Genomic DNA, 72,089 nt, shown 5'->3' with positions numbered 1-72,089 from the left:
GAGCACTTTTTTGGGGGGGGTGGGGGTTTCTGGAAGATTTGCCAAGTGCAGTTGAATGCATGTATATCAAAGACAGGCTGGTGCCAGAAGAAAATCATTTCACTGTGTCTTTCCTCCTTCGATAAAATGCAGGCAGCCAGGGTTGAAACAAGAAGCCCCCTGCTAAAGTCCTCCACGCTCTGGGACCTGCATTTCTTCCAGGAACATTTGGGAAGAGGGCCAAGGTAGCAGATTTTGTGTAAGAAGCAAGAGAGTGAATGTATCAGCCCCTTTTCCTTGTCTCCTCGACAGTTATTTTTAAGCGGAATAATTGAGGTACTTGCCTCACTTAGAGGCATCTTGGAAAAGCCATCTTTAAAGCTTTTGTTGCTGCTTTATGGGGAAATAATAAAGTCTTATGGCAAACAAATGCCTTACAAATGAGCTTACTAATTCATTTGCTCGCCTGCAGTGGTTGGTGTATCACATCTCTCCATAATATCCCCCAAAATATCAAAGACTAATCACTGGCATAAGTAAGTCTTTATTATTAAGCTCTTGGAGAGGATTCCGTAGTGTGGTATTCAAATTATGGAATATTTCCTCCCAAAAAGATCTGATTACCTTCCCCACCCACTGCCTTTTAAAACTTCATTCAGAAAACTTTTGTTGTTGTTGTTGGACAAGCATTCTGGGATTATTTTTCTGCTGAGGATTAACATGTAGTATTTTATTGTTTTTTTTACTTACCATGTCTACTTGACTTTGTTTCCTTAAAATAAAATATAAAACCTTTGGATGTTATTGCCAGGAGTGCCTAGAGAGGCAGGGACACTGTCTTATGGGGTAGAAAAAAAAAAAATATAGATGAAAAAGTCTATTTCCCACATTTTCTGAGGACATGTGTAGTTTATTAGCTATCTATCAGGACTGAAACTGCCCGTGAGGACAAACTGGGTTGTGATATTATTTTGTTTTTCTTTTCAATAAATCAGCGCCTCCAAGTTTTGTACTAGTGGGTCAGCGTTGAGACGATTTTGAATGGCTTAGATTGCCTGCAGGTTTGAGAAGCATTGATGAAGGTAAACTCGTGCTGTGAAGGTCAAACCCTTTGCCACTCTCTGACTATACAGAGACTGTATCTGACACGAGAAGCCACCAATGATATAACAGCCTTCTGCCAAACATCAAGAAGAAAGAGACTGCTATCTTTTAGTCTTCGCTTCTGAATGTTTCTTCAAGAGAAAAGTGTATGTGTGTATCTTGGGAAAGCAACAGTAGAGAGTGATTTTTTTTTTTGAAAAAAACTATTGGAGGGGTTTTAAAAAAAAGAATACCTTTTTTTCCCTAAGCCTCCCTCCCTCCTTCCCATTGCTAATTTATCTCCGTATCAAAAGCTTTGTAAAACTGCCCGCACGCATGAGTGACAGAAGGCAACATTTGCATGGAAAGGTCAAAGGCCTCTTATAGATAAACGGCTTGATACACAACCCTGCCACTTAAAATTAAAAGAATTATAAAGCACCTTTTTCTTGGTTAAAACAGAAAGAGAGAGAGAGAGAGAGAGAAAGAGAGAGAGAAAGAGAGAGAGAGAAAAGAGAAATCAATAGCATCCAGCTTTTTCAAACATAAAAATGAAAAAGCAAAAAATAAGAGATCAGTTTCTGGGGTGCTTTAGCACTCTGTGTTGCATGCATTTCTTTTTATTAATATCATTTATTAGCGTGGGCAAGCTATTTTTAAAATTTTTATTTGATAGTTTGTTGCATATAAAAGACAGTGTAAAACTCTCCTGGCAAACAGTTGTTTACAGTGCGCTTTTCAGTACAAAGCTGTTTTAAAGCTCAATTGTGCATTTTGCAGATAAAGTAGGAAAACTAACTGAAGGCTGTATTGTAAGCAGTGGTTGCCGTGGAAACCCCAGTTTCAAGAGCTGGTTCTCCATTACCACTTAATTTAGGCTTCCTAATTGCATTCCACTAAATCGGTAGCGACAATATCTGCAGAGCAAAACTGCATGCCCAGTCTAGCGCAAACCTCTTTGAAACAAGCTTTTTGAAAGCCAGGAGCTATAAAAACTCAGCATGACGTGGAGCATATGAGAAACCTGTAGTTCAGATGTATTGCGGCTGGCTTTCTCATCCTTCCTAACTTCAGTGGGCTCCACACCAATCTATTAGTTCAGTCTACCTTAAAGATCATAAAGCTCTGCCAAGTGGAAACTCATCTGTCCACCAACACGTTGGTGCAAAAGGGATTTAATTGTCCTCCCAACCCGGTATCAGCTCCATCTGATTTTCCTACGTGCCAGTAGGTAGCCTACCCAGCACAGAGGCTCCCTTTGCCTTGAACTGTCCTTGCTCTCCAGCACAAGGAGAACAATACTTGTTCAGTCTCAATTATTTGCCACTGTTCAGCTGTGTAGCAAGCCAGACCGCCCATCTGTGGCCTGAAGAGAGCCTTGTCAGTACCACTAGACATAAAAGCATTCCAATTATCGGCCACACAGCTTTAATAGAGGAGGCAACTAATATGATAGTGTAAGTGATTCTGCCAGTGAGAAGCTCTCCGTCACTGTCAGATTAACACTTCAGTTAAACTCCTGTAAATCAGTCACATTATGCAGTTGCTGGAGGAATAAACACACAGCCCCATTATGCTCAAAATTCCAGAGGGCGATCCCCTCGAATAGGAGTTACACTGGATGTTCCATTCATCTGCATTTCCTGTCATGTTTATTATTCTGCAATTACTAATGTGGGCATTGTTGGCAAGATTTAAGTTGCCTCTGATTAGGTTCCAAAAGAGATGCACAAATGGGTCCTGGAATCTTTTAGGGAGTTAAATGCCATGGCTTCCAGGCTCCATGTGGATGTCCCAAGTCATTTCATTGGAACTGCTTCTGAGTAAATAGGAGTAGGATCAGGCTGGATGAGAGAGAAGAGTTACCGGACTGAGCAAGGATCAGATGCAGAAACTGTCTCATATTTTCACATGCACATGTGTACACACTCACACAAACGTGCACGGCTGGTTAGTAAAGTTTCTGACAGGCAATTGAACTAAACACACACTGTGGCATATCCCTGTAAAGCTTTAAAAAACTGAAAGCATCAATCTTTTTGTAAACTCTGTGCACTTCCTACCTAATCCAAGGCCTGAACCACATTCTGCCATTATGCATCAGTTATGCATATGATGTGTGAACATCTAGCAAATCACTACTTTTTCAGCATTTCACTTTAATTCACTCCCATCAAAGTTTACAAAACAGTTTCTGAATTATTCGAGCCTTTGATTAGTGTCCTCTTGTATGCTCAGCTGATTTCTCTTTCTGAACAGGCTCTCCATACATCTCTTATAAATTATGAGATAGTAAAGTGTGGACTTGAAGATAGGCTGCAGCAAACATCCCATGTCCACTTTCACTCAAAGTCTATAGTCTCTGTCCTCACGTTAGGGCATATCACAGCACTGGTTATCATGTGTGCAGGACTAAGATTAAGTCTGGCACTAAACCTAAATACACATCCCCACAAGAAAAACAGAGACAACTCCATCCATGCACTGATGTATTTGTAGACTATCCATTTCAATAAATATTGATTGTATGTTCATCAAAGAAAATGGCTTGCAGTTCCAGTAGAGAATCTGATGAACCCCTATAATTCTTTGTTGCATTTTTTCAACTTCCAGAAGAAGAACTCTCAATTGTGTACTGTTTTCCTGTTTTACGCTATTAGAACTCTCCCTTTATTGAATTTTGGACTGTGGTTTCCCAGAAGATAAAGAAGAGTCTTGCACCAGTTAAAGATGAATAATAAAATGTTAACTTTTAAGGTGCCACAACTTTCTAGGTACAGTATCTGTTACACTAAAGACCCTATGTAGCTCCAGATCTGGCTACAAAAGGGAATGTGTAGTTTTGTAATCACCTGCTTATCTACTCAGATCAAGAAAGTAGGGTGAATGTCTAGATCCCTTTCAAATTGCCCCTTTGAAAGTGGGATACTTCCACTTTCTCTCAGCAGAGATTCAGCTAGATTCATCCTTCCTTTAGCAAAAAGGTAAAAACCCATATGTTCCATTGGCAGAGATGGCATTTATGACTGATGTGGGTTCACGGGGGAATGCCATTCATATTTTATGGATTTTTATCCTTTTATATTTTGTTATTTTTATGTACATATGTTGTACGTATAAATGTTTTGTGTTATTTTATATTGAGAATATGAGCTGCTAGAGCATTCATGAATGGATGGCATATAAGTAAGGTAAATAAATTAATAGTCTATTGTCTGAGTATTTTTAATTCTGACACTATCTATCCAGGGTTGAAGATTTTTCCCTCATACGCTCTTTGAACGTTGAACAAGAAATCCAATGTTTGAATTGAGGAGTTGCTCATGCAGAGCTTCCTATTTTTTCACTCCGTTTTACACCCGCCTCCTTGTAGTTGCTCCCTTATTGGTAAATTCCTCAAAGTTTATTCAGCTCTCAGGTGAATGTGAAGATGTTCAGATTCAAGACCCTTTTCAACCACAGAAATTCACTGGGTGAATTGGGATAGTCTCTTTCTGTCAGTTAACTCTCTTAGAAGTGTTGTCAGGAATGGGATTCAACCTATTTGGACCAGTTCGGGTGAGCTGGTTGCTCTGACAATCAGCTGAGAGCGAACCGGTTTGCTCTGACAATCATGTGGGCCTGCCCGCCCGCCTGCCCCTGCACTATACTGACCTTTATTTTCTTTTTTTGAAGCCCAGCTGATAGGCACGGCAGAGTGGATTGCTATGCCTCAGCTGTTTTACTCACCGGGGCTGCAGTCAACGGTACGTTTTAGACTGGTTTGGAAATGAACCATGTGTGTTCGAAGCACGCGCTCAGCAAACTGGTTGTTACACCAGTTGAATCCCACCACTGAGTGTTGTCCATCACAAAAATGGAAACTATGAATGCCACTATGAATTCCTAAAGCAAAGGTAGAACATAAATTTAATACATAAATAAAATAGTAGATATGTTCCAAGTAAAAGAAAATTCAATTAAAAGTTGAAAGAAACCCAGCTTTGATTTTGAACAAATCAATAATTGGAGAACAATTCTTTTCTTTGGGTGAAATATGCTCTAAGACCATCAGCTGATATTTATTTCATTTTTAATTGCCTGCTTACAACATAATCCCAAGAGAAAAAAAAAAACCCCAGAAAAGGAACAATTCTGTGAAGTATTTTTAAGGACACCTCCCCACACACACACCAAGAGTTAGACATCCTCTCCAGTGGTGGGTTGCCCCTGGTTCGGACCGGTTCACAAGAACCGGTAGTAAAACCAGCGGGAGGCTCCACCCACTGACCCGACGTCATCATAGGTGATCTGCGCATGCGCAGAAGAGCACACGCACATGCGGGCGCAATGCAAACTGGTAGTAAAGGTAAGTAGAACCCACCCCTGATCCTCTCCCTTTTTGCTTTTTTTCCTTTCCAAGTACTATCCTTGAAAAAAAGGTGATTTCTTGTTAACTTTCAGTAGAAATTTTGTAAATTAAAATCAAAGATGATTTTAACTTAACATACAGTTAAGTCATCAGCTTCATTCACATGCATTTTCAAGCATTGTCACATAGGAAAAAAGCAACCCCAATCATCTGAAACCGAGTGTGTAATGTTTTCCATTCCCCCCATCCTTCTAATGTATGGTACTACTTACATTAGTAAATCATCTTTAATTCCTTAATGCACATAGACAATGTTTATGTTTACTATAACCTCTGAGTAGCCTCTGGTTTGCTCTCTGTTAGGGATTCAGTATAGCAATTTATAATGTGTTAAGTGACCACAGATATTGTAAATCCAAATATTAGGAAATTCAAATCAGGAAATCTAAGGTTTTCAATATAGCATTTTTACCCACTGCATTTATTCAATACATAGGGCAAACAAGATTGATGTTACTGATAAAAAAGTTAAAATCGATTAGTCCCTGGAAATAACTTGGGTATAGAGAGAAGATTCCTAAACCAATGCATATAGTAAACTGCCCGGAGCCATTTGGAATTGGCAGCATCTAAATCTGTAAATAAAATGCAATAAATAAAATTCCAAATAAAATAAAGTAGCTTCTTACATTTTGGTTCTTGATACTGGGGAAATTATACAGTGAAAGGCTCAAAAAGTGCAAATCTTCCTTCACTTTTTTGCTCAAGGCTGCCAGAGGCAATACTGCTGTTTAGTTATCGATGCAGAATGCTGACAGCCTTGGGGAAGGCTGATGTACATGTTAATCACATTCACACAATAATGTCAGGTCCAGAGTAGCCTCCAGTCCGGCTGATGGCCCTCTGGGATGTATATGATATCGAACCTCTTTTGAAATTTGGGCAGCAAACTGTTGAACAAGCTCAACACACTTTTTGACCAATTTGGGTGATAAATGAATAAAATGGATTTACAGAGATTGAAGAGAGGGGAATGGGCTGAAAATTCTGTCTATAGACTATCTCTAGTGATGACCACCAATCCCTTCATGAACCAAACAACACCCAAAAAGGTAGCTCATATTGTAAGCCCCTAAAAGTAACTTGTTCCTGCCTGAACTGAAATTTGGGAATGGAACAGCTCATGAAATGTTCTGCTTTTTTTTTAAAAAAAGGGTTAGCTGGAAAAGATGCTACTAAGCACCTGCTGATTCTTCTTTTGTCACTGTGGACTAATATGGCTCTCCTTCTACAACAGAACAACTAGAATAAATGAACTACAGTTGAACATTTTGCTGAAATAATGTGCCGAGAACATTTTAGAAAACTTCTGAGTCTCTTTTTCATGTTTTATGACATCTAACTACATCTCTCTCAAATGGAGAAGGGCTCTAGATCATTTTCTCAGAAACAATATTTAAGAAGGAAGACTCTAACATGGACTGAGGCAAGAGCATTTGGTAGCAGCTTCTGCTTTTATGTTTTGAGGTGGCAGCTGTTGACACAACTGTGCTGCCAGGTGGTTTTGTGGACCCCTGTCCCATATTTCATTCTCCCTGTTATCTTGCTTTGTGTAGCACAAAAGGGGTTTGTAAGAGGGAGGTCAGCATGGATAATTTCAGAGAGTCTGCAGAATGCATAAGGCACCAATATATTTCTGGGTGGGGGGTGGGGAGCAGAGCAAATCAGCTCTTCCCTTTTTTATAAACTTATATATGTGGTCTCCTGCCATCAAAGAAATAACCAGAGTGTGAATAGAGCAGTAGGAGGTGTGCAGAGGTGTTGATAACAACTGTCCCTGTTCTCTCATCGATGGCAGAGCAGGAGGAAGTAGGGGAGGGAGGATTAAAAGAAATGAGTCTTCCCCAAAGAAAGCGGAGCCAAAATGGCACAGTTCCTTTCCCCTGAGATCTTGGATAACCTTCCGTGGGAAAGAATGAGCACTTGGCTTGCATTCCACTTGGAGGGAAAGGTGTCAGGGCAGGAGCAGAGCCAGAGACCAATTGTTCTATAGGGTACATTTCTCCCAGAGGCTGGCACTTTTCCCAGTAGATGCTTCAACAGGAATTAGCAAACATGAGCCCTTCCAAGAATTCAGGACAATTAGTATTATCCAGCATATACAGCTCTTCATTCAAGAAATGGAGAAGAGGGGGGTATGACATGGTTTTAATGTTCAAAGCAGTTATTTCGATTTCATGGGGAATTTTAAATACAAGATTGACCTCCTGAGAATTTGAACTTCTTCAATGGCATTTCATGAAAGAGCTTGCCATTTTGAGGAAGATCTTAAGAAATTCATATTTGGATAGGCTTGGGTTAGATTTTACAGATTTTATTTACAAACACCTCTCAGTATATCATTACATGTAGTTTAGTTGGCAGAAAGAGTGTTCTTTCTGTAGCACTTAGAACCATTCTTCCAGAGCTCCACAACTCAGCCCAGTTGTCAAGAGCAGCCTAGTGTGGACTTCAACAGGGCCATAGCTGAGGATTCTGGGAGCTGAAGTCTAGACATGTGAAAAGGGTCAGACTGGAAAGGTTACCCTGGAGTAGTATACAAAGAGTGACTGTTAAAGATGACAGTTTTAATTTTGATTCTCTCCTCTTTCTTGAGCCTAAAGAACTATTTCAGATGAGTGTTGAGAATCTAATTCTCCTCCTGCTTAAGTAGTCAAACCTGAAGAAAAATGTTGGTAGTCAATTAATTGTCATTGGGAAGAATGGAGATAAATTAAGCTATTTGAGATGATTCGCAGTATTTGCCTATATCAATTCAAACATTATTTTGAAATTTACATAAACACATCTTGTGTAGTTGTGTATTTTCTGTTGTCCTTTTCTCTTGTGATTTAGCTGTACAATGAGGTGATTATCCTTACCATCATGATGCATCATTTAGATGCTTTATTTTCATTACAGATGGTTTCTGGGAGGTAGTTATACTATCAACATTGAGACTGCAAAGGTATGGTTTTGTTGGAATTATTATTTCTAAATGGTGAATCAAATTGCTAAGGGGGAAAAATGTTTCAAAAATGTTTCAAAAACCAGCTTTTGAAAACAATGAGATAAATAACTTAACAGGAAGAAAAAATGCACAATGTAGTAATATGGACAATAAGTCGGAGACCATCCATTCATTGGACACGTCAATGAGTAAATATTCATAGGAAAGTACATATTAAGCCCGAGGAACCGTAGAGTTTTCTAACATGTAATTTTTGGGATGCTTTCCAAATTTAAGTCCTTCCATGCATTTTTTCTTTGAAGCAGAAGCTAGATCAAGGCTTAATGAATATGTGATGTAATTATTCTCCAAGCATTGGAATTGTGCCATATATTTAGTTGTAGATGCCAAGCTCTACTGTGGATTCCCTTCTCTGTGTAGTGCCACTATTACTGTTGCTCTGATTGCTGTATCATTGCCCAAAACAGCTTGAAAGATGGCATTATGTCTGCCTGCTACCCGCAGGCTTAAGATCGACAATGTGGTGAATAGAATAAAATGAGAAATCTCCACAAGTGTTAACAGTAGCTGTAAATGTCTTAATTGTCTGCAACTATCCTGGTCTTAAAGGTTTGAACCTTTATTTAAATAAGTTCATGGTTGCATTGTCTCCAGCTCATTTCCAACCACTCTGTGAAACTTTCCTGCTGTCTGGCCAAACCAATTCAGTAAGGGAAGAGTTCTATAGATATTTTTTTCCATAAGTCATTTTTTCCAGTCTGCAAGATGAATGGAAAATTAAATTGGTCCAAACTTCTGATTCTAATTCATTATCATTTTGTTTGTTGGGGTTTTGGAAGCATCCAGACCTGGGGAGATGAGTAGATGAAGTGGAGAGAGCTTCTAGTTCCAGTTTTCCATCCTTAACCATTTTTTGTTGGATCAAAAATGGTGGGAAAGGCAGAGGGATTACAAATGATGACATAGTCTTGACCATGGTTAAAATTCTCTGAATGAGGCACAGTTATTGTCAAATTTTCAGTTTATCAAGATTCTTTGTCTGGAGGCATACTTCTGAGCTAAGTTTCTAGACCCCGGAATGTTCCTTTGGAGCAGTGGTGGGTTGCTCCTGGTTTTGTCCGGTTCTTGAGAACCAGTAGTAAAAGCAGCGGGAGGCTCCTCTCACCTGCTCGGACGTCATAAGGTATAATCTGCGCAGGCGCAGAAGCTTTTGTGCATCTGTGCACTCCCATTGCAAATCGGTAGTAAAGGTAAGTAGAACCCACCCCTCCTTTGGAGAGTTAATTCATACAACCACATTGTATATGGTTGGGTTTTCCTCCTTTGATACTGAATACAATATATTGTGTATGCATTGAATGTTCTCCTTCAATCAAGTCACAAGGACAAACAGTAATTTTAACTAGAGTGAGATGTCATATTTTTACACTCTAGGCTAAAAATGGTGATGATAAAAGTTGGATTGGAGTAGGAGAAACCAAAGTTCAAGTCACAAATGCTGTGGAACTCAGTAGTTTATTCAGTATCACTTATTAATTCTTAGCAAATATTTGCTTTCATGAATGTAGAGATGATAAAAATTCAGGACAAACTCATATGTGCCATTTTGGGCTCATTAGAAAAAATATAAATAATAAGAGTGTTAAGACATTTAAATAAATATAGCCATCCAAAGATAGATGGTATAAATTGGCCTTGAGTTTACTAACAAGGGCAACCTTGAGCCAGTCTCTCTTGGCCTTGCAAAAGTACCAATGGTACCACTTCTGGAAGTAAAAGTAAAACCTAAAGAAAAAAAAGAAAAAGGTACAAAACAACCAACAACAACAACATAGAGAACAAATTAAAGTTATGAAATATGACTTCTTCTCTTCTCTTCAACACATAACTATAATCTTATAATCCTCCTCCTTAGATGTTGTACAAATTCCTTCAGCTCCTTGTTTGGTCCACTTCTTTTTCAATCCTTAAACTCATAAATCTTTATATTGTTTTTCGCCTTTCAGCAAAAAGGCCATGTAAGAGTCCCAGTTTTTCAGAAAAGTTTTTGTTGTGGTTTTCTCTGCCAAATGGGGCAGTCTTGCCATCTCCATGAGTTATGACATTTTCGCTATCCCTTCCTTCATCGTGGGAATTGTACTATTCTTCTTTCATTGAATATTGCATCATTTTTAAATTCATTTTTAGATGAAAGTAGATGACTTCTATCAAGGCCTATATGGTATTGGGCCAGGTTATTTCTAGGACTGCCTTCTTCAATTGTGTCTGCTGTGGGGTGGGCATGTTCCAACTCCTTTCCCTGAAACAGTGTCCTCTAGTGGGACCCAAAAGGCATGCCCTCTCTGTACAGCACCTGCCCTATGAAAACAATTTCCCTTGATGTTAAGATAGCCCTGATTCTGGAAAGTTCATTTTTGAAGACATTTTTGACAGACTTAGAGCTCTGGAAGATGAAGGAAATTCTTCAAAAGGATACTGGGTTTGCATAGTTCTTTTTCTAATCACTTTTGAAAATTACTTTTTAACTGCTTTTTCAACAATTAGGAATCTTTGGACCTACAAGTCTAAAAATGTCAGGTGAATTTTCTTCAATGCTTGATGAAAGAAATTTTAAATACAAGTATAGGGAAAGATAGTCTTAAATGATTACAATTGAGCACAGAATTTTGATTTTGAGTCATTGTGGTTGTAAGTCAACTCACCACACCACATGACTCGTTTTTATGACTGTCTTTATGATAGTTGTTAAGTAAGTCATCATAGTTGTTAAGAAAATCACATGGTCATTAAGTCCAAATCCAGCTTATCCAATGGGTGCGTTTCATCAGAAAATGGACAAAATGCAATCATGTGATCACAAGATGCTGCAACCAGTTGTAAATGCAAGCCAGTTGCAAGTGCTTGAAATGTGATATGAGAATAAGGGATCATTTGTTTTATATCAAGATTTGATACAGTACTAAAATTTAAAGCTTATGCTTGCAGTGAAAAAGGAAGTCTTTTTTTTACATATTTCTTTTGTTTTTCATTACATTCTTATTTTTCTTTATTTTCTATTTTTCTTGTTTTCTTTTTTTTCCTGCACCTTCTATTTCTTCTTTTAGTTTTTCAGTTTGTATTGATTTTTTAATCATTGTAAGTGTAATTTTTAATGAAATTACTATTAAATCCTTAAATCCTAATACTATTAATTTTTTTTTTTTAACAAGTTGGTATTTCTTCAGGCATTGAGCCAGGATGAGATGAGTTGCTTTATATGCCTGTACGGCAGTGGTGGGTTTCTACTGGTTTGTCTCAGTTCAGGCGAACTGGTAGTGGCGGTGGCAGGAGGCACTGCCCACCCGCCCGGACCTCATCACAGACATTTTGCGCATGTGCAGAAGCGCTGTGCGTGAGCGAAGTGAGCGCACACACACTCCCAATTCCAAACTGGTAGCAAAGGTAAGTGGAACCCACTACTGCTGTACAATGTACATTTCTTCTAAAGAATGCAACTCTTCACAGCATTTTTAAATGCTATTTATAGTGCTCATTTTTATTTGTATTGTTATACTTTTAATTTTTTGTTAGCTGCCCAGAGTCATGTAAGTAAGGAGATGGACATATAAATTATTCAAACGAATAAACAAATAAACATGTGTTACTTTAAGTAAACATCAATGTTTTCAAACATTTCCTAGGATGAGAACTCTTTTATGTGTGGCTATGATAAATCATGATTCCTAGTTGACTTAATTGAATATCTAGGATACCTTGCTTGTTGCCACCACTGTATCAGAAATGCAACTGAATCTATTGATAATAAAACTTATTTTATATAGAAATGGGAATTCAATGAAACAAGGAGGGTGTAAACTTCTCATCCCTGAGAGTTATTTTAGTTCTGTTGTGATCTTTTCACAAGAGCTTGGAGCACAATAAATTTGGCAGAGAAAATCTATCATTGTTTTTAGTTCTTGGCCATGAATCATTGGCTGGTTGGATTGGCTGTAGCTGTTGTAATCAGCTATCACTTTCTTTTCTGAATATATACAGGTAGTCCTTGTTTAGCCATTGCCTTATATGGCAACTGTTCTCAGTTACAATGGTTATGGAAAGTAACTTTATGACCAAATCTCACATTGACAACTTCTCCAGGTCTGTAAAGCAAAGAGAAGCAGAACATAAGCAGAATCGCGATTTTACTAGTGACTGGTTCATTTAATGATCGAATTGCGTGTCCCAATTGTGATCACATGAGGATTATCTATACTATATTGTTTCCCTGGTATTTCTGAGTATGGATGGAGGAGGTCATTTTCATGCACTACGAAAGGCAGTGGACATTCTAAGCAGAAACAAAAAGAAAGCAGAAGCGCAAGTTTATTTCTAATATAATCCCACATTTCCATGCTGTCTGCTGTGCTAAATATTGAATCTCAGCAATGTTTTAGAACAATTGTCCTCAACCCTTTTGGTACCAGGGACCGGTTTCATGGAAGACAATTTTTCCACAGATCAGGGCGGGGGATGGGTTCAGTTTCTAGCAGGCCATGGACTGGTACTGGGGATTGGGGACTCCCCATTTAGAGGGTAAAGACTTCATCAATGCCATCCATGGACTTTGAGGGATATGGCAGACTCATATTTCCCCAAACAGTGAGTAAGGCAGAGCAAGACACTTAATTTTCTTTAATGTGCAATTAAAAAACCTTGGATATGGTTAATATGATTACTCTCAGGTCAACTATTTAGTTATTCTTCCTTTGAGATATTAATATCACAGTTTAATCAAGGAATGTGTATGGAGGGGTAGAAAAAAATATGGAACGAGTCCATGATAAAAGCTCCACCTCTTTTTACCATGTCACCTGTAATATATAAATATTATATATTATGTTCAGGTACACTGGACACAATGAAATTTACCTCTGAGTAATCATACATAGAACTGTATTGCCCATTTATTTTATACTGTTTAAAATTCAACAGTTAGTGAAAGTGAAAAGAAAAAAAATCAATCTCTTGTTTGTACGGGGATTTGCAATTACATTTTCTATATGTGTGTTGCCTTGTTATTTTCAGTCTTTATGAATATGGGTGGGAAACCCTTTTAATTGCATTACTTAATAGTTCAATTAAGGGCCATTACTATAAGCATTTAATTCCCTGTAAAATATATGTCAAGGCAACATTAGCATACTACCCATAACATTAGACTGTTGAAATGTAATTGTCTTGGATTCCTAGCAAACGTATATTTGAACACAGACTAATTGTACTGTTACAAACTTGGAAATGTGCTCTTGTGATATTGCACTTATCAAAGTCCTGTGGACTCTGAAGCTACTGAGGTTGATCATATAATGTCAGCCTTAGTTGGTAGGGAAACATGGACAAGAATATTTAACATGCCACAAAGAGCAACATATTTTGTTTAAAAATTGTCTAGCTTCTGCATGCTTTTAAATGGGATATAGACATATTTGTAATATAGACATATTTCCATATAAATTTTAATCATTGCAATCACATTCTGAGTAAGTATGGAAGAATATTAGCTTAAAATATATATGTTTTGATTTTAAATTTGGAATTAAGATACGGTTGCCATTTGTTCTGCTTGAGAGACCTCCATTCAGATATGGTGTAAATATAATGAATATACATGAAAAATCTATTTTAGTAGGTTAATTCATTCACATGTTCCTCTTTCTTGGCTATGCCCACATAGTTCTAAATTCAGTCCCATTTTTACTAATTCAACAGAGATTTTCAAGCAACAGTCATGGCTGCATCTCACCTATCCAAGCTTCATGAGCTGACAGTCTGCCATTAGCACCATTAACAGTATCAACTCTATGCAGTACATCTAAGCAGAGATTCACTGATTCCCTCCTCATTGTGAGACATCATGCATTCCATTTAAAATTTAAATGGTTTTTAAATTTGTATTCACAAATTTAAGTTGTTAACTGTGTATGTGAATATTTGTCTTTTTTGACAACGTGAATATGGTATGTTCAATTAGAATCAAGGAATTAGACAAATCCTGTCTGGCTTCAGAATTATTCTGAATATTCCTGCAGGGAAGCAGTATTAAGAAATTATTGAAGATTTATTTCTGAAAAGACAACAAAGTTTGGTTTCATAATGGTTATCCCCCCCCCCCCAGAAAACTGGTGTGTTATATTGTGGTTTTTCTGACACTTAAAAATATCATCCATTTTTTTACAGTCATCCTAACCTATTCTTTAATGGTCCTTTGAATCATGGACCCCCAGAATAGTTCTTCAACTCCCACAATGCATTTTCCTCTTAGTTTCTTCTTAGAGAAACAGTCATCACTAAACAATAGCTAGCATATTGGTAGATTAATATGGGAGCCATGTGTATGCAGCCATTTTAAAGATATTATATATGAAGACTAACCCAGTCATACTAACCTATTTTCTCCACCCAGGGAACTTCAGTTTTAGCTTCATAATATTTCTACTCTTAACTCATTACATCTTCTCCAGTACACGGTTATGGATGCTTTAACTCTGATAAATTTGGTAAATATTGTGAAATTCCTTAGCTCTCCTTTGGCTTGGTAAGGAAAACAATTCGTGATTGTTTTGATAGACAAATATGAAAGGTTAAACAACAAAAAAACATGACTGAAAGGACTCTTAAGTAGAATATAGGTCCTTTGATGTGTGGACGGTGAGATGTACACTGTTCTCCTCCAGTGCTGGAGAACTTACACAATAGATTCAGGTGTGGTAAAGTCCACCCCCACCCCATTTTATAGAAATGTTAGAAGAGTAGGAATGATGTAGCTTCCAACTTTTTGCAGTGTATTTCTTTTTTGTGATCTCATGTTTTGTGATGCCTCATATGTAATAGCTGTAAGTCTTTCTAAACTAGATGTGAAAGGCTTGTCAGATTGCCCTGCCCTTATGCAAATGAAGGAGTTGCAAAGATTGCCATGGTCTCTGAATTTTCTTCTGATATATAATTAGGACTCCACTAAGTAAATATTATAATATTAACAAGGTATACGTAATAGTATGTGCAAATGACCTGGGGAAGGGGGCAGGAGGAAGAGATGCTGCCTAGGGAGCAATAAGATAATAAGGGGCATAACCTGTAGTTGTATAATAGGCAGAGAAAGACACTGATAAAAGAATCTCCATATCAGGCTGTAAAAAGAGATGGCAGGAGATGTGTACTATCAGACTTGTAAGGTTCTGTTAATATAGCCTTAGGCTTAGCCTATCTGCTTGTGTCTCCTGTCTGGTCTACCTGGGGAGTCTGAATATGCATGTAGCAGTGGTGAAATCAATTTTTTTTTTTACTACTGGTTCTGTGGGCATGGCTTGGTGGATGTGGTGTGGCTTGGTGGGCATGGCTTAGTGGGCATGGCAGGGGAAGGATATTGCAAAATCTCCATTCCCACCCTACTTTGGGGCCAGCCAGAGGTGGTATTTGCTGGTTCTCTGAACTACTCAAATTTCCACTGCCAGTTCTCTGAACTGCTCAAAATTTCTGCTACTGATTCTCCAGAACCTGTCAGAACTTGCTGGATTTCACCCCTGGTATGTATGTGTGTGTGTGTGTGTGCGCGTGTGCGTGTGTGTGGTTATATTTATATTTATTTTTAGATTACCTTAGTGTTGATCCATTTGGTTGCGACAGGAATTGACTGACCAGCTTGTCACTCAAGCCTGATATTGTGGGCTGAAAAAAGAGTAACTGGTCCAAAGTTAGCCAGTCTTCCTTTTTGACTAAGATGGACCTAGACACCTGGTTTCCTGTTTTCTAGCCTAATGCCTTAGCCGCTAAACCAAACTGGTCTCACTGAATAAGAACAAGTATAGGAAATGAATGAAGACTCTATTCTAAGGGGATGCACAGAATTTAAGATGCCAACTGCATATTATAGTGAGGTTTCATTGCAATTCCTTTCTTCCCACTGGTTGCTATATGATGAGACTTAGAGTATTGTATAAGTGCATTTTGCATAACAAGTAATATGTCAATGAGTCATCCCTGGATCACTGTACTGAAGCTGCTAATGTAATTTTTTTTGGTATATCATTTCTTCCCTTTGAAGAAGAATGAGAAACTATAGCCTGTGAACTCTTTTTGTGAGTGGCGTCCTCCCCTAGATTGTGCCAGTGAAATATGGCAGCAAGTCAGCAAAATTGGCTGAATTATTTCTCATGACTTTCAGTGAAATATAGAGTAATTATGATGCACTAAGCTCTTTGGCATCTCTAAAGTAGCCTCAGTCCTTACACAGAGCATCAGTATCTTTTTTAAAAAAATCTTTAGAAAATTGGTGTCTCAGTGTTTTAAAAAAACTAACAATGATTGGTGAAGTGTATTTATTAGATTTATGTGCTGATTTTTCTTCAGGAATTTAAGGAAGAATATGTAGCACTTGCTCTCCCCCACTCTGAAAATTTATCTTATATAATTTAGCTTGAGGGATAATGTAGTGGACAGAAGGAATAACTTTGAGAAAGATGAGGAAGAATGCAGCCAAGGCAATATCAAATAAAACAATCTGAGCCTGGGGTAGAAATGTAATTTGAGAAACAAACATGGCCCTCCCTAATTCTGATGACAATCAAGGGAGGGAGGGAGAAAAGAATCACATTCAGATTTGCAAGATTCTTTTATGATAACCTTGTCATAATACACTTGTGTGTCTTTGGTCTCCATGGAGAGCTGACAGATAAAGATTGGCCTGAATTCATTCAGTGAGCTTCCATAATTAAGGGTGAACTTGACTTGGAGTCATCTACCACTATTAGTATTTACTAATATTATTATTAATAGTATTTACTAATTATTAATAGCATTTACTGTTACTATTATTACTTTAGGTAGTCCTTAACTTACAACTACAACTGGGACTGGAATTTTAATTGTAAGCCATTGCAGTTATAGGTTGAGTCATCACATGACTGGACTCGATTTTATGACCATTTCTACTACAGTTGTAAGTCAAGTCACATGGTCATAAGTGCAAATCCAGCTTAACCAATGGCAGGTTTTGCCACAGGAGGTTGCAACCAGTTGTAAATAAGAGCTGGTTGCCAAGCGACTGAATTGCAATCACATGACCATGGGATCAGGGCTACAGTCAAAAGTTCAAATTTAGGTCATAGCTGACATTTTGGGAAGCTGTTGTTAATCTGGACCATCATTAAGTAAAGGGTTGTACGTCAAAGATTAGTACCTGTAGTAAAATGATGCATTCATGCTGCAAAAATGTTTCCTGCTGAAGTTCTAGAGAGAAAAGAAGCAATGGAATCTATCAAAACATTTTTATATTTTTTATTTCGGCACAACATTTCCTCCCTGCCTTTATTTTAGGCAATCCGTTGAAGTGCTCCTGAATTTGCCCATGCAATAAAGCCTGGTTCCATTTTCAGTCTCAACAGCTTCTTGGAAGAAAGAAATCAGGATCTGAGAGGCCAATGGAAAAGATACTACTTAGAGATAAAGTTTAAGGAAACTCACAAGACTGTGTATTACTACTGTATTTACAACCTGATATCTAAGCATATCCCTTGTCTTAGAATTTTATTGTTTTGGTTTCTCAGTTTAAAATTGTAAGTGCTTCTGTTAACCCACTTTCTAACCTCATTTTTAAAAACCTTTTTATTGGATTAATAAACTCCTTGGGGTAAAAGTAAAATTTATCTTTACTGTGGCTATATAAGCATTTATAATATGCTTTAATGTACTGAGAATCCCTCATCTGAGTGACTTTTAGGTCAGTGCTGCTGGCAGATATTTTTTATTATTGTTGCATTATCCCTAATTGTATTATTATCCTTATAGTTTTCCTGCCATTCAAAAGGATACCTAGGACTAGAATATTAACCTTTTCTTGGCCCTGAAGGTGATGGTACAGGGCATAGGGCCAGTTCAAAATAATATCATAGAAATCTATGTCTTGAGTTTAGATATTGCTTAACATTAGCTTGACTCTTTTGGAAAGATCATTGATTGTTTCAGGATGTGATACATTGATACCTAGGACCATTATAATTCTGTCTGGCATATATGTTCTTCCTAAATCCATAGCTGTTGCTGATGTGCAAGTAGAGGCCATGGTCAGTGGGACTTTTGCACAAAGTTCATGTGCAAATTGTGGTTAGAATATGTAATTCATATCCTCTTCGTTGGATTACTGCAGTGCACGCCATATAAAGATCATGCAGAATTAAGGCAATTGATTCAAAATGCCTCACAGTAATCCTGTGCTTTTGGCCTTACATTGGCATGAATAGACCTTCAAATGAAATGTTGAGCTACAAAGCTCCATGCACTTGCCATTAGGTACCTTCAGGAATGCATTTGACCTGACCAACGTGATTGGCCTGGAGACAGCTTTTGGTAGTACTTTATTCATATTTATATTTGTTTGTGTGTATTTGTTTGTGTGGTGGGAGAGAATAAAGCTTGGAGGCATTACTTTTTAGTGGCATCTCCTGCTCTTTTGATCAGCTTCTTGACTGAGATCAGGTTGGCCCTCTCAATGTGTTTGTTTTGGCAGATGCTGAAAGCAGAGCTCTTCGAAAGTGCCTTTGCAGAGTGAACAGCTGCTGTCTAGGTTTTTATATAGCAATTGTTTTGTTGTGGGATTGCTATTTATGTATTGATTCATTATTTATATTTTCCATGGATATTTTATGTCCTGTATATTTGTTAAATTGCCAGGAGTCCTAGTAGACTGCAGTGAGTCACATATTGAATGAAGGAATGAATAAATAAATAAATAGAGGAGCATAATTTGGTTGGTTTGACTGGAATCTTCAAGGTGAGCTGTAGTTTTTTTTGTTTTTTTTTTAGTTATATCCATTTGGTTATCAATAAACTTGAAGCTGAAAAAATGATGCTGCTAGTACTATGTCTGCTAATATCCAATTCCTGCTAATCGCAGGAATTGCATATGTCTGCAAGAATTGGGTATGTCTAGTTTAATGAAAAGGACTAGGGGTGACATGATAGTAGTCTTCCAATATCTAAGGGGCTGGCACAAGGAAAACGAGGATCAACCAATTTTCCAAAGCATCTGAAGGCAAGACAAGAAGCAACGGATGAAAACTAATCAAGGAGAAAAGCAATTTAGAACTAAAGAGAAATTTCCTGACAGTTAAAACAATTAATTAGCGGAACAACTTGTCTCCAGAAGTTGTGGATGCACCAACACTAGAAGTTTTTAAAAAGTGACTGGACAACCAGGGCCGTGATGGCGAACCTATGGCACAGGTGCCAGAGGTGGCACGCGGAGCCATATCTGTGGGCACACAAGCGTTGCCCTAGCTCAGCTCAGCACGCATCGTGTGCCAGCCAGCTGGTTTTCGGGCCTTCCGGGCCCACTGGAAGTCAGGAAACGGGCTGTTTCCGACCTCCGGGGTGTGTGTGGGGAAGGCCATTTTCACCCTCCCCAGGCTCCAAGAAAGCCTCTGGAGCCTGGGGAGGGTGAAAAATGGGCCTACCAGGCCCACCGGTAACCTTTTGGCTGTCATGTGCCAGAAGCGGGGGGAGTGGGTCATGCGCGCATGCGCAGGGGGGTGGGGCATGGGGAGGAATTGAATTATGGGTGTGGGCACGTGCGTGCATGACCCCCCCACACTCCCCCTGCTTTTGGCACGTGACGGCAAAAAGGTTAGCCATCACTGGTATAGGGTTTCCTGCCTGAGCAGGGGTTGGACTAGAAGGCGGCAATCCTTTCCAAACTCTGTTATTATTCTATTCTATTCTTCAGGACATCACATCCATGCTTGGGGATGGGAGAGTTTGCTGATTTTTGCATCTCTCCTTGTCTTCCTGTTATAACTTAATTCAGAAAGTCCAGAAAGGATATTTGATTTGAATGTTTGCCTTCTATTACATGTGTTGGAGAAGTCCCTTGGATTGCAAGGAGATCAGATCAGTCAAAGAAAATCAACCCTGATGTTCTTTGGAAGGACAAATATTGAAGCTGAAGCTCAAATACTTTGGTCAACAAATAAGAGATGACTCATTGGAAAAGACCCTGATGTTGGAAAAGGTTGAAGGCAAAAGGAGAAGAGTAAATGAGATGGTTAGATAGTGTCATTGATGTAGTGGACATGAGTTTTGGCAGACTCTGGGAAACAGACTGGTGTGCTATGGTGCATGAGGTCACAAAGAGCTGGAAATGACTTAGTGATTGAACAACAACAACCTTTATTTATTTATTTATTTATTTATTTATTTATTTATTTATTTATTTATTTATTTATTTATTTATTTATTGGTTCGATTTATATGCCGCCCTTCTCCAGAGACTCAGGACGGCTTACAATGCGTTAAGCAATAGCCTTCATACTTTTGTATATACCTGCTTAGTAGGGCTTTCGGGGCCCCCCTAAGTGGTGTTCTTTTTTTATACAAAGTCAGCTTATTGCCCCCACAATCCGGGTCCTCATTTTACCTACCTCGGAAGGATGGAAAGTTGAGTCAACCTTGAGCCTGGTGAGATTTGAACTTTGAAATAATATATCTGATCACACATATTTTGACTGCCTCAAGGATCACTTATGCACAAAATTGGAAGTTGGAAGAAGTCCCAACACAAGATAGAATATATCTAAAGTCATGGAATGTGCTGAGATGGACAGACTCACCAAGGAAATTCAAGGAAAGAAAGAATCTGACTACTACCTGGTTTGGCAAAGGTGGTATCAATGGTTAGAGGGAAAAACCAAAACCAAAAGAGGATCCTAAAAGAGTAAAACAAAATTCTGTACCAAATAAGATATAACAACGCATAATTAAATATTAAAAAATAATATCGTTATATAAGGCGAGAGGAAGGAATACATATAGAGGAATTTAGGTTACTTATGTCGGAGGAAATCAGACATTACGTTTAGATGTTATTTATATTATTAATGTTGTATTTGTCGCATTTGTATGTGTATGTGTATGTGTAGTTTGTGTGTTTATATATGTAATAAAAAAAAATACGCATTACTTGAGATCCATCACCAATCCAATGAAAGAATGCATTTTTATTATAATTTGAAGCAGCAAAAGGAAACGCTAAAAAGAAATCTTGAATGAACATCCAATACCAAATAGTCTCTCCAAAAGAATGCTTGTATTTCAAAGAATTAAAAAGATATAATTCAACCACCCAATGTTGTTAGGAAATGATTTTACCTAACTTGTTGGGTTGGCAATATATAAACCACCAATATAGCTTTAAGACTGCTGTATTGCCTCATACTGTGTCCTGATTGGTTAGCTCTGTAGCCAATATCCTTAAGAGGGAGCTAGAAACATGCTATGTTTCTCTTTGATTCTCTTTGATGGTCTTTGCTGTTTGCTGTGTGCTATTTACTGCTATTTGCTGTGTTTGCTACTGTTTGCAACTGTTATTGTGTATGACTACAACGACTGGTAAGAAGACTTTGTTATTGGATTATCCCTGGACTATTGTTTAACCATCTACTGCTTTATCTGTGTATGACCTGGACTTTTTATTGGACTGTGCCTTATTACTATTTACTGAAAGTAAACACAATTCAGTGTATCTATGTGTTGGCTGTTAGTCCTAACTACTCTCAATTGCTTTCCTGTGCACACCCTTACTACTCAAGAGTTGCTCTGCAAATTCCTTAACAAATGTACAATTTAATAAAAATCTCTATGATTGAGAACTGTTTTTAAAGATATGTATATTGTACTGAACTATATACTGACTACTTGGAATATAACAAATTCTGAACAAAGGTGGGCTTTCATGTTATAATAATTGCAACAGGAATAATACAGGCATAAAGACTGGATTTCAGAGATTTGTGCTTTAGCTATTTTGGAGAAAAGTACACATTTGGTTAATCAGGAAATGTCACATAATTTCTCCTTTTGGGAAAATTTTCTGAGCATTAAAAGCTTAATTTTCTTTTTGAAGGTTTACAATATCAGGTGAACTTGGAATGTAATATAGTTGTAATTACATTTTTGTTTGTTCTTTTTATATTTATATTGTTTTTTGTATGGTAAATTTTACATTATTTTATGTGTCTGTTTGAAAATGGATCAATTAAAACTATTTGGTTTGTAAAAAAAATCTTAATACCTTGATTGGCCTGTATAGCAAAAAAAAAAATATTGTTATGTTCCACCTTAAAGATACACTTGCATGCGAATTGAATCCATAATATTACATTCATAATACATTAATTGACCAGATGCCACAAGGATTTTTTTTTACATTTAAGCAAAAAGCTATTCTTAAGCATATATTACATGGCTAGAGATTCTCCAGACATTGTAGCAAGACAAAACATATTAACTTCCAAAGTCTGAGCAGCAAAGCTTTACATATAATTTGGCCATTATCTGCCTTTGATTTTATGCATCCCTTCAGTTACAATTTTAACTGCATGTATTTACAAAATCTGGATTTACAAAAATAAGTAGACAATTACTCCAATGGTTTTTTTTTCTCCTGATGGCTTCAAATAAATCTTGAAAAGAATTATTTGGCCTAAATTAACTTATTAGGCTTTCATGCCTAAAATAGGATTAGAATTCAAATCTCCTTACTCCCAACCTAGCACTTCAACCATTAGATCAGCTTGGCTCCTCCAATAGTACCCTTCACTAAATTATGGTGATGCTTTGTCCATTTAATATCTATCTTGATGCTCCTTCTGCTTTAATTATCTTGGAAGGCATGCCGTTTCATCAGGATGAATATCTACATGGTCAGAGTTATAGAAGTCAGCTGTTTTGAGTTCAGTGTTAAACTTTGTCTCTGGATTGGGCCCAATAAACTCCTCATTTTGATCTTCCTCTTCTTCATATGACCAATGTGTTGGTCTATGTATTGACCAGGGATGGTGGATAGGTCAACAACTCATGGAGTCATGGTGGAGAACAAACAAACAGACCACCATGTGGATGTTAGTTAAATTGTAACATTTCATGTGGAATCTTTAGGAAAGGAACTTACAATAAAACTGCTAATATGCTAATGCTTTTAATATCTATAGTGTAACCATATTAGGTCCAGTTCAGAATATTGGATTACAAAGATATGTATAAGTGACCAAAAGAATCAAGGGTAGGAACAATTCTTTGAGAAAAGTTATAATGCAAGGGAAAGGATGAATAAGAAGAAAATTGCAAATGGGGTTGAAGAAAATAGATAGAATCTGTTTTAGAAAATAGATGTTCCCTTATAAAAATACTAGAATCCATGGAATCAATTAATGCAAGTATAAATCTATCAAGTCTATCTTCTAAATAAATGATTAAACTCTCACCTGGCCTAATTTGATCATTTGTACAATCCTGTCAAGTTATGAAGAGGAAATTTACTAGAATGTTTTATATTGTTTAAATTATTATATATCCATTTTAACACTGGTAAGAGAAATGCAAATATTTCAAAGGCCCTTTGAAACTTCACAAGTAGGTACTCTAAATTCAATAGAGTTTGGGCACACCTAACTTCCCTCTGCTTCAGTATCTGGTTTCCCATTCTTAATGTTTGACCTGAACATAGATTTAGTCACCAAATGTATAGTTCATAGTCAGAGTGGAAAGAGAAGCTAATAAGGAATGAATGAAGAGCTGAATGTGAGACCTATTTATCATGAAGAATATAGTGTTACTATTAGTAGTTTCACAATTTCACTTAACTAAAGCCCTGATGATACACAAAATAAATAAAATCCAAATAATCAAATTGTTTAAATTGGTGACCGAATAATAACAGATCAAGAATTAATAGCATGGTAATCAAAATAATATTTCTTTTCTGAAGAAAAAAAAATGAATACATGGCTTTTAGCTTTTAAGGGAAAAGATTCCACTGTAATTAGATCTTGAACTAGATTTTCAAGCTGCAAATTCAAACGGTGCACTATTAAGTGGCACCTTTTAATTCTTGAACTGCATAAAGCAATAGCAAACTCTGTTCTGTTTTTCCTTGTGCAAAGCCAATCATATCATATCAAATTATACAACTAATTGACACACACTCCTTTAAAAATTGCATATTATTTTGGCAAGCCAAATTAACACCAGTCCCCTGAAACCATGTTTAGTAATTCTCATTGATTATGGTAACCCCTACTATTGAGGGGCGGTTTAATCAGCTACAGGCTCTCCAGCTGATGAGATGAACCAAGGAACCAGATGTTTCTGCCTTCTAGACTAATGAAAATGTCATAGATATTTCCCGTCCATCTCGGTGAAGAAATAATTCCATCATGGTCATGATCTAGGTAGTCTGTATTGATCTTTTTGGCACAACAAAACTGAAATAAAGAGTTTACTATATTGATATACATTGTGTGTTTCTTTTTGTGTGTGCATATGTATATAAAATTAACTGGATATTTTACAGATGCACAGCTGTTACATGTCTAAGGCTTTTTCACCACCAAGTCTGCAAACACATGGAAGATGATGAAGTTTATTGAGGAAATTATATTTCCAGTTCACATTATACTGTATATACAAGCTAGTGAAATATGTTTTCTGTTTATAAGCAAGGGATCTTACTAGCATTAAATTACATGAGCTGTATCATGCAATTAAAATAGGCATACCATTTATATTAACGTTTTAGTGCTTGGTTAGTTTGAGAAGGTTAGTTTACTTGAGTTTAAATAGGTGATAATAAGCATGATGAATCAATCTGCTTAAAACTGAACATGGTGTAACTGAAAAAATCTCACTATTAAACTGCATACTATGCATCTTATAATAATATTCTTTGGAATATGGCTATTCTGATTTCTTTGTCAGATTATGTATTTGTATTTTAAAGTGCTTTCTTCACCATTACTTTACATGCATATGTTGCCAGTTTAATGTCTGGCAAGAAAAAACTATGAAAATCTTTGTTTGCTTCAAAATGTTAAGAAGCATTACTAGCCAGTGCTGACCATGCCAGTTTGATTGACTAGTGGTCTAGGTCATTAAAAGATAAAGGGAAAAAGGAAGCACACTAAGCCTTCAAAACACATTTAAATGATATCCTTCCCTTCAAATGGACCAAACTCTAAATCAGACCTCTTGTCGCCATTTATACAATTACAATTATACAAAGTTGCAATCTTTGGAAAGTTTAGTGCTTGAAAATTGCAACACTAGGGAATTCCTGGAAGTTGCTGTTCAGACAAATCAGACATCAACAGGCACAGAGAGATAAACAACATTTACACACCATTCAAAAGAGACAATAAAAAAGCTAAAAAGGAAACAAAAGACCAGAACATCTCCTTGGAAAGATTTAACACCTAGATAAGCAGAGATTAATGCCAGGAACAACACTACACATAGAATAAAGCAATAAACAACTCTTTAATCAAGAGAACTATCAACTCAATGAAACAGTAAACAATTGCCTAATCAAGGAGGTGCCAAGAAAGAAACAACCCCCTACCAGCACTGATAGGGCAAGTCACTGTATATAAACAGAGAGCAAACCCCACTCCCATCTAAGCACTGAAGATGCTCCGGTTCGGGTGGAACCAGTAGTGATAAAAACTACTGGTTTGGGCGAACCAGTAGTAAAAAAAAGGTACCAGTTTGGTCAAACCGGTAGCTTTTTAAACTACCGGTTCAACTGAACTGGTAGCTAACTACTGGTTCGCTCAAACCGGTAGTTAACTACTGGTTCACCCGAACTGGTAGTTTTTTAAACACACAGTGTGTGTTTGGTGTGCACTGCACAGGCGCATGCAGCATGCATTTGGCATGCACTATGCATGCACATGCAACACATGTTTGATGCGCACTGCAAATGTGTGCACAGGGCACATTTGGTGCGCATGTGCATGCACAGTACATGCTTGGCGCGCAGCACAAATGCACAGCCAGCGAATTGGTAGCAAACCAGTTCAGATTTCACCCCTGATTTATTCACTATAAATTCTGATATTTGATCTTATATGCAATTACTCAAAAGCAAATTGAATTGAAATCAGAGGTACTTATTCTCTTCTTAGCCAGTTTTTTAAAAGTTTAGAATACCAGATAATTGGATAGCAATTAAAGATTTCCCAGTGATGAATTATTTCAGTAATGGCACAACACTGCTGTGTACTAACACATAAGAAATTGAAGATATAAAATAGGAAACCCATCAGCTTGGTAGAAACTTGTAAGTTTACAGAGAAGAAAAATTCTTCATAATAATAAAAAAAATAGCTAGGATTTTGGGAAAATTAAAAGAAAACAGTCTGCAGAAGCTTAACGATACATCTAACGTGCAGGTTGGAAGCTGCTTATGGCTGAGGTAGCTTGGTAGCTTTAACCAAACTCAGAAAAAGTAGTAATAGTTGCAGCAATAATAACCACAATGACAAATTATTGATTTACTTTTGTGACTTCACATCACTATCAAAACACGCTCAACACTCTAGCCATTGCTTCACAGTCAGAAAGAAATCATTCAAAATATCTTTAACTGAAGGAAAGAACAAATATTGGTTGAAAAATGTTTGCCCAAATCTAACAAATTCTTACCTAAGGATTAGTTTGTGAGGATTGGTCTGCAAACAACTGGAAATAGGAAATGCCTTGAAATGTTGCTGTTAAAAAAGTCAGGTCCCTGGAGATGCTAGAGAAGTTTTTCCATCTTCCTCTTCCTCTACATTATGTAATAGTTCCCTACCTATGCCTGCTTCTTTAAATGCCTAAAAACACACATTTGAGGTGTCCTTGGTGATCTCTGAGCCTGGCTGTTTCTTGCAGGTGTTTCATTACCCAAACTGTATTGGTGATTTTACCTAGTCTGGGTAATGAAACATATCCAAGAAACAACCAAATTCAGAGAGCAGCCATACTGAGCTACAAATATTCTCCTTTATTGAAAGCACTTATTTTTATAAGGACGGGAAAAAGCGGCAGTTTCTTTAAGAAGCTGCTTATAGGTAAATATAATGTGGTTATATTGAATCTGCTGTAACTTTCCTTTGATATTTCAGATCCAAATGCATTTCTACAAAGCACAATGCTTGATCTCTCTCCTAGTTAGAAAAGTGGACCTGTCTTGTGGTTTGGTTTCAAAGAGGGTTGCACTCAAGCTTGCAATGAAGTGAAATGCCCCTTTAAAGATCTGCACAACCTCTTAGATTAGTGCCCATTAAAGAAATTAGAGTTCACCTCTCTAATTATAATACACTGAAGAGTTATTTCACCTTTTATCTTCATTTTCTTTTAGGGTATTAATCCAGCTAAAATTTCCCTAACTAATACACTGAAGCCTAGGTAAACTGCATGAAGAACAGTATCATTAAGGGGCCTACTAAACCTTGGAAATGAACCTGATTTAATATAAAGTTAATTGGCTGAAAATTACCATATATGTCAAATAAATACTGTATTGTAACTATTCCAGTGCAGTATAGGATTTAGAGAATATTATATCCTCAGCTATATATTTGGGAAGGTACTTTTTATATTCATATGGTTTAAAATATATAATAAACAATTATAAATTATTGAATGTATCTATATTCAGATTTAAAATTGACAGAGCAAAATAAAATTGATCACATTAGCATGTTGGTTTATTCTAAGATAATAGTACCAACTCCAGCAAGAATCTACTTCTTGTGCAAGAGTCAGAAACGATTAATCCCACTGTAGACTATAGAAGACACATTTTTGATTGCCTCTGCAGTAGGAAAGTTGGAGTCAATCCTCATCTATTTCTCTGCTTTTTTGGATTTATGGGTCCAAGTATTATTGCTGGGGATAAGCCCAGTTCCTTTCTTGCCTCTGGATGGCATTTTTAGGTCAAAGGATTGAGCCAGAGAGGTGAGAGACTGGGAGACTCATTTCAGGATCTGCAAATTCGACACCATCTTGGCTCCAGTCAGGGGTGGGTTCTACTTACCTTTACTTCTGGTTTGCAACGGGACCTCATGTGCACGCTTGCTTTGCTCGCACGCGCATGCACAAAAGCTTCCTGATGACATCTGGGTTGGTGGGCGGAGCCTCCCGTCAGTTTTACTACAGGTTCTTGTGAACCAGTCCGAACCGGGGGCAACCCACCACTGGCTCCAGTGGAAGGCAAGGTTTTATGATAAAAGCTTTTCCCTAGCCAACTGTTGGAAAGTCTAGCTGTGGTTTTGATACTCAGGTGCTGGACAACTAATGCAGTTATTAACAGTTCTTTCAGTCACTTTCTCTTAAATTGAACTTCTTCTGCATGAGGTAAATTCAGAAAAAGCCACTGAAACTTTTGCCAGGAAGTCTGGAAGGGAGGTCTTAACATATCTGGAGGGTACCAATTTGGATTCCCATTTAGGGAATCTACCTCATTGCTTATAGGAAAATGTAAATAAATAGAAACATAGAAAACTAATGCTCATAATAAAGCATAGTTGGAATTGTTGTTGGTATGAATAAGAGCTGCCAGTAAGCATGATTATGGGATCAGTTTAGTGTAGTGGTTAGGACATCGAGGTAGAAACCGGGAGATTATGAGTTCTAGTTCCACCTTAGGCACAGAGCCATTTGGGTCACATTGGGCCAATCAGTCTGTCTCTCAGGCCTTGGAAGAAGATGATGGCAAACCACTTCTGAGAATGTTGTCAAGAAAACTGCAGGGACTTGACTATGTCATCACCAGGAGCCCAGACTTGTTCAAAGGCACATGCACACAAGGCACAATTAGGACTAGACTATGAGTCATGAGTTTGGCAAAGCTTAATTTTTTGTTAAGATGGGACCTGGGTTGGCTGCTTTATTGTAGAGGTAATATAGCAGTTTTACAAGCAGGAACTGAGTTAATGTGTTTAACATTTAAGTCCTTTTACTTAATTGTTCTTCTCATATTAATAATGGAAAATATCAGTGGTGGAATTCAATTTTTTTTACTACTGGTTCTGTGGGTGTGGCTTGCTGGCTGTGGCTTGGTGGGCGTGGCAGGGGGAGGATATTGCAAAATCTCCATTCCCACCCCACTCTGAGGCCAGCCAGAGGTGGTATTTGCCGGTTCTCCTAACTACTCAAAATTTCCACTACTGGTTCTCCAGAACCTGTCAGAACCTGCTGAATTTCACTCCTGGAAAATATCCTTTGCATATATGTAATTGTCTTCATACTGTTGTATATGAATGTTCACTTCTTTTATATGTATGCTTTTTATATGTATATGTGCTTTCCCCACTGAAAAATAACCATCCTCTAAGTAAAAGTGTTCCTATTTTGAAAAGAATATGAAATTTGTCCTTCAAGTCTATATAACTTGAAGGGCAAACTTCTGCTTAGTAGCATTAATATTACTTCCAAAGCAAGATGGCCACACTTCAAAACAACTTTTTGTGACAGGTATTGTCCTATATCAGATATCTTTTCAACCAAAAAAGTTCTCTAATGGCTGTTATTAGTTACCAGGCTACTTTTTCCTACAGATCTTTGGTTTGGAGTTTTATTTCTCCTGGATTGACACTAGTACTTTCTTCTAGCTCATTTCCTTATGATTGACCTAAAGATCCTAGGTTAAGCATTTTCTTTGGTCTTTAGCCTCAGACCTTGTTATTGTTCCACCCAACTAACCTTCTGATACATTAAACTCTAACAAGAGACTTTGAAGGAAAATAACCAGTGATTTCCCTCTATGGTTTCATGGCTTCCTCTTCACAGCTAGCTTGATATTCTTTTCTCCATGCCAGGCCACCAAGTGCTCTGCTTTAGTTTACTGTTTATAATGCTTTCTAATGCTAAAACTAGCATAATTTCAGCTGATCTCTGAAGCGAGATCTGTAATTTATTAGAGTTGGGATTGGAAAGGTCTAGTGAAAAGAATTTCACTAGTGGATTCCCAGGAGTGGTTTAAGAGTTACCATAATGCTGAATGCAAGAAAGCGAAGAGCATGTTGGCTAAAATTAATTCTAGGTATCCGACATCCATAATTGAAACAGAAAACAACATGAAGCCCATCACACTGGGATAATTCTTCAGCTCTTTCTCTTTCTCAATTTATGTAACTCATAAGACACCTGCTAAATAAAGAAGAATATTTCATGGCTTGGGGCTACAGTACCAGAAGGGCTGCTTCTTTCTGTACATTAATACACATACTTTCAAATCAACATAGGAAGCCTTGCTCCAGGTATCTTCCCATACCAAAGTGTGTTCAGCAGTTACTTTCTCAATTGTTGGCCCAGTCTTTGAAATTCCTTCCTGGAAAAGTGTGCCCTGCACTGATTTTATTGACTTTGCAAAACCATTTTTTATGGATCCTGCCATTTAATCAATAAGTGTGTTGAATTCAAACTTATTGTTGTTTAGAAATATTAACATGGGGAAATGCCTTTGTTGTTTTAAAATTTTCACATAGGATTATAGCCATGAACTGTTAGTGAAAGTAAAATGGGTAGTTTGACATGATCCAAAAGAGAAATGCGTACACACAAACTTCCTAAGGATTCATCACATTGATGAAACTGTGATCTGCGTTTGACACAGAAATGTTAAGTTGATGAATCACTACCGATAACATTCTGAATGACCTATGTCTGATATTTAAAATAAAAATAAATACTGTTTAAATATGACTTAATCTGGTTAATTAATATCTCAAGATATCCCAGCACACTGTAGCACTGTAGGGGATATATAGTTGTCTGTCATCATTAGTTATCCCTATAATGCTTCCAAAAACAGATAGAGCGATAGTGATAGGATCTCCATGTTTAAGAATATATTTAGATATATCGTACAGGCAAACACCTATAGATTCTTCAGCACCATCCGGCAATTAGAACTCTGTTTATGTAGCAGATTATCTGTGGGAGAAAATACAGCACACTGGATCCTTTCTTGTCAAATAGATGCTAGATGGGATATTACTGTTTCAAAAATTCTGCTTTACATATAGATACAGGGGGTCCTCGACGTAAGACCACAACAGAGCTCAAAATTTCTGTTGCTCAGTGACACATTGTTAAGTGAATTTTCCCCATTTTACAACTTTACTTGCCACAGCTGTTAAATGAATCATTGCAGTTGTTAAGTTAGTAATGTGGTTATTAAATGAATCTGTCTTCCCCATTGACTTTGCTTATCAGAAGATTGCAAAAGTTGATCTCGTGACCCTGGGACACTGCAATGGTCGTAGGTGTGAAAAATGATCCTAAGTCACTTTTTTCAATGCTGTTGTAACTTTGAACAGCCACTAAATGAACTGTTGTAAGTTGAGGACTACCTGTACATTCACAGGAGTTTTCCAGTCATAGTCCTATTACAACATTAAACTGCACATGTCAGTCATATCTAAAAGCAAAGCTTTTTGTAGTATAGGTGATTGCCAAAATGTCCCGGCTGATTCTGTTACTGTATTTTTTCTCCATCATTGTTTTGGACTGATGGCTTGTTATTATGACTGCCATACTTTTCATAGTTTCTAAATGGGATCTGTTAGATGGGGGCGCGAATAGAAGAGGTGGGATGCTGTAGTCCGTTCAGCACTTTATTTCCAGCCACTATCAGGAGCAAGAGAGAGGCAGGCTGCTGGAGCTCTCTTTTTAAAGAGCCCTGGCAGTCTTGCTGGCCACTGACAGCAGTTTATTTTTCCTGCCGCTAGATTAGCCAATCAGTGGCGGGCATGCAAATGGGTGCTCCGTATGTCCATATGTAACACCCCTTCCCTCCTATTAGAGCACAACCAATCACATTTGTAATTAGGCAACATAGTCATGCAGGTAGGCGGGGAGTTTCAGGGTGTGACCAGACCTGTGCGGTTCACTTGTTCCAGCAGTGGCAGCCTGCTGCCACTCCTGAGTCCTCGGAAGGAACCTTCTGGAACATTCCCATGGGCATGGAGGACTCCGCTCTGGCCTCTCCTTCTTCGGTTCCTGGATCTCATTGCTGGACTCCTAGTTCCTCAGATAAGTGTTCACGGTCTTCCTTCGGGTTTGAGTCTAGGGTCTCTGTGTTGTTTGGAGCTAGGGACAGTTTTTTTATTGTACGGGTTTCTGCTTGCTGTTTTGTATGCTCTTTGGGGAGGAGGTTCACTTAGTGGCCTCCTGGGATTTTGGTCTTGTGGATGGTGGATTTTTTGGGTTGCCTTAACCAGGTCTCCCCTAGTCTATTTCGGAGTTGGTCAATATGCCTCCTCCATACCCTGCCATCCTCAAGTTCCACCTGGTATGACTTTGGCCCCGTTATGACTACTACCCTTGCTTGTACCCAAGTGGGGTAGCCTGTGTAATTATGGGCAAACACCAAATCCCCTTCTTCAAACTCCCTGAGTTGTCGGGTTGAATTCAGGGGTATCTCTGGGTGGTAATGGGGGTGCAACCGGTCCAACGGTGACCTTAGTCTCTGGTCCATTAATAGCTCAGCTGGACTTTTATTAGTGGTTGCGCTGGGGGTGATATGTTGGGTTAAGAGGAATTTGTTGATCTTTTCTTGCCAGTTACCGGGGCCCATTCTGGTGAGTGTTTCTTTGGTCAGTCTCACCATTTGTTCTGCCTGGCCATTACTAGCCAGATTAAATGGGGCAACCAGGGCATGTCTGATTCCTTGCTCTGCTAGGAATGACTCAATTATTTTTGCAGTTTACTGTGGCCTGTTGTCAGAGACAAGGATGTCCGGTAACCCATGGGTTGCAAACAATTTTCTTAATGCCCTTATCATTGCTTCTGTGGTTAGATTGGGCATCATCACTACCTCTAGCCATTTTGAATATGCGTCAATGACAATTAGAAACACTTATTCCACCATCGGCCCAGCAAAGTCAATATGTATCCATGACCATGGACTCTTAGGGATTTCCCACTCCTTGATGGGTGCCTAGAGTGGAGCTGGCCGGGTTTTCTGGCATGGCGTGCATATTGCTACCCATTCTTCAATGTCTCTGTCCATGTTTGGCCACCAAATATAGCTCCGGGCCAGCGCCTTCATTCGTACAATCCTTGGGTGACCCGCGTGTAATGTTTCCAGGACTTGTTTCCTTAACCCCTGTGGCACAATCACTCTCTCCCCCCATAACAGGTACCCTTTTAGTGTTGACAATTCTAATTATTTAGTTTGGAATGTTCTGAACTCTTCACCCAGTTTCTCTTGTGGCCACCCACTCAACACCCAGTTTAAAACTTTGGACAACAATTCATCCTTCCTTGTATACTCTACTATTCTGTCAGAGGTGACTGGTCTGTTTAGTCCAATGTCTATAAGTAGTACTTGTGTGGCTGGAGCAGGTTCCTCAACAAGCTCCAGTAGGGGGCACCTACTGAGAGCATCGGCATTGGTAATGTTCTTTCCCAGTCTGTGCACTAGCTTGTAGTCATACCCCATCAGAAAGATTGCCTACCTGGCCATCCTGGGGGGCATGCAGTTCAGTGTTTGCCAGTCCCCAGCAATGAGACCCAACAGCAGCTTACAGTCGATTATGAGTTTGAATTTCCTCCCATACACATATTCGTGGAACCATTTAATACTCACCAACACAGCCAGGACTTCCCTGTCTAATTCCTGTAATTGGCTGTAATTCCTTTCGGCGGGTGATAATGTTTTTGAATAAAATGCAATTGGGGCTTCTGTGCCATCTGGAAGCCTATGGCTGAGGACTGCTACCACCCCAAAAGGAGAAGCATCGCAAGTCATTATGAGGGAAGAGTTTCATTGTATTGAATAAGAATACTGAAGATAACAAGTCTTTAATGGCTGCAAATGCGTGGGCTTCCTTCCTTCTCCAGGTCCATGTGGCCATCTTCCCTAGTAGTCTGTGTAATGGCTCAGCAACAGTGGCTTTATGTTTTAAGAAAATACTATAGAAATTTAGCAGCCCAAGAAACACCTGGAATTCAGTTTTGTTGGGGTTGGGGCTTCTTTAATTGCCTTGATTTTACTATCCATGGAATGGATCCTTGAAGGTGGCTCCCCTCCGAATCAGCAGCTTCTGTAGGATCAGGTCCCTCATCCCCAAGATGAGTCTATCTTTCATCATCTCCTCCGGATTGATGAATTTGCACTTGGTTGCAGTTTCTCGCAATTTGGCCACAAAATCGCTGATGGTCTCACCCTCTCTTTGCCGCCGGTGGTACGGCAGCAAGGACCAGGTCATCGATTCAATGTCTGCCAGTGATGCGAGGGTGTGAGTCATCTTGTAAATTTTTGGACTGGAGTAGATGAGGAAGAAGGCTCTTTTTTGTGGTCTGGGAGGTCTTGGTAGTTGTTGGCTTCCAGGAACATTCAGAATCATCCCATATAGGTGTGCCATTCCTCCATCTGTGGGTCATAGATAGCCGGTGCAGCAGAGGTTTGGCTGGTCATAATTTTTTTTCTCGGACAAGAGCGTTCCTTCCTAGATGATAGCCATGGATGCCACGAGGTGAAGGTCAATTCCCTTTGTCCCCTTTTCTTGTCCTCTTCAAAATCCCACCTTCATCACCAGTGTTAGTATAGGGTGCAAATAGAAGAGACAGGATACCGTAGTCTGTTCAGCACTTTATTTCCAGCCGCTATCAGGAGCAAGAGAGAGGCAGGCTGCCAGAGGTCTCTTTTTAAAGAGCCCTGGCAGTCTTGCTGGCCACTGACAGCGGTTTATTTTTCCCGCCACTAGATTAGCCAATGAGTGCTTCGTACGTCTATATGTAACAGGATTATCCTTACCCCCCCTTTTCTCTCCTTCCCCCCATTGGCATTTTTAGGATGGACCTTATTTTAATTCTAAAACCCTTACTTGGCTCTTACTTTCCAAATGCTCTGTGTCCAAGTTAAATTCCAGGACTCTAACAGTTTGAGGATAGTAAACACGGTGCTTGAGCCGCCCCTAAACATAATTTTTGATTTTAAATAGAAAGCCTTCCTTTATGAGGATGTTCAGTTCACAGCTGGAGCAGTGTAATTTTTACACAGGTCCCAGCAATCAATAAAAAAAGCTACAGGAGGAATGATTTATCTTGTTGGTTACAGGGACTGTCACCGAGAGAAATTGTAAAAGATCAATTTACACAACCCGGTGTGAGAATGTTATTGATATAACATGGCCGATCAGTTTCTGGTTGTCTGTGGGCAGTCATTGAAAACGGGACTCTGCCCTCTGATAGGGCCAGTGACCAAGAACTTAATAGACTTGGTGGTCCATAAAATGGATAAGAAGCCAATGGAGGAAGACATTGTCAAAGGCCCTTGCTAAGCTAACTGGCCAGCAGCAGAAAGGATTGGCTGAATGCCGATCGCTTAGTTAAGCAATGTCAGGCTGTTCCCCCCCCCCCGCCTTTATTTTCCCTTTCCTCCCACTGTGAGAACAGTTCACTTGGAGACTTGCTGCCTTAATTACAAAGAGCCCTTTTAAATACAGGTCACAGGAGTTGGCTCACTTGAAAGGAAATAAGGAAACAAGCTACCTTCCTGGAAAAAAAAACTTCCACTTCTCAAATTAGTTAAATGAAGCTTATCAGCAGTAGTTAGTTGATCCTTTGACAGTATGTTAATTGCAGTTCTTACGTTAACTATACTATAAAGACTTGGTATATGATTTTTTTTCCAAAAAAATAAAGATATGTGTGTGTGCATGTTTGTCTGTGTGCATAATGTAAAACCTGAGGTTGGCAGTTGTCAATATTTAGATATGAGACATATGTTTATGAAAGGAACACTTTAATGTGGTTGATTTATGTATGCACATTTCATTTAAAATTTGGGCAAACCTCATGTGGCGATATATTTTTATTTGTTTGATGGTTATATGTTATATATCCTATCCTTACTCCAGGAACTCAAAATGGTTTAAATGCGGGTGTCTACCTGTGAGGCAATTTGGACACAGAGAGATCGGCTAAAGTTACTTTGTGAGTTTTCATGTCTGAAAGCAGACTTGAACTTCAGTTTCCACCTATAATCATAATTTCCTTGCCATTGGGGAATGTTAAAAACAAAGAGAAGTGAGTGTCTTCCTCATCCTTTCTTCTCATCCCTTCAGATTTATGTGAGGGACAAATGACTCACTGTCAAATCCACTGCTTGAAACCCAGTGGAAAGTTCCATCGATCCTTGGTTTTTAGAAAGAAGGGGGTTCACAGAAATGACAGACAGGGATAGGTATTCTCCCCAATGGGAAGATACCTAACTTCTCAGTTCCTAATCCAGTGTAAAATTCAATTTTTTTTTCTGGCAAAAAAGCTAAGCTTTTCAAGGCAGTGAGAAGCTTCACATATCAAGGGAGCAGGGGATAATTAGGATTCTTAATATGGAAGAGACCAAAAGTCCTAAGACTAGTCTCCTCTGACCTTCTTCTTCTAATGTAGCTGCCAGACAAAATATGGAACAACTTCCTCCATGTTTTGATTATATATGGTGGAACCATTGGCTTAAGGGGAAGTCCCACCAGGGGGACTATAGATACATTTTAACTTAGAGTCCATTCATGGGGGAAACATCTGTGATCAAATCCTTAGGTCTATGTATACCATTTCCAAAGGGAAGGCAAACAGTATTGCAAGATTCTTGTGATATAGGCATCAACAATAAAATATCTGTTTGGGCCTACCTACAAGTGATTCTGGTTGATTGCATACAATATTGTATGCAGATTGTTCTATCATTTGGCCTTGACAAACTTGTAATTAATATTGTTTTAATTCTAAACAAGCCAACTTACAAAGCCCACATATTTCAAGAGATCTTAAGCCTGGTAAATTACGATGTGCATTAATGCTAAATTGTGATTAATCTAGAAGAGAAGGTGACACTTTGGAGTGAGCAATGGGAGGGAGGTGTGTTTGTAAACCTGAAGTTAACCTCAATCTTGTCAGGAAAAATCATGCCTTCTTGTCATCCATATGCAGCCACTGTTTCCACAGCATTATTCCCTGTCTAAGTAAAAGGCTGGTTGTACTAGCTTTGCCTTGTGCATTCATTGGTACATGACAAATGAAGCTTTAAAATTAATAGTTTACAGATACAGAAGCTCAGCTAGATTGCTTTATTTACCAACTTTCATTTCTTCAGCATTACTGCAGAAAAGAGAAACTCAGTCACAATTAAAAATCCCACAGAGGTAATTTCTGCCTTGGTTGAAGTTATTATTCTATGTTAAAGCTAACACTATAAGGATTCAGGAGAACATTAAGAGGAAAAAAGTAATGTTGTCATGTGTTTAACCTGTTAATTATAGTAATCTACACTACACTGTAAGTATTTTAACCTGCAATGAGTAACAGGGGGTTGAGGAAATGAGCAGACTATAGCGAATGGTGTGTGTGTGTGTGTGTGTGTGTGTGAAACCTGAGCTATGTGCTTCCTATTTGTTTATTTTCACATTTCTACATGCAATGCTATCTACTGGGCTTTACACTTTTATTGTCAGGAAATGTTTTGATTTCTTTTCTTCCAATTTTTTTTAAAAAAGATTTCAATAGTTCATATTTTTGAATTCATATTGTACATTTTAGAGGAAATAGCAGAATTATTTATACATTCCACACTGAGGTAGATATTTATTGTTGGTAATGCAATGTCTGCCTTTTTCTCCCACTTTCACAAAAAAAGAAAAAAATGAGAAAATTAAAATTCACAATAATATTATCTGCCAAACATGCCCAGCCCAGGAATAAAACCACTCTTTTGGGTGATCTGCTTGTGAACCAAATGATAAGCCTCTCACACACAGACTCCAGCCCTCATGCAGATCACATGCCCAATTCATGCTCCGTCAATAATGTCCATTCACTGAGAGATTTATATTTGCCCATTATGGATTTTGCTAGATGTTATTATGCCTTTTCTTACTACGGACCACGGCATTTGAGGGACACCTTGAAAAGCCAGCAGTAGTCTTGAATATCTATTTCTGTCTGTGGTCTTTCAGCATGTGGTTTTGTCCTTCACTTCAACAAAGATTTTAAAAAATGTTCTTGCCAATTCCCTTGTAGTTCTTTTGTGGCTATTTTTGATAGGAATGGATGGCTCCACATCAATGTAATATTGACACATGACACACAGATGTGTTCTATTCCATTATCAAATATAATGAGAATGTAATTAATTTATTTTTTGAAAACTGCATTCTTTTTTTATTGTTTGTAAATCACATTTGTGCCCCCCCAATCTATAGTTTTGTAGATTTTACTGTAAAAGACATTTTCCATGTGCCATTATATACACTTTGATGCATTTAAGTTGAAAACCAAAGGCAATTTGATAACGACTTTACCACCTGCTTATTAAGTCTGAGAAATATGAATATGATTTAATATAAACCTCCAGAGATGACTGCCATCATGTTTCATCTTGGTGGTCATTTTCATTTTACATCTGTGCAATATTAAAATAGTATGCTACCTAAGTCTCTGATCACTCCAATTGAAAGCCTCCTGTAGAAAAATCTCTAGAAATATTTGTGGTGATAAATGGGAAGAAGAGAGTGGTCCTAGGAACATGCAAGGGCCAGGATCCACATTTCAGCAGAAAAGCCACTAACCACCAGAGATGTTTCATTGGCTTTAAGGGTCCATTGTTGTGGTCAACAGCTCACTTGCTTTGCTTCTCTACAAGCATAGACAAATAATAGGGCCAAGCAGTAATAGTAGCTGTTAATGCATAAAAATGGATTATGATCGGGGCCAAACTAACCTTTTGTGTTTTCCAAAGATTGCATGAGGCATGGTTGGCAATTTCTGGGCATCACCAGAAATAAGAGACAGGGAAATTCTTCCTACTTCTATTTTTTAAATTGTACAAAATATTACTTTTAACCACATCAGATCATGTAGACCCATGATGGCGAACCTATGGCACGCATGCCACAGGTGGCACACGGAGCCATATTGGTGGGCACGCGAGCTCAGCTCCGACGCACATGTGTGTGTTGGCCAACTGATTTTGGGGCCTTCTGGGCCCACTGGAAGTAGGGAAACAGGCTGTTTCCTGCCTCCGGAGAGCCTGGGGGAGCTGAGGAAGGCCCATTTTTTTCTCTCCCCTGGCTCCAGAGCCTCTCTAGGGAAAAAACGGCCTTCCCCACCCCCCAGGAGGCCCTTTGTAGGCCAGAAACGGTCTGTTTGCCAGTTTCCGGTGGGACCGGAAGGCCTGTTTTTTTGCTCTCCCCAGGCTCCTAAAGAGAGTCTGGAACCTTGGGAAGAGCAAAAAACAGGCCTACTGGGCCCCCATGCCATCACGTGCCAAAAGCGGGGTGTGTGCGGGGGGGTTGCACACACATGCGTGGGGGAAAGGGCACATAGAATTATGGGTATGGGCACGCGTGCAACCCCTCCCACGCTCCCCACGCTTTTGGCACGCGATGGCAAAAAGGTTAGCCATCACTGATCTAGACTGACTAGAATACTTTCCTTGAACACATTGGTATTTTTAACATGGGAAAAGAATCTTCCTAGTTGCCTCTTTAAAATGAGGAAATAGGAGAAATAGTATTAATAATAATAATAGTACTCAGACAACACTGTTCATATAGACATTGAATTTTTTTATGTTTAATATTAAATTTTTTTAAATAAAAATGAGGAAATAGGATATGATAAGAACATCTGGCAGGTACAATGAAGGCAATCAGAAGCCACCTCTTTACTGTAGCAGAGAAATGTCATAGATATATCTGTGATATTCACATCATTGAGTTTGATGTAGTGACTTAAAAAGGAACAAAAGAACAGAGTTGAAGGGATCTTATAGGTCTTCTAGTCCAACGCTCTGCTCAAGCAGGAGACCCTCTCATTCCAGACAAGTGGCTGTCCAGTCACTTCTTAAAAACCTCTACTGATTTTTATTTTAAAAAAGATAACTACTGTTGATATAAATACTGTGAATAATTTTCAAGAGAGCTATTGTTTGAGAAACTTACCAGTAGACTGTACAAAGAAATGTGCCAAGAAGTAACATCAGGAATTTTAGGAAAAGAAGAGGCAGAGCCTGGGAGCAGAGTCAAGAGAGGAATCAGTCTGGAGTCATTACATTCCCTCAAGTGTCCAGCTAGCCCCGCTTTAATTCTATTGACTCTTATCTAGGATCAATTTAGTCTTAACTGTCAGTTGACTAGATTCTTGTGTACAGGCTTGAGCAATGGCAGCTGGACTGGAACTTAATGCTTTGTGCCTGACAGGAATAGAATGTACCATTGCAGCAAGAAATAAAAAGCAAATAAAATTCTAATTAGTGTGGCAGGCCAGAATTTACCCACATCTATCAGGATGAAATGTGGAAGAGTTTCTCTTGCTCAAGTTAGTTCAACAACAAAGTATTAAACAATACCTTAATTTAGGGGTGGGCAACTATGGCCCTTTTATGACTTGTGGACTTCAACTCCCAGAATTCCTGAGCCAGGCATGTTAGTTCAGGAATTCTGGGTATTGAAGTCCACAAGTCATAAAAGGGCCATAGTTGCCTACTTCTGCCTTAATGTAATAATACATTGAGGCTATGCAAACTGCACTTTGGATTGTTCAGATTTGAAGACGGCTAATAAAACCTAATTTCCTCACAATAAAAAAGTCTGTTTAATTTGAGATTCCTCTTTCACATTTCATAGGTTTGGTGAAGCCTCTACTATAGTTAAAATATGAGCAAATGACCAGACATTTTCTACTTGTGTGAACAGGGAATGTACTCTGACTTTCTCTTTGGAGACAAATGCTGCCATATTAACAGTCTCTGTTGGGAACTTTTCAAGAAGCAGAACCCCTACTGCTTCCAGATGACCTTTCTGGTTTGGTGGATGGAAGGAAGCAACAGCTATCAGACAATTCAGTGTTATGCATAAAGTCAGCCCTTAAATCGATGGAAGCCAGTAATATCCTTTTGCCACCAGCTTTCTGCAAACAAATAATGTACCTGAAAAAAAATCCTGTGACTGTAGAATGGACCATGAGAGATACTTATGCTTAATTCCTGAGAATGGAAGGGAGTAAAAAAAGTTGAATTAAATGGAAGATGCAAGCTTTGCTATAGTTAAAAACTAAGTATAGTTTACAGCAATGAAAACTGATCAGAATGAGATAGGATATGTCCAAAAACCTAGCCCATATCTACTTCGTGGCTGATCAGAATTCATGGATTCTTTTTTGCCTATCATGCCAATTGGAATCAAAATATGCACTTGAGTATATATTTGTGAACTTACCTACTTAAAATGTATCCATTCGTGCATATACCTTTCCCCAGATTATGGAATCTAAAGCATTTTAAACCAGTATGGTTTTAGGACCATTTTGACTTGAACTGCATCACAAAGTCAGAAGGACAAAATCTGAAGAGTCAATTCTGCAATTTAACATGGAGAGAGAATCAAATCTTGGCATATCCTTAATTGCAGAATCACCATCCCCTCCCATTTAGTCTTACATGAGAGAACCATTTGGAAGACCCCTGAAGAGACAGCTCTGATGCTTCTCCTTTGACTTTCTCCCCTCTGGTTTCTACTCTCCTGCTGCCTTTACTCTTGCATCTTCTGAATGGGAGGGTCACATTGGTGCTTTGATAAATTTTCATTTTTAATTCATATTGTGTAGCCACTGAGTTAGTTTTGGCTGGCCCTTCATTTTGATCAGGAGTATCTTCCATGAACCTAGTTTTTCCTTTCTTTGGAATGAGGTTAAAAGGTAAGGGGAGAAGTATTCTATGATTTTGGAGTCCATATGATTTTGCATATCATATGGTTGGATTATAAACTTTGCCAGCATGTTGTATTATAATGTGATATTTGAGAGCATCATTGGCCTGGAAGGACTATTTTGATATCTAAGTGCTGTAATAGTAACAAGAAATTATTATTAGATTATCATTTTAAAAGTTTGCTAGTTTTACAGAGCCATTTTTAAAAAAGAAACTCACTCCTACTCCACTGTATTTTGAGTGTAGCTTTTGAATTGGCTCTTAAATCTATCTCCCATTTTCTTTGCCTTATCTCTCTCTCACACTAAATAAAACAACCAGAAGATATGATGAAGTACAAGTAAAAATGTAACAATAAATAAAATCAGAAAAGAATACACAAAATAGTGATTAAATGAGTGACTCTTGTAGACACTAAAATATATCCACAAAGTTTTAATGAAGAACTAGCTTAAGCCCTTAACATATTATTAAATCTAGCTATATAGACGATCTTCTCAATTTTGGTGCAATATGTTATTCCAAAATAATGATATAATATACTTATATTCTTAATATTTTATTTAAGTGCCTTAAATATTGAATATATATAAGAGAAATTGGATATGATATTATTAATTACAGTTTTGGATATTAATGTTACAAACATGGTTCACTTTACCTTTTTTGTGCTATTGCATAGACAACCATATAACCCTAATCTTAATCCTAATCCTAATCCTAACCCAACCCAAGCCAACCCAAGCCAACCATCAAGCAAGCAAGCCAGCCAGCCAGCAAGCTACAGTGACTATGGAACTAAGGTGACTTTCCTATTCAAATTTTTGCAGGTATTGATTGATTGATTGATTGATTGATTTTATTTATTAACAAGTGCCAGGAAACAAGTAACAGTATAGATGTAGACATGGACACATGAAAAAAATTGGCATAAATAAAAAGATATAAATAGGCAAAGCATAGCCATAAACACATAGAATGATTACATATAAATGGGGACAGTAGGACGCCCCCTCATGTTTCAAGAAACATGAAAGATCCACGGTAGACAGTTTAAGGTAAAAGGTATGGGGATTAGCGAGCCTAACAACAGGATCAGGTAGAGTATTCCAGACATTTACTACTCTATTGCAGAAGTCATGTTTCCTACAATCAAGATTAGAGTGAATTACATTGAGTTTGAATCTATTGATAGCCCTTGTGTTATTACGGTTGAAATTAAAGTACTCATTTACAGGTAGGACTTTTTGGTAAATAATCTTATGAACTAAGCATAGATTGGAACGTAGATGGCGTAGTTCGAGGCTATCCAGACCTAAAATTTCAAGCCTGATGGTATATGGAATTTTATTTCAAGCAGAAGATTTGAGTACTCTTCTAGTAAAATAGTATAGATTAAAGCACTTTCTTATAACTTTAATCAGTAGACTAACTCATAATAAATCTTTGTATTATGTTTTGTGCATAACAAGGTGGACTACGTTGATGTGAATTTGTTGTTAAAATATCTTGTACCTAACTTCTAGATACTATCCCTATCCCACTAGGTTTTACCAGAGCATATTTTAACCTACCTGTGAAAACATTACTGTATCTAAATCCCACTCCTTCCATCTACAAGGTAACTTTTCAGATGAAAAAAATCTTTTTTCTTTGATTGTGTTACACAGTTACAGTCACTGGTTAAGTAAATGTATATAATTAAAAACCTAGTCCATGAACATTTCAAATGTTTTATCATAAATTACCAATGGCTTTATCATGTGGATTAGATGTCTTTTTAGAAAAAAGAGTTTTTCCTTCTATTTTGCTAGGAAATCTATTTTGAAGGTTTTCATTTTTAATTACCCTAAAATATTTATTTTGGTAATAATAAATATACACACTACCTTGTTACAATATGAATTAGGTAACTGAATGCTTATGGAGGCTCAAGTAGCATAAATTAGCCTGATCAACTCTTAGACCTCCACATTTTAAAAAATGCAACAGCACAACAAGAAGAGAATATAAAATTATTTTGAGGGGAGAGGGGGGAGAAGATGAGAAGAAAAAGAATGATAGAAAGTCTGTCTTTCAGTTCCAATAGTTCTTGATGTTTAAAATCTCTGAAGTTTCTTTATGTGTTAAAAATGAAAAGCTACAAGTTTATCTTTTGCCATTTTCTCAAGGGAAGCTGACCTGAATCCTCCAGCAGCAGTTGAAAAGGTTTTTCCTAGCTTTATCAAATGGCCCCAACAGAGCTGAGTTTAAAATTAAAAGCTTCTCCTACCAGAGGGAATATATGTGACTTTAATAACTGAAATGTGTTTTTACTTTCTATTACAGGGGTCAAAAGGTTTCCAAACAAACCAAATTTATCAATTATTTAGAGCTGATTTCTTCTGAAGTGGTATTTCTAAGATATTATTTGGTGGAGAAATTTAATGTTCTAAAGCCAGCAGCAGCGTTTTATTCATAACAAATTTCTCTGAAACTGAATTTGCTGGGGCAACTTAATTTTCCACTATCGTGTTTGCACTGCAGAAATATCAACTGAAGTGTTATAGGGCCTAACAAGTGGGCTTTTCAAAGAGAAAAGCTTGCTTATTCAGCAGCACCCCTCTTTGCTCTTTATTGCTTAAGAAATGAACCAGCCAATTGTATTTGGAGCAGAATTTCTTTAGGTGCGTCAATGATAATCTAAGGGGGAAACACCCGCATATACATTAGAGCAGATTTAAAAGCCAGGAAACAATATCATAAACCACACTGTGTCATCCAAGCAGCCAAAAAAAAAAAAAAAAAATCACATCAGTGTCAAAAGTTTTGTTAAAGGTGGTTTGAGTTGTATTCCCATAATATTTACACTAGGAGGATTTCCATTTATGAACTCAGAGTATGATATTTCATTTAGCAGAAGAAATAAAAGGAATGTCATTATAGAAAAGTCCTTGAAAAAAGGAGAGAGAAAATCCCTAATGTAGTCCACAGGTCATGTAAATACTGTATTTATTATGTAATTAAACATATATTGGATTTCTGCCTAAAGACTGCCATTGTATGCTGCCAGAAGATGTTACAACACAGTTCATAAATTCATAGGAAGTCTGGTGAATTGAAATCAACATTCCACAAGCTAACACTTCATTGTTTTTCAAGCAGTTAAAAAACAACAGCAGGTTTATTTTTGCCAGCAAATAGAAAAGCAACTAGGGTGTAACACAAGGCAATTAATTATTTTAAGAAAAGCAATTAGTCAAACTGGACTGCATTTGTCAGTGAAATAGATAAAGTCTGTTTATCTAGATACAAACTGTTTATATCTAGGCTGACTGAGATTTAATCCTTGATGTATCAAGGGAAGGAAGGGAAAACATTATGCCAAAAACACTAGTGATATCTTCTCCTTCTCCTTCTCCTTCTTCTGTCCCCCTCCCCCTCTCCTTTTCCTCCCTTTTCCTTTTCCTCCCCCCCTTTTCCTCCCAGACCTGAATAGTCCAGTGGTTTGATTTGGTATACAGTAAGTTCTTCAAAATTTTCATTTTGTCTTTTACGTTATAAAAATACTTAACAACTATATATACAACATTGTTTATAATAGACAAATAGCAAGAATATCCTTTCTCCATTCCTTGCCCTGTTTTTCCACTCACAATCTGTTTGTCTCATAAAATAATAACCTGGCTAATCACCAATTATTTGAAGATGTAAAAGCTCAAAATTAGAGCACATATTTTACACTGAGCAGGTTCCTCTTCCTTGGCATTTTCTGAGAACTGTGGTTAAAACTACTGCTAGAATGAAAAACACCAGTGTTCCAACTTGACAGAAAAAGCCTCCTGAATTCCTGAGGTTTCATTGGTATCAGGCATGAACAACCAGATCCACACATGAAGAGTTCTATTAGCTACTTTATTATTCATGCTTATTTCAAAGGAATCTTAGCTTGGATAATATTCAATAGCATTCAGCAGGGGAGGGATCTTGTCCTCTTGTGCCTACGTAAAGATTTCAGACTAATTGTCCACTTGATTCCTTCTCCTGGCTCAGCCTGTCTCTTTTCGACAATTGGTGGCATTCTATTTTTACAATGTCACTGCCTGTGATTTATTTTTGTTTGTTTGTTTATTTTTGTTTATGTCTGACCAACAGGAAAAATGTGTCCTAATGAAGAAGAATCCTCAAGGAAGACCCATCTTCTCTATAATTTTGGAACACTCTGGTAGTTTCTAGAGATATGTTTCCTGTATGTATATTGTTTATGACGAGGCGGGATGACGAAAAGACTTTGAATGTATAGGTCCATGATGGCAAACCTATGGCACGTGTACCACAGGTGGCACGCATAGCCATATCAGTGGGCATGCGAGGTCAGCTCCAGCACACGCCAGCTGATTTTAAGGCCTTCTGGGCTCACCAGAAGTAGGAAAACAGGCTGTTTCCTGCCTCTGGAGGGCCTCGGGGGTGGTCGGGAAGGCCCGTTTTTTGCTGTCCCCAGCCTCCAGAGCCTCTCTAGGAGTCTGGGAGGGCGAAAATGGCCTTCCTCATGGCCTTCCAGTCTGGGACCAGAAGTTGGCAAATGGGCCATTTCTGGTTTCTGGAGGACCTCCGGGGGGATAGGGAAGGCTGTTTTCGCCCTCCCCAGACTGCTAGAAAGGCTCTGGAGCCAGGTAAGAGAGAAAAACAGGCCTATCAGGCCATCAAGTGCCAGGAGCGGGTAAGCAGGATGTGTATGTGTGTGATGTGCGCATGCACAGGGGGGGGCACATAGAATTATGGGTGTGGGCACGTGCGTGCATGACTGCCCCACCCCCCTCCTGGCATGCAATGGCAAAAAGATTAGCCATCACTGTTATGGGTTATAAAAAGAACACTTGTAAAGGGTTTGAAAGGGAAACTTGTCTTGTTATCCACCTCTTCTTCCTGTATTTCTTATTTAGTCAATACTGCTTGACTAAATCTGAATGTTATGATGTATTCAGTTATTGGCCAGGAGAGAATGTTTCTCCACATGTTTTTTGTTTTTTTAGTTGTCTTGAGTCCACTAGACAGTTAATCGACTAGTGGAGATATGATGCATTAAGTTCATTACAAAATGGACAAAAAGGGTATAAGTTATTGATGTACTTTGAAACAACTGGACTCTTCTGGCTTTCCTATCATGGATGTGGATGTGAGGCTAGGAGAAAGAGAACACCTCTAATGGCTAAGCAGGATCATCTTAGTGCTCTAGAACCCAATTGTTGGTGCTCCAGTGATCTAGAAATGTAGTCAATCATTTTCAACTCTTTATACATTGGGGAAAAATGTACACCCATTTTGGAAAGCATTTGAAACCCTACATATCTAAGTGCATTGCAGACCTCTTTCTACTCAAGATATAAATGTTTTGGTCTTCCTTTATATAATAACTCTCTTCTTCTAAGTGGTATCCCCATTGTCTTCCTATTGGAATTTATTGTTTGTGCTAAACTTACATATTAGCAGAAGATGTGAAATTGTTTTAGGCAAGGGGTATGAATGTGTTGGGGGTGGGGTGGGGTGGGAGCTATTTAATATGTACTGAATGTGATCATGACTGAAAGAGAAGAGGAGGTGTTTCCCCCTGCTTTTATTCTGCCTTACAGATTCCAGCAATGTTCAAAGAGGAGAGCTCTTGACAATGGAAAGAGCGAAGGCTCTCCTTACTAGATAATAAAGGGGATCCTGAAAGGTCAGCTTTGAAATAATGAATTCCACACATGCATGAGATCTGAACACTTTCTGCTTAGTCTTAAAAAAAAGTTAAAAAATATGGAACTGTAATATTGTTAATATGGTGCTTATAGTAATATGTAGCTTGAGAACTGATTTTCCTTGTTTTGCAAATCCTTTGGGGGAAGACAAGCCAATGTAGCTCATGCACTCAGAACACACAGAAACATATGTACATCTCTATGTTTATATCTCTGTATATTTGCCTAGTTGTTAGACTAAATCTTCAGTGTTCAGTGAATGTACATGCACAAGTGAATACTGACAGACATTTTTCTCTATTTTTCAGACAGAGGACACAATCACATATTGGTGGATTGTAAAGTCATTTGTATATTTCAAAGTATTTGAGGACATCCTACCACATTTTCTAGGTATGTGAACATTTACATGAAAGTCAACACCAGATGAATTTTGGAATTCTTTGTGACCATGGGTAAGATAGAACATTGCGACTGCTCACTCTTCGTGTTGAATTTGAAGGTTTAAGAATGTCCTGTGGAAGATAATTATATAATGAGATTAATTTATGATATTTATATCAAGAACCTGGTAGATTCCTTTTATTAGTAAATATTAAGATTGGGAATATATAAAAAGCATCCTTATTTCCAAAACATTATTTATACACATATATTGATATTAAATATATTGGGTTAAATTTACAGTTTGAAGGTAGGAAAATTAAGGTGCTATATCGACTGAATTGAATTAAAATGATCTTGCAACACTTGGTAGCAATCAGGAGTCTTTGAAAATGATGGGGATGGAAAGCATCTTCTCATTATGTACTACAGGAGCCCCTAACCTGTGGTCTATGGCCCACTACCAGTGCATGGCCTATTAGCACTGAGAGGTGGGTCAGTGCTGCATGCGTCCCACTTGTGCTTGCAGTGGGTGCTGGTGCTCGCACCCACTTGTGTGAGTGATGCGTGTGCCCACCACTCACACAAATGAAGCTGAGCGCATGCACCAGCCTCTTACACAAAACTTTCCCCTCTTCGCCCCTGCACCGGGCCTCCAATCCGGAAAGGTTGGGGAACACTGATGTACTAGGTTATTTTCCCAAAACACCAGAAATGTCTTAGTTATTCAAGTGCTACAAATAATAAGGCCACTATTGAGTTGTCTATATGGGTAGCTCTCATTTAGTGACTACAATTGGAACCAGAATAAGTGAAGGGATTGTTAAGTGAAACTCAGTCTGTGCTTATGATCTTACTTCAGATTTCTTTCACCTGACAAAATCATAAATGTGACAACTGGTCATCAAGTTACTTTTTTATCACTGTCATAACTGTTAACAATCACTAAATGAGGCAGTCACTATCTGTAAATGGAATTAAGCAAAGGAGTCAGGACTATTAAATATGTTCACTACCTTGAACTGACCTTTCTATCATCTGCCTATCATATCTGTCTCTGTCTCTGTCTCCATCTCTGTCTGTCTGTCTCTGTCTCTCTCTCTCTGTCTCTCTCTCTCTCTCACACACATCTTATTTATTTATTTTATTAGATTTTTATACTGCCCTTCTCCCACAGGACTCAGGGCAGTGAACAGCCAAGAATAAACACATCACATACAAAATTTAAATTTTTTTTTTTTAAAAAGAAGAATTAAACAAATTTTGGCCCAATAAATTTAAAACACCCCAACTAAAATCAATTAACAATTAAAATTATCTAAGGGGTGGGGGGGTTAAGCTAGCCCGGCTTGATGAAATAAAAAAGTTTTAAGGGCACGGCGAAAAGCACAGAGATCTGGGATCCTACCTACCTACCTACCTACCTACCTATCTATCTATCTATCTATCTATCTATCTATCTATCTATCTATCTATCTATCTATCTATTTATCTGTCATCTATCATCTATCATCATATCTATCTATCTATCTATCTATCTATCTATCTATCTATCTATCTATCTATCTATCTATCTAATCTAATCTAATCTACCATCTAATAATAAAATATAATAAAATAAAGGAGTGTTGATGACATACACTTTGTTGTTTTCATGGCTGGATGTTCTGAGCCAATTAGACTGAGTAAAAGCAAAGTCTCACATTGATTTGGTCAGGGTTGTGCCTCTGCAAAATGGCGACCTGCCTCAATGGTCATCATGCTGATGGAGGTGTTTAGATGTGGTGCATGAGAGAAGAAATGACTCCCTTTTCCGACCAGGCATACCTTTCCAATCTGATGCATTTCCCGACATGGCCTTGCTCAAGCTTATAAACCACTGGAATCAATTTCTTTTAAAAACACGTTTTTCAGAAACTTATTACGCACTTTAGAGATATATTATATACCTTCAGCAGCAAAAGAAGAAAAATTACAGGTGCAAAAGCAAGCCATTTTTCTCGCGGCTGAAAATGATGCTAGGGACTAGTCACAGGGGAACAGTAAAAATTACACTCCAGCAGCAACAGGGCAGGCGCCCACAACGCCACAGCCGGGTGAGTGGCACAGCCAGGCAGCGCACTAATAAATCAAGATAATTCTCTGCCTGCCTTGAACTTAGACCCAACTACAATTCACTAGTACAGCAGGAGAAAAAAAAAAGTCTGTTAGAGGAATTCAGCTTTACTGGGGGGACGTGATTAGTCACTGGCCAGATTGAGCCTCGATTGCATCTAAATAGTCCACTTTATGAACCATTTATCTTCTGCTCAGACCATTTTCATTACACCAAAAACTGATGCTGAGCTACCAGCTGTAAGATACAGCCTGGTGAAAATTAATAACCTTTTTTCCCCCTCTCCCTCCTTCCTTTCCTCCCTCCCTCCTTCCCTCCCTTCCGCAGAACTCCTGCATATGTGAACAGGAGCATTTATCCCTGTTTTGTTGCTATTTGCATCCTGGCGTTCTCTGGCAGTCTTTCAATTTTCTCAAGTCTCTTAGCCTTTGCCCCTGTTTCGCTTTTGCAACACAAACAATTCATCTGTGCATTTAAAATTCTCTTAGCGCCCTGACATCAGGATATAGCCTTAGAGCAGGGAGCAGTTTACACAGAAAAGAACTCTTATTAATTCCTCTGTCCTGCGTTCCGGCTAAAATATAGGGATCTAGAGATTACTACAGGGTCCCTTAAAGACCATTTAGAGCAGTGCAATTTTAAAAAGGAGACCATTATTAATACCTGCTTAGGCTACTGACTGTGGGGAGGGCAAGGAGGTCTGGCCAGTGATGGAAGATAGGCACTAAGTGAGGGCATCACGTGGCTGATTTTTTTTACCAACAGCCTGCAGAGCCTTTGCTAGCTGTGAAGATATATGCTGATACGATTACAATAACACACAATGAAATTATGGAGTATTAATGGTGCTTAACCAGTGTCAGGAATTAAGCAGAATTAACACAAGTCTTTCTTTGAGCAGACATAGTTTTTGATAGGGCTGATTAAGGATTTGGCTATCTGAGGAAGCTCATTACAGGAGTATTAATTAGGATGCAACAAGGAAGAAAGTGTGTTGTTTTGGGATGATTTCTACTTGAAGCTGTACAACTGGAAAGAACTAAAAATGAAAAAAAAAACCCACCTCTTTTTCTGTTTTTATATATTTCTTTCTTTAAAATTGAATTCATTATTGCTCTGAACATGGCTTACGCTTGTTTGGAGGTTCTAGCAGGGGAGCGCAGCTATCATATACCCTTGACTGAAGATCGGTACACTCCTTCTATCTGGAATGGTCGTCCTCTTCCACCGAGCGCGCAGCTTCGGGAGGGACGCACATGGAGCGGTGAGGGAGGAAGGGGACACCCGCCTAGCCAGCCAGATCAGCCGAATCAACCCTGGCGATCAATGGGGTGACAGATGTCGCAGCCAGATCGCCCTCACATCCATCAACAAATAATTTCAATGGAATTTTTAAAAACTTGATAATTGTGGCAGTGGGAGGGGGGAGTTGTTTAAAGTACAGCGCATAACATTTCCCTCCTCAAAGCCCTGTACTTTACAACTAAAGTGGAGAAATGCTCTTTCAATGCTCTTACAGGGCAATAAAATATGTGCACGGTGATGATTGAAAAGGAGGAACAATGAAACCATGTCTTCTGCAAACCTATCAATGTTTTAGAATTAAGAGCTTATGAAAAGCTGTTAGTCAAAACATTTCCATAAGACTATGTTATCATTTTAGATTTTTGTTTTTTTTCCACAAGCAAAGATGAATTATATTCAGAGAATATGTAGTGGGTGATGAAACACGAGAATACTTCATGGTCCCCACCCTCCACCCTTTGGAACACCAAAGAGAAGGAAAACCCAGTTTCATGTATTGAAATTGGGTTTTTCTTCAAAAGATGACATCATGAAGATGACATTATGATGTGATCAGTCACACTGCTGCAGTGTCTGAGCTTGGAGATGCCCCAAGAAAGAAAGAAAGAAAGAAAGAAAGAAAGAAAGAAAGAAAGAAAGAAAGAAAGAAAGAAAGAAAGAAAGAAAGAAAAAAGAAAGAAAGAAACAAAGAAAGAAAGAAAGAAAGAAAGAAAGAAAGAAAGAATGAAAGAATTAGAAAGAACGTATTCTTCTAATAATTAACAGGTAAAGGAGAAAGACATGTTGGGTTGATTTTCCCTGGAGGCAAAGACAAGAACAAATTGTACACAGGAAGGAATTGCATCCTGGGGGTGGGGAGGAATGGCTTCACCTGAGAATGCAGATGGTTGAATCATTAGTGCCCTCTTCTGGGTATTCATTTTAAAGGAACAATAGAATCTAAGTCACAGGGCTGAAGTTATTCAAAAGACAATTGCCCAGATTACCTCAACTCATCTTCAATAATGGAATTCTTAGGCAACCTGTATATATCTTAATGGGGCTTGATTTATATATTTATTGAAGCACTTTATACTCTGCTTCCCATGACCAAAGCATATTGAACCAGATGTGCTAGAAAGTAAAATCAATATTTAAATGAACACAGAAAGATAAAGATTTGCAGAATTAAAAACCCACCAGTAAAGGAATATGTTTGTGTATGTGTGTGTGTGTCCATGATGTTCATGCATATGTCTATGTGTCTCATTCCATCTGTGTTTGGAAGATTGCATTTAAAAAAATATCATCAGACATGCTGATTATATTTGCTTCGGATCTGGAGACAAATAAACAGTCTCGAGGACAGTCCCGAGATAAAGACATACTTTGTAAACTCGAGGCCCATAATTGTTCTTGCCACAGATGAATGAAGTCTATGGTCTCATAAAGGCTACAAATTTATTGTGGGCAAAGGTTTGTTATGATCTTCAGATGCAGTAGGCTCTAGACGGTGAAAGCTTCTGCTACAATTAATATGGTATGCTATGAAGTGCAACAAGACGTTGGTGTTTGTCTTACCAAAGACAAACACCAAATTTATTTATTTATTTATTTTGTCACATTTCTATGCTGCCCAACTCCCAAGGGACTCTGGCGGCTTACAACAAAAAATAAAACAATGCGAACAATCCCATAAAAAATGTTAAAAAGAAAAACATTAAACATTAAAAACTTTAAAAACGTTAAAACACATGCACTCCAATTCATGACTGGGTCTCGCAAGATCATTATAACAATGATCCAGGCCTGCCAGAAGAGCCAGGTCTTCACCGCTTTGCGGAAGGCCAATAGGGTGGGGGCGGTCAGGACCTCAGGAGGTAATTGGTTCCAGAGTGTCCAGGCAGCCACAGAGAAGGCCCTCCCCCATGGGCCCGCCAGCCAACATTGTTTAGCTGACAGGACCCGGAGGAGACTGACTCTGTGGGATCTTACCGGTCGCTGGGAGCTATGTGGTATAAAATGGATACCCTTAAGTCATTTTTTGGGTGATTGAGGGAACACTATTGTACAGGAATGGAACTCACAGAATTAAGCAAAACTATTTTCCAGAATTCCTAAACTCCAAAACACAATTAAAGAATTCCTACATGTGAGAGATGCAGAAACACAAGCATTGGTACTAGATTGGGTACAATGGTGTTAAGCTTTCGCTAAACTGTACTTCTTTTCTTTCAAAACTCTTCTGATGGAGAAAGAACTAATTATTTCATTGTAGATTTGTCCACATTCTTTCACAGTATGATTGGGGGGCAGGGCATGTTGTTAGACTGAATCATATCCTCCCATCTGGGTGTTCTGCAACCAAACATGAGTAGGCCTTCTGCATTTTTTAGCTGCCTGGGATATAAACAAGAGTTAGAATCCAAGATGGTGCCTGGTTTTGAGGCATCTGAGGATGATAGTAAGCTTTTTTGCCCCTTCTGCTTAATTGTATCTGGTTGTTGGTGATTGCTGGACATGTCCTTGCAGTTTTCTTGGTCAGGTTTTTCAGAAGTAGTTCACCATTGTCTCCTTCCAAGGTCTAAGAGAGTGTGACTAGCCTGATGACCAAGCCAGAACTAGAACTCGTGATCTCCCAGTTTCTAGTCTAATGCCTTAACCACTACATCAAACTGGCACACAGAGTAAGCTGTAACATGAGAAAACTGCCAGTTCTGACTACGTATTTGCACCAGCATCTGAGGAGCATCTTGCAATGTTAACTGAAAAGTATTAGTGACTCTGGTCTTACAGTATGATGGAGAAAAAAGGATATATGAATTTTGGGTGTGTGCATTTGTCTGATTGTGTGCTTGTGTCTGTGCAGTAATCATATATTTTAATTTGGCTGTGAGGAACCAAATCTCTCTCTTACATGGAAAAGTATTACAAATATTACAGTACATGGACAATACATAAAAAGATAAAATAGCAAACAAAACAGATAACAACAAGACCTGGAAATGGCAAAGAGGAAGAGAATTGAAGAAAGAGGGAGCAAGCCTTAATAACAAATGCATACAAAGCCAAACTTGAGAAGACAGTAACTGACAACAAATGCTGATTCTGCAAGAAGCTGAAAAACAGTGGACCAGCCAGTTAGCTCTTGCAAGAATATTGCAAAAATTGACTACAAACAACAGCTTGAAAAAGTAGCAAGAATGGTGCATTGGAAGATCTGCAAGAAATACCATTTGCCTGCTAGCAAGAACTACTGAGATCACAAAGTAGACAAAGTAATCAAAAATGAAGAAACTAAAGTATGCTGAGATTTTAGAGTTCAAATACACAACATAGAACAACAGACTTGACAATTGTCAAAAAGAAAGACAAAGATGTTGCAGTACCTGGGGACAGCACCAGAATAGAAGAAAAAGAGCTGGAGAAAATCACTAAACACAAACAGCTACAAACAGAAGTAGAACGACTGTGGTGAAAGAAAGCAAAGGTAGTACCAAGAGTAATAGGTGCCTTGGGTGCTATCCCAAAACATCTGGAACACCATTTGCATACCATTGGCATTGACAAATTTGCCATATTAGTCAATTACAAAAGAGAGCTTTACTTGGAACAGCAACAACTTTTATCCCCATCAAAGAATAATAACTGCCTATCCCAGATCCTTGAGAAGGACTCAATAGGTAGATAAAAATGCCAAATCCAGTCTAAACTTCTGGCTAACTGTGTGTCCCACAATAATAACAACAATGATCCAAATTTCATGAAACCAGTACATTTCATAAAGCCAAAATCTTTAAAAAATCTTAAGAATGATTTCCACGTAAGTATGCAAACACACAAGGTAAGCTACATTGCACATCAGTTCAACTGATAGTTCAGCTTTCCTCTCTTTGGAAAATCACTCTAAATATCCTTGCATATCAGTAAAATGTGAATAGCACTTACTTACATGAGGGATTGGTGTGAAAAAATAATGAGATTTTGTGATTTATCATTATAGTTTAAATATGGCTGCCACTCTATTCCAGATTCTTTGCCATAAAATGTGTGCAATGCTCTTAAGACTTTTTTTAAATGAATACTGAGCAAATCAAAAGGAATAATCTAATTGTAGAAAACATCACACAAAATTAGTTAATTCTGACTAATTAACTAATTGGTTGGAAAGAGGATCTTTATGATATTTACAGTGTCATTTGCTCTTTACTTTTCTGATCTAAAAACACATAAATTTAGGTTTAAAACTTTTAGTGTTCTCTTTCTGAACTCCATTCATTTTCACTTTCACACAACCATGAATTCATATTAAAAATGTATCTACCCAGGAAGCTTTTGAGTTCTAGAAGCAGGATGGCCACTGTACTCTTTGTTCTAAATGGAGACTTCAAATCAATCTGTCCAGTTTTATAGCTTTCAACAAGTCACAAGCAATCCCAATTTGATACATTTGGTACTTTTCTCCTGGCCTGCCATTGCCTCATTCAGTTTATATTAGATATTTTTGTGAGAAGATATATTTTTTATTCATCTGATATATTCCTATTAGATTTTTTTTTCATTTTTCAAAGTTTGGAAAAACATTTAGTGAGTTACAAATTGTAGAACTAGACTCAAAGCTACCACTTTGATGAAATGAATTTGATTTTGGTTTCATTTGTTCTAAACCATGGACAGCTCCAAGAACAGCTTTCTGAGCACAACTCAAATTCTAAATGTAGACCATATTGACTTTTTCAAGTCCTGCACCTTCACCTTACTAGAGGGGAAACTTGCACTGATATGATATCTGTGAACTCCAGTTGGGTCTGTTGCCATATCTGGTAATAATATACAAGAGAGAACAGATTATTAGGTAAATTATTATAAAGCTTGATTTACATGCTTATGTCCCTTGTGTTATTCATTTAAGGAAAAAGGGCAAATAATAGTTTTTTATAGAAAGTGCCTTTTTTTCTATAAAAGAATAACCAAACTGCTTTCTGTGAATCAATACATGGACCATTGCTTGGTTCCAGAAATAAAGCAGATTAGAAACAAACATTAACCAAACATCCATAAATAGTTTCCTTTTTTCTTTTTGTAATTCATCCCACAGTCAACCCATCTTATTCTGAAACTGTTATTCCATTCTTGCAAATACTTTGGTTTCTGTTGAACACACAACTTTTGTCCATGTCAATTCATCCAGGTATGGACAAATGCTGCTGTTGATATTAAACACTACAGAGGAAGGTGAATGAAATATCGATGCACCCAAAAGATCATCTTGTAGCTGGTCATAAAAGAAGTGGAAAATACCTAACACACTTGATTTTGCTAATTGGTGGGATTTATTTATCATTTGTTCACATTCCTTGCCTTCTCTCAAGCAGGCATCTGAGAAGTTTAGGAGGCCACTGAACTGTAGTGGCCTCATTGTTCTACGAATTGGTGTCTCTGCATGGGAGTTCTCTGCACACCCACTCTCGTGTTAAACGATTCTTATGTAAAACTGTGATGCAATCCATTCTGTACATTTTGATAGTTTTAAATAATTTTAAAACAAATCAATATATTTTATTCTAAATGTGTTCCATAAGACTGCATGTTAGTAGCATCTCCAGTGAATATTCAGTGTTTTGTAATATTCTTCAAACTAAATTCCTTAGGCACCCATCCATGTCAATGATTAAAAACAGATTAAAGAACTATAGATTTTGCAGCTGTATTAATTGTTTCTAACTATTAGGTTTGTATACTACACTGCACAGCCTCCAGATCTATTTTATTATGCACTTTAAGACTATAATTTCCATTTAGCTGTTGCCAATATTTACTGGCACAAATCTCTTGGTTTTAAAATTTTGTTGTTGCCATTTCTATACAGCATCAATTACCTCTTACTCATTCCGGTATAACGCATTGCAGATAAAGAATGTTCATTCAATGCTGTAATTAACTAAGTAATTAGCACCGGTCTTAGAAATCTTTTGCAGATCACCTTAGTTTTGAATTTTTTCTGTACTACAAGGTGAATAGCAGGACCTGTGTAGTAAGTATAACTCTTTGGTGTTCCACATTCACTTTCATGTGGGTTGATCAGACCTAGATTTTGATGGATTAAACTGATAAAAAGAGTAATTAGGAAAAAAAACATTAAGAACAATAACAAATAAACAAACAACAAAACTTTTGGGAACTTAAAAATGAAAAGCTACGGTAGTTAGTGGTTTCTTGGTGAAATCTTAATCATCTTGGTTTTGACTTGGCAACAAGTAGTTTCTTTACATTAAAGTAGTTTTCTTTGTTATGGGCTTCCAGGATTGACATAGTTTATGTGGCTATTTCAGGAAAACTATCAAGACCCTGTTGATGTAAAGATGACCTTGGACTAGAAGCTGGGAAAAAGGAAGGAAACTAGTCTTACCTTATGCAGCTGGGTTACTTTAGGCAATTGACTCTTTCTCAGCCCTAGGAAGAAGGCATAGAAAAACTACTTCTGAAAGCTTGCCAAGAAAACTGCAGTGACTTGTCCAGGAAATCACCAGCAGTCAAGAATGACTCAAAGGCACAAATACATATCTTTATTACAATTTAGATACCTCCCCCAAAAAAACTTCCTTTATATGTTATAGAAAAGTTATTGACTTTTTATTGTCTGCAGCTCTTCCTTCCTTCCTTCCTTCCTTCCTTCCTTCCTTCCTTCCTTCCTTCCTTCCTTCCTTCCTTCCTGAGAAATCAAAATGTATTGTGGGAGGTATGGAAGGTATGGTGAATTGAAGATAGCTCTGATATTAATCTTGAAGTTTATGCTTATCTGGATGTTGATTGCTGGTGGGAAGGCATTTTGGTTTTTTTTGTTTCCCTTTTGGTTTGTTGACTATCTCTTTTGCATAGTGTTTAGATATTGATTTATATAGATGTGATATTATATAGATATTGTTTATGCCTATGTGTCTATTGATGGCTAATTTATCAGAGTGCCAGGCTTCTAGACATTCCTTAGCATTTTTGGACTTCCTTGGTTTAGGATGGTCACCGTTTCCCAATTGAAACTATGGTTAAATCTGTCCATATGTTATGAAATTAAAGAGTTTTCATCATGACTTCTGACTGCTAGCTGATGTTCATGGATGCATTCTGCCTGTTTCTTGTAAGTAGTGGTTGTTGCAGTCATTACATTGAATGTTGTAGATGACTCCTGTTTTTCCTTCTGGGGCTGCTGGTTCTTTTGGTTTACATAGGATGTTTTGAAAGATTTTAGTTGGCTTGTGTGCTATGCTGATTTGTTGTAGTGATCTGTTATGGTTTCTGAGATGTTCTTAATTTTGCAAAATACAGACAGACTTAATCATAGTTTCAGTTGGGAAACAGTGACCAAGTCTAGTCTAAAAATACTAGGGAATTTCTAGAAGTCTGGCATTTTGATAAATTAGCCACCAATAGACATATAGACATAAATAATATCTATATACTATGCAAAGAAACAATCAACAAGCCATAAAGGGAACAAAAAGACCCAAACACCTCCCCATCAGCAATCAGCACCCAGATGAGCATAGTTGAACTCCAAGATTAACATCAGACCAACAATCAAGTAAACAATACTCTAATCAAGGAGCTACCAAACAAGGCAACAGCAAACAGCCCAACCAAAGAACCTCAAAGACCATCCTCACCAACACGAATAGAATAGAATAGAATAGAATAGAATAGAATAGAATAGAATAGAATAGAATAGAATAGAATAGAATAGAATTCTTTACTGGCCAAGTGTGATTGGGCACACAAGGAATTTGTCTTGGACACACAAGGAATTTGACAGAGCAAGTCCCAAAAATAAACTCAGAGCAAACCCCACTCCTTATTAGCATTGATGATGTTACCTAGTTTGTGTAATGGAATGTCTGCAAGAAAACAACTAAGCTCAGAGGCCACCAAGGGCCCCTCAGAGGCTGAATAAGTACAAAAAGAATGAAAAGGATATTTGTTGTATGACTGTAAATACATAATTAACTTTCAAATAAGCACTGTAGTTTATGGCTTATATACAAAACTGAGAATTTTTTTTTCACTATGAAGGGCAACAAAGGAAAGCTATCATAAGTCAAAGGGCCATCACTAATTGCATATTTCAGTTTCATTCAATTAACATAATTTGCCTATCAGGTCACAGCTTGAAACCAAACATTTGCCTGGAGCTAAACCACACATGGTAGACATGTGCATTTATTCTACAAGATTTTGATCTGGGATGTCACTTCCCAAAGATACAATGCCTCCTTCTTCATTTAAATCCAAACATGAATACCAGTAATGGAATCTGAGAGATTTTTGTACAGGTACAAGTCTGTCTACTTTCTATTTTATTTTCAAAAGTTGAGATATTAATAAGAAAATTTTTTTGTGTAGCATGACATGAATTTTGACTTCTGAGCATGTTCCTAATTCATATTTTGATACATTTAAACAACCATAAACAGCGTATAATTTTTAAGTAGATATCTGCATCTTCCTTCTCCATCTCTTGCTTTCTTCTTCCTGCTCCTTCCCCTTCTGTATTCTGGATAGCTAAACTATCCAGATGAGTGGATTACACTAGCGGTGAAATGTTACCAGTTCGGACCAGTTCGCCTAAACCGGTAGTAAAAAATGCTACCGGTTCAGGCGAACTGGTAGTAAAAAAAATGCTACCGGTTCAGGTGAACCGGTATTTCCGATGATCAGCTGTGCTGCATGATTTATAGTTCCTAGAAAGTAGGAAATCCTGCTTTCTAGTGAATCTAAATTGCGCAGCACAGCTGTCCCCCCCCACTGTTCTACTTACCTTTGAAGACTCAGAAAAGCCTTATTAATACTCCTTTTTTAGCACTGCACGGTAGCCCCTGTGGTGTGCCTGCGTGCAAAGTGTGCATTTTGCATGCGCTGTGCATGCGCGCATGAAGCAAACCGGTAGCAAAGCAAATTGGTAGCGAAGCGAAGCGGTAGCAGACTTCAGAGCATTTCACCCCTGATTACACTCGTTAGTTTAAAAATTGTGAATTATGGCATCTTGAAGCTGAATTCATAAATGACATATTCACTGTGTATTTCTAGAGTATTGTATACTGGAAGCCCAGCAATAAGCTGTAATGTCATGACTTTCTTCAAAGCTCCTTGACCAATTCCATTTGCTCTCATTGCTAGTAGTGTATGCAGAGTTTGGGATCAGGTATTATTTTGCTTTTTTAAAATTAGGGACAGCTGCAACTCTAGGAAATTTTCCCCATTGATTCTAAATATGAACATTCTCATCTATACCATTTTTAACCAATCAGTTAATGATTAATGTCTTTGAGCACAAAGCCAGAAATGATGTGTGTGTATACATTCTTTTGTCTGCAAATAATGATAAGAGGTATTCCCATAGTATTATTATTCAACAAAGTATTTTAAAAATCCACAAGGAGAATGTTATATATTTCATTATTACCCATTGCTCTTTGTTTACAGCTGAAATAAGGTTTTTCCTTTGGGATTCTGCTATCATTTATTTCAAATCAATGTTTAAAATTAAATGGTAATCCTCAAGAGACAGAGGACACTCTTCAGTTACCAGCCTTTCCAATTGGAAATTTTTATTTCATGTTTCTATTTAATACTCAGTCCAGGGTTTGAAATTAATTAAAAGATATTCTTTCTCTAATCTTTTGATTAGTAGCTTCAAAAGATTAAAATAAATCAAAATATTAGAATAACTTCATCTTTTAGTAGCAAAACTAAGCTGTTATAAAATGTACAAAATGCATTCATTTAACTCTCCAATAAACAGAGGCTAAGGGGACAGGAAGAAAAGAACTATGGATTATAGAAAGCATGGGTTCTTTTTGAACAGTATCTCCCAATGTGATTACATTTTGACAGATTAATACTAACAAAACACTTAAATTAGTATAAAATAACTAAGTTTTAACTACAGAATGATTTACCAAAGAAGAATTTTGATTGAGATGGCATGAGAAGTGAAAATAAGCAAAGTTTGGGAAATACAATTCAGCTTTGTGCTAAACAGGATATGTGAAGCCGCATGTTTTGCTCTTTAGTATGTCCTTGAGTAATGTGTATGTTAAATGGAAGTGAGAGTTGGATAGATGAGTAGAAATAGGCAGTGGGAATAGGTACTTAAGAAGCATGTGTTGCCAGAAGAGGTAAAATCGCGAATGAATGTTGGTTGACTACAAAAGTGATGACCATAAGAAAGAAGTATGTTGAGATGTTATGGGAAGTGAGAATGAATGAAGACTGAGTTGCAAAACAATATATGGAGGAAGGGGGAACCTGCCAAGAGGAAGGACAAGACTGAAAAAGTCATGGTCAGATGGAATAAATGAGATTCTCAAAAAGAAAGAGATGCAATCAGGGATACCATTGGTATCGTGTAGTTGGAATTATCCTTAAGCTTTGCCATTGATGTGCTTTAATCATTAGAAAACAACCCTCCCTCCCAGTCTCCCTGTCTACCTTCCATCTTCTTTCTTTCTTTCTTTCTTTCTTTCTTTCTTTCTTTCTTTCTTTCTTTCTTTCTTTCTTTCTTTCTTTCTTTCTTTCTTTCTTCCTTCCTTCCTTCCTTCCTTCCTTCCCTCCCTCCCTCCCTCCCTCCCTCCCTCCCTCCCTCCCTCCCTCCCTCCCGTGTTATTAGTGACTCCATAGACAGATTTTCTCCATGATTTTCTCCAGCAACTACATAGACTGATTTTCTCCACATCCCACAATCTCAAGGCAACTCTTTAAATAGCTATTTTGCATGAGCTTGACCTTTTTAATCCATCTCTCAGATTTGCTTGGCAAAACAAGCAGAGGGGGGATTGTGAGTAAGAATACTCTGAGCTATGAACTCCCTGAGGGAGCAATGAGAGTTTCAAATGTAATAGTCAAGTTATCATCTGTATAGGTACACCATTGTTTTTCTAATCTGATATGGAGCTAAAGGAACTTGTAGATACCCAGGGACTTGTTTCTAATGGAGTCTTTGTACTAATGAAAAATATTTTGGTTGTATAAGGCAGGATCTGATCCCCTTATTTTTTGTAGTCCCTCCATCTTTCCTAGTAGATTCTCAACCTCCTTTTTCATATCCTTCTTATGCCAGATCCCCTCTCTTTTCATTATCCCCAAACTAGCAAAAATGGGGGAAAAGATATTTAAAATAAATCTTGTTTTATATGGATCTTTCTAAAATATGAATGCAAAACTTACTCTGGATCAAATGTTTATCTAAATTATGAATGCATTCTTTTTTTTTTTTTACTTACAGATGACAAGGCATTAACATAGGGCTCCCTCAATGAATCTATCTTCATATGTGATAAAATCTATCAAGAAGGTCAGGGAGAAATAAGCTACTGATGAGAACTATGCTGGGGATCCGGCTTGCATATTTGGTACTAGCCTGAACACTAATTTTTGCATTCATCCAGGCTAAATACTTTCTTTTAGTAGGATACTTCTGAAGGAATAATGTCATAATAAGCTACAATATCAGAACAATAAAATAAAATATAAAATTGGATAATCGGCATCCAATCTCCACATTAAATATTCCTGTACAATTCCTAACATTTCAGTATGTTATGTTTCATACTGTCTTTTACGCCACTAACTCACTCCAAAATCTTTCATCAGAGACCTTTCTGTAGTTTTCTTATTTTAGTTAGGGTTCTCTATTTACTGTAATTGTTGTATCCCAGTAATAAGAAATAAAAGGTGGAGGTGTTTAGTTTCTAGTGGAAGATGATGATGATGATGATGATGATGATGATGATGATGATGATGATAATAATAATAATAATAATATGGGAACCATCAAGAAAGAAATAAAAGGTTTAATACTTGCCCAAGAACAAGCACAATAAACTAATGCCATGAAAGCGAAGATATAAAAATCCACCTACAATCCAAACTGCCGACTTTGCAACAACAAAGTCAAAACTGTTTCACATTTAATATGTGAATGCAGCAAAATCACACAAACTGATTACAAAGTTAGACACTTTGTTAAATTAAATTAATGTTAAATTAATCCACTGGTCATTATGTAAAAATATGACTTACCTGTATCCAAAAAGTCATGGGAACGTAAAGTGAAAAAAGTTATAGAAAATGAGAAAGTGAAGATCTTGTGGGACTTTTGAATACAGATGGATCATCATTTGGAACACAACAACCAGATATCACAGTTGTCGAAAACCAAAACATACACTTTATTGACATCGCAGTACCAAGAGATGCCAGAGTTGAAGAAAAAGAAATAGAAAAAATCACAAAATATCATGGCCTGGCCATCGAAACTACGCGATTATGATGAAACATGCAACAATGATACCCATTGTCATTGAGGCATTTGGTACTATGTCCAAGAATTTTATAAGATACATCAACAAATTGCAGCTTCCTGCAATAACACCAGCGGAACTGCAAAAAAATGCGCTACTTGGAACATCATACATCTTAAGAAGGTACTTGGTTGATACCTAGGATGCTGGCAGCAACCCATATCAACCATTAACACCAGTCAATGGTATTTGTGATGCATTTTTGAATGTTCAGTTGACTGAGTTTCATGTTTAATGAATAAAGTAAATAATAATAATAATAATAATAATAATAATAATAATAATAATAATAATAATAATAATAATAATTATTATTATTTCCCAGTGAACTTAGTGAAACATATTCTATACAAATGTATTTAAAGTTGATACAAAAGGCAAATAATTAGGTATGAGTCTCACTCCAATTCACCTCCAGATAAGTAGGAATAAAACTTCAATCATAAGTATATAATAGATCCTTTCCATTCTTTGTTTGGATGAAATGTGTGATTAAGCATGGATCGGCCCAATGCAGTTTATATTTCATTATGACACAAGGCAAATACTAATATACTAATGCTGAGTTTTGATAACTGGCTTAATCACAGGTGTATTTGAAAACAATCTTGTAGGGATTGTGTGAAAAAGGCAAAAAAGACAAACACACTCTTTCTATAAAATTACATTTGAACAAAACAAAACAAAGCCAAATTTATAGCATTAAATATTATTTATATTTAAACCTGGAAGATATTTTATAATTCGGTTCTTGTTTCCCAAAACTTTATGTCTTCTGCCACAAAAGATTTGCTGAAGAAGTGAAAAATTTAAGAATGTTCCAATTCAGAAAGAAGCTCCTTTATTGAGCAGGCTCAGGGTCCACAGTAAGGCACACGTACTACATATTCAGACAGTTGCAGAGATGCAGATGTTAAACTTCATGTTATGATTAACTAAACTTCCAGCAATGCTGCCTTGTGAGCTGACAGAGAAGGTGAACTGAAAAGAAATCAACCACTCAGCTATTGTGATTTTCCCCCAAGCAGGCTATTCATCCCAACGTAAGATTCTGGCATGAGTGACTGATGGAATATTTGACTGATGTAATTTATGGTGCTTGATATGACAGCCCATTTCAGGGAGCTCGAGGTTTACAGTTTTTGGTACTAGTACTTGCTGCTGAAACAAGAAATTACTCTCCTTGGACAGACTGTAATTTAATAGTACAACTGTGCAGCTAGCCACCTCCCACTGTATTTCACCACCTACTCCTGGCAGGGTTGATAGATAGTTCTCAGGACCTGAAAAGGATGCTGTAATGTATCCAACTTACAGTCTTGAAAGATACATGAAGGGCAAAACCTAAGCCAAATATGACATCTACCTCTTGAAGTTAGCAAACAAAACATAGCCAAAATGAAGAATATGCTCTCTGGCCTTAAAGCTCTCAAATGACCCTTCCAGCAAGACCACTCAGGGTGGGGCTTTTGAAGGCAGCATAGGAGAAAATGAAAGGAGGCAACAATACTAGTTCATCTCCACAGCAGCCTTACTCAATGAGGACCTTATGAAGTGTTCCTTCCCCTCCTGTTAGATGGTTAGATGCACAGGGTTCTTCTTTCCCATTCAGAGTCCAGACACATGTTCATGCAGCACTGACACTTCTCTTTCACCTGACGTCCTCCTTGTTCCCAGCTTCATGACCTGGAAATCTTTCTCTTAGGCTTGTCAAAATCAAGATGTCTATTACCTGGTGAAAATTAATTAGTGTTTTTGTATCTTTCTGTTTTCATTCCAGATACTCCATGCCTATTTTCTGTCCTCTTATTTTTCACTAGAACACAGGAGGAGAGGAGGGAGAAGAGGAAGAGAATAGCTAGAAGTACCCCTCTGGTCTCCATTTCCTGCACATTCTGCTGAGCTGCTCAGACAATAAGTTGCTGACTGGGAGTGGAAGAGAAGAAAATAGCAGCAGCTATCTTCCCTTCCCAAGTCCTTCCTTCCTTCACCATTCTTCAGCTAACATTCCTATTAATGATCTGTCCCTGCCTAGATTATGTGGGTTGAAAGAAAAATCAGTTGAAGACAAGACATGGGATCAAGGGGAGACAGAAAACTGAAGCATCTGAAGTTTTGAGTCCAGATAGGGTAACCCTACCTCACACGATCAAGTATGTTGACGGCATGGAACAATGAATAGGTAGAAAGAGCAGTCTGGTGGGACATCATGGTTGCAAGTCCCAAAATAGTTGTCTTACTTGCCTTTACTACATTTATTAGAGTGTTTTGAAAGAGAAAGAGATTGAAAGTGATAGATAGGGAGCCTTTTCAAAATAGCAAACTGTGCTGGATCTTATTAAATTATCTAGATATTATCACCCAGAAAGTAGCTGTAAACTATATTTCTTCATATATTTTAGGAATATTTTGATGATTTAAATACATCATCAAAAGTATTAGATATAATCATGCCAATGCTAGCATCACATTTCTACAAAATTTAGAAGCAGAAAGAACTGGGAACAAGGATTTCTACTTCCATCAGGCATTATTATTATTTCTTACATTTGGAAAACCAAGACTATGAAATCCACACTGGATCAAAGTTATATCTACAGTAGTACTTCTGATATAAGACTGAATATCAATGTTGAAATGAAAAAATAGCAAAAATGTATATAGCTGGATGGAAGAAGATAGGGAAGGGTCATAAGAGTTAAGCAAATGGGTTCAAAGAAGAGCAATAGGGAGGATTAACAAAATAGAAAAAATTAAGTCCTGTGAGAAGAATTTAGCAAAACAGTCTTTTTAGCCTTGAGAAGAAAATATTGGAGATAGGGATATAATAGGATTCTTACAGGAAACTGGAAGAAAGAAAGAAAATATTCTGTTCTCCAACATCTTGGAGGATGAGAATAATGTCTTAAATTACAGAATACTCTACCTGAAAGTTAGAAAATATAATATAGAAGGGGAGTCAGTGACCAAGGCAATTTTTACAGGTTGCGGTCAAACAAAGGATGGACTATCATCTACTGGAAATGGCTTTAATTTGAATAGGTGAACTTTGTAGGAAATAAAGTGACAACTGAAAATGAATGAGGGTGTTAAACATCAGTCTTCTCTTGTCAAAAGTTGTACCAGGCACAGATGTCCAAAGCTTAGGTAAGAAAGAGAAATACAGTTGTTACCAAAGGGGATGGAGGAACCTACACTTACTGCTATGTGTTAAATGCAAATTCATTTAGAGTGAGATAAAGCTTCACACTTTTTACTTTTTTCCTCCTATTTGTTTCGCACAAGTACTTTGAATCCTTTTTTGGGGAGGGGGGATGACAGGATGGATGATTTTCACTTGGATTAGTCTGGTCGGCTGTTTGCATCTGATTTGAAAGAACTAGCACTATGGCATAATGAGATGATCTGTAAACCAGGGGTGGATTCTACTTACCTTTACTACAGGTTTGCATCGCACCTGCGCGCGCTCTTCTGCGCATATGCAGAAGCTTCTGCACATGCGCAGATCACCTACCGGGTCAGTGGGCGGAGCCTCCCACCAGTTTTACTACCGGTTCTTGTGAACCGGTCTGAACTGGGGGCAACCCACCACTGTTGTAAACCAACCCTGGCTCTGAACAGTGCATGGCAAATGTAGCAGTCTTGGGATGCAATATCTCTCCATTAAATATTTTCCTAAAGATTAGGGCAATGTCAGAGAATGGAGAGACGGGGGGAAAAATATCACAATATTTTCTTTATCATCCATACTTATTAATATTATTAATACTGTATAATATTAATACTTATTAATATTAGTAATACCATATAATATTAATAATATAAATAGTATATTAGTATGTTGGTATGAAGCAGCGTTGTCCAAAGTGTTAGATATGAATTGAATTTCTTGAGCAATTGTGGCTAGGATTTATCTTTGTTGAGATCCAATGTGTGTGGAAGAAATTAGGTACAAAGATTTAGGCCATTAGATTGTATCATTTAGCATCAATTCAAGCTCATATTTAATATTTAAGACTTTTGAGTAGATGACACCACCTGAAAATCAGGTTAATAATAATTAATAATAATTAATTAAGTTCATAAGCTGTCTGATTCCCAGTGACTTTGGGCTGATTTACAAACTGTTAAAAAATATTTCAAAAGAAGTTAAAACAAGCTAGTTAATTAGTTATAGCAGGTTAGGTTCATGCTGACAGTAGACTTCTGAGATCTTCTCTAAGTGTTTTTCACAAGACCAAGGCTTCAGGCCTGGAAATATACATGAAACCCATGTTTTAAAAATGTCATTAAAGGACATTTTTTAAAAATGAGCATTTTATCTCCACATTTGAAACCTAAAGGATATGTGTGTGCATTTTCCATTGTTTCATTTGGGTGGATCCTCATTTATATTACTTAAATTGATAGCTGAATTGTATCCCAGAATCTGTCATTGTTTCATCTAATACATTCTAATTCAAAGAAAAGAAAAAGGTGTTTTTTTTTTTGCTCCCACCTCCAAAAGGTTACCTATTCAGTGCTTATTATAAATACAGTAGCGGCTTCGTTAATCGATGCCACTAGGTTAAAAGTGCTCAGCTGCAGGATTTGTCTGTTTCATTTTTTTTTGTCTTTGTTGTCAAAAAATTTTCATTCCTATTTTTCTTTGAAATGCAGAGCAGTATGCTTTCACTTGCCCACAATTTTTGAAAGCAAAATGTAAATCATTGGAACGTATTTTCTTTGCTTACAAACAATCCCTCTTGGGGAAAAAAAGTCACCTTTCAATATCTGGATAGATTTGGGGTATTTTGTCACAAAAATTAAGCTGGATAATTCAGAAATTCCCTATAGGAACATCACCAAATATAAAACATTGCCATGAAGATTTCTATCACACATTTATATTGCTTTAGCTGTTAGAAATGAAATAAACAATCGCTAATCTCAGCAATGGTGACTGGATGGATGAATGTATCCCTACTGAACAGGCACAGGAGACCTTCTTGGCCAAAAATCTATTTATTTCCCTCTTACTCTCAAATATCAGGCAGAAGCTGTATCATTCTCTCTTGAGTTTTTGCAACCCCATATTTAAGACGATCAGGTTTTCCCGTTTCCCGTGCAGAGTTTTCATCAGCAGATTTGATATATGGATTGAGATCAATTTTTTCTTATGGCAAATCTATATGTTATTCTACTTCTTCATTTGGTACTGTTTGCTGAGTGGCTGCTACTTGGGAGCAAAGGTCACTATCTTGCTGCTGGAGCAGGCGAGTAATATTTTACTCCTCATAAGGGTAGTGAGAGATATTAAATCACACTTGACATACCTGAAGCAAAGCAACTTCATCCATATTTTATCTGCTGTAAATTTAATACCACAGCACTTTTTAGGATGATGTATTTATTAACTGGCTGGGGATGAGCACTACAGAAATTCAGTTTGTTCAGGAAAATAAAATGAAGACACCCTGACAAGTTTATGAAGTAAGCACAATAGCTATTTATTACTTTTTAAATACATAGAGGGCCTAAATGTTTTTAGCAGGAGTTGCCCAATAAGTAAATAAAACTTCCCAAATCATCTCTGCTTGCTTTCCTTTGGAATTTTAATAAAGTTTCATCTTTATTTTTAAAATGCTGCCTTAGCTTCCATCAGCATAAACTCTACTTTCTTATGGAAATAAATATATCTAAAGGGCATAGATAAAACACATTGGGATTGCGAATGGGGAAGAATTGTGGTCCCAGTCTCATATTAAATTCTTACAAATCATTTCCCCACCCTTCTCCCTATGGAAATTTGTTTTATTATTTTTTTTTTTAAAAAAATCTTCCCAATAAATCGAAACATGAGAGCAATCAGGTTTTGAAGGCAAAGACTGCCTTGCAGTTAGTGAATCACTTTTCATTTGGTAGTGTTTGACTCAGGCTATTCTCTTAGACTTATAAATTATATTCTTCTCTGTATCTTCTACTGAGTTCTATGGACTGAAGAGCCAAAATCCTGGACTGCCATAAGGCAAGGAATGTCTAATGTCAGTTGGGAGACTGCACAATTAAAAATGTGGATAATATTGTCAGATAAAACAGGGAAAGGAGGATGAAATCCAAGTTTGCTGCCATCTTGATTCAGATTTAATATCTAGTATATGATGGTGGCAGATACTTTTTTAATGACCTATAATCAATGTTTTCTGATAGTGATCAGAATTGATCAGTATATGGATTGTTAACTAAGGATGATATTTAGATGGCTCTTTTGGTTATATTTTCCCCCCCATAATCTGGGGTTCATGAAGCAGGGGGCATATTTCAGAATTAATTTCTGTCAGCTGCCACCTTATGCTTGCTTGTGCTTCACTGCTCTGTAGTAACAGATTCCATGAACTGTGGGAAGGGAGAATGCTTGGGGAAAATGAAAGTAAGTGCTACACCTCCGCAAGACGCTGCCTCAAGGTCACCCAGCTGGAAGGAAGAAGCTGTATGTGAAATGGGCTTGGATCAGTGGTGAAATGTAAAATTTGTTACTACCGGTTCTGTGGGCGTGGCTTGGTGGGGGGGTAGTATGACTGAGTGGGGGCAGCCAATTTTTTTTTTTACTTTTAAAACCATTTTTTCGGCTGAAGAGGTTGTAAAAAAAATGCTTTTAAAGCCTCTGACGATCCCAGCTGACTTGCCTGATCGGCAGAGGTTTTTTTCCCTTTTAAAAACATTTTAAAACATTTTTTCTATAACCTCTTTGGCCGAGGCTGGGCAATGGGGGGGGGGCAGCAGGGATTTTTGGTACTGGTTCTCTGAACCACCCGCCTCCATCGCTACCTGATCAGGCGATCTGGTCCGAACCGGGAGCATTTCACCCCTGGCTTGGACCGACCTTTATGAAAACATCTTGCCTAGACCTAATTGGTTACAATAGGGTAGTCAATAAGAGACAGTTAAGGGAGGAAAAAGTAGAGGTTTTGTTGTATTATTCTCAGTTCTGGCTATGCAATATTGCAAAAAGTTCTAATAAAACTATACCTTTCTCAACAAATGGAGCCAAGTATTGTTACTATTTAGAGGTCTAAGTTGTAGCAGGTGCACTTTCTGGCTACTATTGCCTGGCAAAACTATGAATTTGGGATAAAGTATTTTATCTTTAATGCTCTTCCCAATTCTGTCTGATGTCAAGGCTCATCATTCATAACATAAGGTTTGTCTATTGTTATTTCAATCAGCTCACTCCCCAATCAATCATGACCATACTTAAATATCAGACTAAAGATATTTCCCTCTGCCAATATAAAAATAGCAAAAGCTAGATCAACTGAAAAAAAAGTAGATTTAGTTGTTAACAGAGTACTGATACAGAGAAGAAAAAAAAGAGAAAAAAGCAAGATTTTGAGATTTTGATTTTGATAGAACTTTTGCTGATGATTTTTTTCACCTAGAAATGCTTATTTGGTCTTGCAAGGCAGCAGAATAATCAACTAAGGGAAACAAAAGAAGTAGATGAATTTTGTCCTGCTCAGATTACTTGAGTGAACTGGGATGACTGGTCTGAAAGAAGAAATAAGTCTGTTCAATAATTTTCTCAAGCTAATTTGATAAAGCAGCATAAAAGAATGCTGCCATCAGGGCCGGATTTTCCTATAGGCTAACTAGCCTTCAGCCTAGGGCCTCAAGATCAAGAGGGGCCTACATTCAAATTGTTAGCAAAATTAAAATTACACTTTCACTATAGGTGAAAGGGCCTCATAAGTGGAATAGCCTAAGGCCTCTTTTCATCTAAATCCGGCCCTGGCTGCCATTCAAATCAGTGCTGGGTTTTGTAGGAGTCAAACAGTTGAAGCTCACTTGGCATTGCCCAAACTCTTTTTGAAATGAAAACTTATTTGGTAGAAAGTCCAGGCAAGAATCCTGCAAGAAATTAACTGAAACAATAGTCTTTATCAGCTCATTACGATAAATGCAAGGCTGTGAGCTCCCAGCCCTGAGGCTGCAAATTAAGTCAGTTCAAATAGAGAAATAGACAAACCTCAGTTCTGGCAAGGCAGTCTTTTTTGAAACACCCAAGAAGCAAACTTTCCAGAAATGCGAAAGGTTGTCTGTGACAACCAAACCACTCCCCTTGCCTCCTATTTATTCCCCAGCCAGGAAGGGGCCAGTCAGCATCCATGTTCATTTTGCTTCCCAAGCTGGCTCATTGTTCTCCGTTGTTCACCTCTCCTATCTGCGCATACATGCATCTGAAACAGGCCCCAGCTGTTCCTCCTCCTCACT

This window comes from Pantherophis guttatus, chromosome 5 (assembly GCF_059756535.1).
Source record: "Pantherophis guttatus breed Tessera chromosome 5, ASM5975653v1, whole genome shotgun sequence".
In the NCBI taxonomy this organism is placed as follows: domain Eukaryota; kingdom Metazoa; phylum Chordata; class Lepidosauria; order Squamata; family Colubridae; genus Pantherophis; species Pantherophis guttatus.
Note: the sequence above shows the minus strand (reverse complement) of the source record.